Below are 72,089 nucleotides of genomic sequence, written 5' to 3'. Positions count from 1 at the left end.
TGAATATCCCAAATATCCGTATTAATATATATTTATGTATCTTGTACCAAAAAAATAAAATAAAATTGAACCACTTTGTTTTAGGTACGCCTAAATAAAACTTAGGTATACCCAAAATGGGAGATAGTTTATACTCCGTGATCTATATATAAATCAAGTCTTATATTCCTCAAGCGGTCTGATTGACTAAAGAATATCATTTTGGGTACGCCCAAAATTAAATTAGGGATATCTAAAAGCGAGTTTTATGTATACTTTGTGAGTTTGTTCTACGCAAGATAAATCCATTACAAAAACAAAGAACTAATCGATATTGCTATGATTCTTGTGTGTATGAATTTCAATAAATATCCTCGGAATAAAGACAAACTAATCTTTTTCTTTTTATTTTAGGAGTGACTAGAAGTTGTTTGGGATCATGTAGTTACGTTTATTGTTACGAACTACGTACATTCAAATATTTGTTGTTGCTTAGAAATTATATGTACTCGATGTCAAGTTGTTTTTGTTAGAAACGAGTGTGATTAGATGAAGTAATGATTGCTATATAGTATATTTCTATGGATTTGGGGGAAAATATAAAAGATCATTTTAGATACTCCCAAATTTTACTTGGGGATATCTAAAAGTAAAATATAAAGACAAGAAAAAAAGACATTCATTTTGGGTGCACATAGGGATGGCAATGGGTCAGATGGAAGGGATGGAAGTATACCAGTGCGGCTCCAGTAAGTTCAGTTCAGTTTAGTTCAGCTTATTATAGGCGTTAAACTAAGGGATGTTCTCTTCAGCTTATTTTCAGTTCAATTCAGCTCTAGTAAGGGCATGTTCACTTCAGCTTGATTTCAGTTCAGTTCAGTTCAGTTCAGTTCAGTTTTAATCAGTTTAGTTCAGTTTAGCTCTAATCAGTTCAGTTTAGTTCAGTTTAGTTCAGTTCAGTTCAACTCCTAATTTTCCTCTTTCATAAAATATTCATTTAGCTCAATTCAGTTCAGTTCAGTTCAACTCCAATCAGTTCAGTTCAGTTCAGTTCAGCTCCAATCAGTTCAGTTCAGCTCCTAATTGGAACTGAACTGAACTTAATTGAGCTGAAATTAATATTTTATGTGAGAGGGAAATTAAGAGCTGAACTGAACTGAACTGAACTAAACTGATTGGAACTGAACTGAACTGAACTGAACTAAACTGATTGGAACTGAACTGAACTGAACTGATTGGAGCTGAACTGAACTGAGCTGAACTGAAATTAAGTAAATGTGAACAGGCCCTAAGATATATTTATTTAGTTATATACAATTAATCTTAAATAAAGATTTATTTACTTAAAGTGTTAGACTAAGAACGGTATCAATGCAAATTATATTCCACTAATTTTTTTTTTTTGGTGAAGATATTCCACTAATTTTATCGTGGAGTATATACAATCAAATATATCTTTATCTTTTTTTTTTTTTTAAGAAGAACAAATATATCTTATCCTTATCTATGATTTAGTCATATATCATATTAGTTGGCTGACTTGTAGCCTAATAATTCTCTAGTAACTTGCATATTTGACGTTGAATGTAGTTTTATTTTTTTTCTTCCCTTAAACTCACGTTTAATGCATGCAATAATCACATAATATATTTTTGTTAGTTATAGAAAAGATTCTTGGTATCTTCGTGATATTTTTTTTGACAAGAATATATTTGTGATATTTTTTGTATGATGGTTAGGTTTGGAATAGATTCTTTCCTTTTATTAGAACATATATTTTGATTTTATATTTATCTATTAACATAATTGATATTTCCAAGAAAAAATGACGCAAAATAATGTTAATAAAGGAAACAATAATGCAAATCAGTTTTTATTTTTTTTGTATATTCATCTTCAACCTAAAATCATGTTCATAGCTTCAACATCCAATAATGGTGGATGATTATTCACAAATTCATATGGCTGATCAAATTAAACATAAAATCATACCTATTCTAATAATTAATCACGAAATAATAAGATATAATCCGTTAACTTTCAAGAATGTAGATATTGAAATTGATTACAAACTCTGATTTTAAGAAAATTGAAGCATATACGTAATGATTATACGTTAATTTTAATGAAATCTTAAATAATTTGATGATTTTTAGATGTATTTTGGATGATTAATGAAAATTGAAGGTTAAAAAAAATAATAAAAAAAAACCTTAATTTGAAAAGAAAAAAAAAATTACCCTCTAAAAGTAAGAAAACAAACAACACTTTGCTGACGGGGTGCTGACTGGTCATGACTTAAATGAGGTGTAAATTAGATTTTATAATTTTTCAAAACTGTAATATTCAAAGGATAAGATTAAGCAACAACCATAATAAACGGTTTAGATTTAATCCCTTAGCGTAGTTGTCCATAGTCGTCTATAGTCGTCCGTAGCTGACGACTACGCTAGAAGCTTCGTAAATCATAATTCATCCAAACCATTCATGCATAGAAATTCATGTATAAAAACTTGTCAAAAGAACCAATTTCCGAAACAACCAACTTTCCAAAGATAATTTCGAATAGGATGGATCAATCCGCATTTTTGTAAACCATTTTACCACCTAAGTGTGCACACCCCCCAAGCTAGTAACTCCTTTACATAGTGCTATCAAGGGGAAAGACTAGGTCATATAAAGTCCATAGTCTTCAACTTACTCCGCGTAGTGGGAGTTAAAAATCCAAAGATCCAAGGAATAAATTTCGATAAATAAACTTTCCAATATCCCATACTCGGGATAATTTAAATAATAAAACTTCCTTCTTGAATATCAATACAAGCTTATAATCAACCATATAAAATATTGAAACATCTGAGGTTAAACGATTAAAACATGCTTTACCGAAATATATTTCACAATTATTTAAACATGGTTCGAAATCACTTAACATGTAAATCACGTTGTATATAAAAGCCACTTTATAAAAGATCTAGCCACGTGTACGTACCTCGATCTTTGCACACAATTACGAAGCTCCTAATTTCGAACCCGAAATTCCTCCTATAACAATCAATAGTTCTGTAGGGAATATTTCAAGCATTATGATAACCCCAAACTTGAACCCCACTGTGATCATACACTAAAGTACGGTGGCGTTCCAAAGGGAAGGACAAAGAGCAAAAAGAGTCGCCAACAAGTTTTAAGGAACTTGTACCCAAAAGACAATCCAAAAGGACCATCAAATACTCCATAAGGTCTTGAACCAAATAGGGTCCGGGGATGAGGGTACGAATCCAATCTACAAAAGAAAGGACCCGCCCTATAAAAATAGGCCTCTACTTTGTTCTGCTCGTATTCATGTGCGCTTTTCGAATAACATACAAACATTATATTAAACCTACCCTGTTTATCTATGTTGGTTGAAATTAATGCACAAATAAAACTATTATTGGCGATCACTTGAGTTAAAATCACATTAGCCTAAACCAAATTATTAATTATCTTATTAAGCGTGATTTCAAGTACAAATTCCCTTTAAACCTGCATAAAAGGCGTGATCAAGCAATAACAAAATATAATCAAGCAACATAAATAATAAACAATAAATAATAATCATGATAATAGCACGATAAGGCATAATAAAGCTTGAATAATAATAGCAAGATCCTAAGCATGATACTAACAAGATCAATAACAAATCCTAGCATGTCACTAAACAATAAAGATCAAAGCTTTAAACCTAACATGGTACTAACATGATACTAGAAAGATAAGAGGCATCCTAAACATGATACTAGAAAGCATTAAAAACATCCTAACATGATACTAGAAAGCATTAAAAGCATCCTAACATGATACTAGGAATTATAAACAATAATAAGCATGCAATCTACATTGTGAAAGAAATAGGGAGTAAGCTAATCTACTTACTTTGAAGCCTCGTACCTCTTTCTAATAACAAAATACACAAGTTAGTAAACTTCAATAAAAATCAATAAAGAATAACTAAAGAATTAAATTGAAATCAAATTAAATAAAGTTTAGACTGGTTTTGGACCAAACCCTCAGAAATTATCAAACCTTGCACGTCTAGGGCGAAGGCAACTTCGAACTTGGCTAGATGACTCTAAGTCTAGTGTATGCGGAATATTGTATGTAAAAACTAGCTTAGAAAGAGAGAGAGAGAAAGCATGAATTGCTCAAGAGAGAAGAGAATAAGAATTGATAGTGATTGATGATTCTGAAAACAGGAGTTCGGACGCTATTTATAATGAAAATAATCCGGAAAATCACGGAATTTGATAAGGAATAAAACTCCACGCTGTCGCCAGGAATTAACTCTATCGCGACGCGACAATGTCTGTCGCGAGGCGACAGGGTCTGTCGCGCGGCGCAGATTTGTCGTCTGGCGACAGCCTGTATAAGCGCGTTTTTCTTCACACGGAATCCGATCTTTAATCAACTTGATCTACGGAATCCGTACAGAAGATAAAATACATATTTTAAGATAATAAAATAATATTTTATTCCAAATAAAAAACCTCTAAAGATAATTAATTATTAATCCTATCAATATTAGAATTAAAAAGAACTTTCCAGAAACTTCTAGAAAACTATAATTAATCCTAATAGTTTTAGGAATAGTAATTAATATTGGGCCCTCCTCTAGATCATTGGGCCGTATTAAAATAGAACACCGGGCCCAGTTTAGTATTTTAGCCATAACTTCCTCAATATTCATCGGAATTGGGCTTATAATATATCGTTGGAAAGGTCTTTTAAAGCCCCATCCAACTACACGATTATTGGACCCTTATCATGGACCAAAATAAACTGAAATGGACGTTTTCATATAAATAAAGTCATTTTCAAAAAACAGAGAGAAAAGAAATTAATTAAAACTAAACCGCGACACTTGACTTTCGAATCACTTTCACCTAATTCGATTATAACACGACGCACAAGGCATTCATCACTGGGTTTGGTTTTGGGGAGACACAAATGGGTGTCTACAGAAGCCCCCACTTTGACTGAGTTTGAAGAAACTTATGTTTCGAAAAACGAGAGTCAAAGTAGCGATAGGGACGGAGAATGATTCAAAATGTTCTGCAATTCCAAATCATTCTTATAACGCCGTTACCTGCAAAACTAATCATTAGTTAAAACAGATAAAAGAGTTAAGAAACGCGTATCTTGCACCGTCGAGCACATGTCTCTAGAGTAACCGTTTTGTTGTTGCTTCATATGTTGTTTGTGACAACCTCCACTGTGCCTTGTGAACGCCATCCTTGAAGATAACCATATGTCGTCGCCTTCAATATTCTTGGTGATAATCCTCCACAGTATTTCGGGAACATCATCGAAAATAACTGTATGTCGTCATCTCCTGGGTGTGGCTATATGTCGCCACAGCAGTATGTCGCCGCTATAGACAATCTCTTCTTTACCTTGAGAGACCGCCGAAGGTGACCTTGCTTCGCCATCTCCATCATTTGTGACACTACCTCGTCACGACCGTACTTCGCCGCTAAACAATTTCTCTTTATGTTGAAACATTGCCAAAGAATCACTTTACCTATTGACCCTTAATATCATTATTCATCATTACTTTATATTTGTGCCGGTACTTTGGTGCTTTTGCCTTCGTGAACCATTACTTTGGTGCGTTTACTGAACCAATATATCGGTGCCTTATTTGTTGAACCATTATTTCGGTGCCTTGAACCATTATTTCGGTGCCTTATTATGAGCCAATACTTAGGCGCTTTAAGCTAAAGTGAGACGATCTTTTATCAAGTCGATCACTCAGTGCATTTTGATCAAGCTGACTAAATCATGTCAATTACTTAAAGGGGCTAACTGGCGTACCAAGGAACCCAAATTACTAAACTGGACCCACAAAACCATAAGGAAAAGCCCAGAACTCTGTCGCCGCTCCAGCGCTGGCCAGAAACAACTGTCGCGAGCATTTGCAACTGTCGCGACAATTCTGTCGTTTGGCGACAGAATCGGGGTTTTAAAACCCGTCTTCTTCTTCTTTCTCATTTCGCTGCTCTGCTTCACGAAACTCACAAAATCTTCATTTTGCTCGTTCTTGCTCATTTCTTAACCGAATTCGCTCAAACTTGTTGCAAATCGAAGCTTTTCTCATATATTTTCCCGATCTATGTAAGTTTTGCTCAAACTCTACTCGGTTTTTGATGAATTGCATGTTCTTGTTCGCGTATTTTTCGAAAATTCGAAAATTCTTTTGCTTAATTTGCTTTGTTCGTCGAATTTTATGCCTTGAATTTGTTTAATTATGTTTGTATACTACCTTGGGAGTGTTTTGAGACTTGTTTGACTCAATTTGGTGAAGAAACGAACAATTCACCATTGTTGGACCTCTTAAGGTCGTGAAGAACAATGTGAGTCGTTCTTGGTATTTTAACTGCTTTTTTCTTGTACAATTTGTCACAAATATTCATCATATGTTTGCAAGAAATTGTTTATTTGCTCAAAGAATACTTCCATGCTTGTTTGAAATTTTTGCTCTGTTTTAGTACTACGTACTCTTTTTTTTGAACATAATATCATGCGGCTTAGGCGAACTTTAGATACTGTAGAAACTTAAGTTTAATTACTTTCACAAACTTTAGCATGGCTAGACGACGTGGTTCGAGTTCTCGGTCGAGGGACACGCGTCGAGAGGACGAGCCCACCAGTGAGGGCGAGGACGTACCTTCTACCTCCGGGTTGGGCGTCATGCCTGATTGGGACGAGCGCACCTTGTTTCACGCGCCAGTTCATCATTTGTCGGAGAGAATCCGACGAGGTCTAGCGAGTGGGAGGACCCGTAGCCATGGCTCGGGTAATTCCACTATCATCTCTTTGTACGACAACTTCATCTGCCGCGACGAGGGGCTTCGACATCTTTGGGAGTCATGTGGGTTGACTCCTCTGCTGCAGGCCACTCGAGCCATGTTTTCATACGATGGGGGTAACCTCGTCGTCCGGTCTTTGGAGGAGTTCTTTTGGGACACCACCAACACTTTTCACTTTCCCTGGGGTGAGATGACAGTCACTCCAGCTAACTTTAGTCTCATTACTAATGCTAGTTAGTTGTGACCGAACGCTTAGTTGTGACCGAACGCTACTTAGTCCACGAGCACGGATTAAACCTCCACTAATGCTAGTTAGTTGTGACCGAACGCTTCAATCAACCTTCAACGGAGATTAGAGTCACGAGCACACCATAACACCACCCAAGCACCACCACACGCACCACCACATGAGGGAGGCGCACGGATCTAGGGAGGAGGAGGAGAGGGCCGAAAGTAAGAGAGAGAGAATTAGGGTTTGGGATCTCTTGGTTGCTTGTCTGACAATTCACAGTGTGTCAATTGTTGTGTCATGCAACCCTAGGTATGGTTTATATTTATAGATCATATCTAGAAATAAAACCATGTCCAAATCCTAATTAAACTCTACTTACAATCCAAGCCCAAACATAAGATGTGTCATATACTCATGAGGCCCAATAATGGGCCTCTAACTTGTTTAACCCAATACTCTAGTGTGTGACCTTGTAGGATCCATCCTATAAGGCTTTGGACCATTTGACAAGCCCAAAGTCCAATTGTCATATCTAGCAACATACATTGGCAACCTTATAGTATGAACTTATTATCTCCATAACTGTGATCCTATGATATATCTAGTAATTGCACTTATCGAAGACATAACTCCTTCAATCTCCCACTTGTCTGAGACAAGTGCGCAATATTCAAATTCCTTAAGTCATTTTGTGTCGATTTGATAATATGATTGCATCTTATGCAATCTATATTAATCTACAAATCGTTTCTTGAAACCCGAGTTAGAATTACAAAACAAATGGTTACTATGTAACACATTTGAGCACGGCCATGCATTTTCTGAATTCTCCCTCTTCAAGAGGCCAAAACATGACACATTCCTAATTTAATAGGTAGACTCTATCCAATCTTGTGGCAACTAAAGCTCCCACTCAATTCATGAAGTGACCGGGAAACATCCTTTATAATCCCCATTTACGGCAAGACGTTTGAATGTACCACAGTCAAAACAATCATTGAATAGAAACAGTGTTCCACTCATGTCAAAGGAATCCACTAATATATCCGGAAGTTCTATACTTGAACTTCAAAGTAGGTCTATAGTTCGATCCTGCATCATTCATGCATATCCATGTGATTGACCGAGCATTATCACTATGCTCCCATAGCCCATGAAACTGCACTATCCAATCAATCTTACATGCTAGTTCAGTATAAGAAATCATTTATGTCCACTTTAATGATTCCGAACTAGGAACTTAATAATATATGAATTTTGTTCACCTGTGGGGTTTCATTCAAAAGGTCATCAACCTAGTGAGCCCATCAATTCATAATTATTTTGGACATTTTATTTAATCTTGAAACCACGATTAAATAAGATTGAAACTTTGTTTCAATTGATAAACATAATTCTGCAAGCTAATGTATTTACTTTTGTAATATGCTTTCTCAAAACATACACAACTAAAATTACATAACTTGCTTCAATCCAAAAACCTTAGTATGACTCTCATACCTTGGTCATGGAAGGGGTTTAGAAAGTAGAGTTCATGAGACATTCTCATAAACATGAATTTTGCAATTTCTAAATTTTATAATCATTTTCATCTCCATACACTAAGAATTTTCCTTCGCCCTTTCGCAAGGAACTTTGGAATTTCTAATTTGTACTCCAACGTCACATTATTGGATTTCGATTGAAATCTATCATCACTTGTTCTTTAAAACACGTGAATCAAATAGACGAGTATAGTCCATGGCATGCATGATGCATCCTTTGCGAATTGCATAAGGTTCATCACTCAAAGTCTTAATTTCATCAACCTTTCTCAAAGTATTGAATCATTAAGCAATGTGCCATGTTACATGGGATTGAAACTCCTTTCAATATAATGTTGAACCCTATAAGAATCTTATCAATATAAGCTTCTTAACCAAACTCAAACATGCTTCGAGACCCATCTATATAGATCTTGAATCCCAAATGTACTCATCTTCTTCTCCAAGGTTTTCATACAAAATGCATTAACCATTACTTGACTATTCAAGCAACAAATAATCGCTCTTTGTACTAGACCAAGAAGACTTCATAGCTCCCACTAAACATCTTGTACACTCAAGACCTTTTCCTTCATTTTACGAGAACATCAAACGATTTGACTAACTCGCAAAATTAAGAACATTAACTCCCTGATGCTAACTACAATCCATTATTGATCTTTTATGCATCCCTAGGATTATTGGATCTCCAAACTTTTGATTGTATCATATGCAAATCTTCTTTCATGAACAATTTCAAGAAAGTGTTTTGAAATCCATCTACCAAATCTCATAAGGTAGAAATCACTAAATATCTTTAATAGATCTTTGCAACATGTAAAGGTTTCATCGTAATCATAGTCATACTATGAATTAGTTGAATCCTTTAACAAGTCTTTGCTTTAGTTGGAAAACATTTTTCTTTCTTGTCTGTTTTGCTTACATTGGGTTTCACCCAAATTAGGCAAATTATTCAAGTGTCATACACTTGCTTACAGATTTAGAATCTATTTCAGATTTCATGGTTTTAAAACCACTTGGAGTCATAACTTGTCAAATCATCTTTATTACTTGCATAATCATCATCATGTTCCAAAATAAATATTTTAGAACTCTTAGTCAATATGAAATCATATTTCTTTGGCTAAGATTTTCATATGCTAGTTATCATTGTGGGTTTGATGCAACAATTGAAACTCATACAACAACTTTGTTTAGTTTTCAATGAGAAACGACAATAGAGGATTTGCACTTGGAATGTACTACTTTCGACACATGGTTATTAATCCCATTACACTTAATGAGACCACGCATTGTCATTTGTATCATGAGGTGAATCATCCTCATATTGTTGCTGTTATTCGATAACTTCTCAAATTTCTTCAAGATTTTCGAAATCACTTTTCTTGAACTCTTTCAAGGCTCTCGAACTTTTCAAGATTCTTATACTCCCACTTGCCTTTTGAGGAGGCATATTTAGCATAGGGTGAACCAATCATGGTTTGAACCACGTTTGTTTGTTGCTTTTGCTTTTCTCAAACTCTTTTGAGATTTATACTACTCCCACTTGACCTTTTGGAACAATTTCCATAAGGGCACCTACTTGAGCAACAAACATTTTGTGCTAAGTATGGTTGTGTAGTAGTACCCTGTGCTCTATATAGGAATTGAACGTGCATCAAACGGTTTAATACATGTTTTTCCTTGCTTTGTAGAAAGACTTAATAAGAACTTTTCTTATCCATATCACATATGAAGCCTTTGCTACATTCTGATTTGACCTATGTATCTTTGTTTAGTTTTGTAGCTTATCTTAAAAGTATATCCCTTGAACAATGGTTGGAAGATAGGTAATTTACATCCATTATCAAAGTATATCTCATATAGGTTGATAGCTCCCTTCATAAACACTTCACAAGGTTTTCTTTCGGATTTTGTTGTAAAACGATTTCACAACTCTTGGATGTTTATCAATGTCTTGGCTTAAATTCTCACAATTACAATCATATTGTAGTGTAATCATTATCTTGTCAAGTTGATACTGAACTTCATACTGAACATTTTGAACTTTTCAAAATTTTCCTTTTTATGCTTCAACCAAGCACAAGTAGTGATCGTATCACAAATGAAGTTTCATTGTCGTCTCTAACCTTTGAACCTTTGGTTTTCTTACATCGATATGTATTCGACCTTGAGTTCACATCATCATTTCTCTAAATGGTGACTTAGTCAAAATTTCAAATTAGAATGATAATTACATATATCAATAGATTCATAATCTAATGATATTGAAAGTCCATCCTTTTGGATCTTCCGCATGCAATTTTCACTTTCATTCGAATTAATTGATATTTTAGAGACAATTTATATATATAGAAATGGTTTAATTATTTCTATCATATAGAATTTTAAACCTATTTAGCAATTCAAAACACATTATGACTCAATGAAGCATAGAATAACATTTATTCCACGTTTTGAATCTTCGATGCTTAGTCATTACTAACATTGAATGGTGTTTTGATAATGGCAAGAATAAATAACATTTATTTAACTCTAGCCAATTATTAGTGGTGAAATACTGGTTCTACTTGTAAAGTTGCAACTTTTGCTTCCAAACTTGTAGATTCTACTTGTGAAGTAGCAACATTTGCTTCTAAACTTGTAGATATATTTCTCCTTTAGCAATAACTTCTTCCTTTAGTTCAATCACATTGTGCAATGAGTGATCTAAACAAGACATCATATGTCCAAGAAGTAGCAATATGCCAAATCAATTTCTATAATATAACTCTTAAATTTGAACATTTCCATTCTTTTACCTTCCAACTATATGAGGTAGTATCTAATCAATTGGAATTGATCCATTTAATTTGAAACATTTGTTGTTCATAACAACTTTTAGTATGTAAGTAGTTCTAGGTTTGAGAAGTAGCAACTTGTTTGCATTTCTTGGCCTATAACTTCTTAATGCAATCCTCATATATTCATAAACCTTTCCCTTTGAGCCACTTAGAACATCTCTCTTAGGTTCAAAATGATACCTTGCTCAACTACTTTAAGCATTTTTCATGATTTTGCTAAGTCTATTCTATCATTATTTATATTTGAGTTTAATCAAGTATTAAACTCTATATAAAAGTAGATGAAGAATATTGTCATTTGATCAACTTTTGATCATAGATGTTTCCAATCACTTTCTCACATTCAATCATATTGAAGATAAGAGATTTTATTGGATTTTATACTTGTCTTTTGGAGGGTTTGTACCTCCCATCTCATTATATCCCTTGAAACACTTTTCAAAATGAAGATGTGTTGGTATTTTACTTAAACATTTTGAATAAAACCAACCTTAGACATGTGACATGAATTTCTAAAACTTGCCTTTTAGAACAATCTTAGCAAAATTGGGATATAGGTTTATGGATTATCTTTTAAACTTTTTGAGAACGTTTCTCAACTTTATTTTCAATCGAGGAGATTATATAATAATAAAATTAGAACGACATGTTACTTATAAGTAAACGCAAAATTCAATTATGTTTATTAAATTTAAAGTACCATAAGCGAATTAAATTGGTAACTTTAAAAACACTCTATTCAATTTAAGTGATCCCAACTTGAATTAAGTGATTCCAAGATCCTTTATTTGTGCAATAATTAACCAGAGTGAAGCCCCGCATCAACCATTACATTTTCAAGGTGAGTAAACTCTTTACTGATTACAACTCTTGTAATTCTTGGTTGAATAATTAACCATCGCATGTTTAATTATTACTCTTAGCTTCAAGGTTCTAAACTATTTAGGTAACCTTGTTGAATATAACCAATTAAAAGTGTAGATATGCGGTTCTACCCCCACTTCCCCAAGATATATTATGATGCTCAGCTGAGTGCTGACCCATCACAAACGATCAAGGTTTTCGTCGGGTTTTTAATTGGAAAAGCTGCATCAATATTACTGGGATCTAGATTTATTATGTTGTGATTAAATAGTGAACTCTAGCGCATCATCACAAAACATCAATAAAATCTAACATGCATAAAATACTGAATGCATAAATAAGACATAGCATGGCCCCTAATCCTAAGAAAAATAATAAAGTAAATGCTCCCACTTGAATCATCATGGATCGCATCCATCTTGCTCCTTTGGGCCTTCACTTCATGGGCTTCTTGGATTAACTGCAACCTGTAATTCTACTCTATTCTATCTACTACTTAAATAAAATAAAATAAAATTACAAAATACTTTATCGGTTCGAAGACCGTACTAAGATTACAAAAATACATCACGATGCGCAGATCGTATTTAGCAATCTACTGGGCCATACTAGTCATTATATAGCAATAAAACAACATCATATATTATAAAATTGCCACATAATAAATCACTCATCATGCTTTCCTAAACTATAACATCTGATGATCATAATTAAGGAAACATGGCATCTAAATATCTCATATTTTAATTAGTGCAATTAGATAATATCATATATTATTCATGATCATCAATAAAATATCATATATTCTAAATTAGTCATGAGATAGAATCAAATCTTATTTTAATCTTAAAAGATAAATCATATTTATCCTCAAAGATTATCCTAACAAAGTTAGGAAATTCTATCCTAATTACTAGCCAATCACAATATTTTAAATCAATTATATCCAAAAATAATTATGGGATAATCACATTATTTAAATCAATCTTTATCTTTTTGGAATATGCTCAGAATATTCTAACAAATCCTATCCAAAATTAACAACCTTAATTAAGGATAATTATCAAAAACCAACTTTTGAAATTTGATTTTATCCTAAAATAAAATCAGATTTTATTTTGAAATTATCTTTAAAATAAAATAATAAAAACATTTTTTTTTTGAAATCTGCTGCCACGTCAGCTAGGGGTGAACCCCAACCAACGCAGCAACAGGAAGCCGCAATGTGCGTCAGTCAGGGAGAGCCCAACCAACGCACAGCCGCAGCAAGGGGCAGAGCCCAGCCACGGCTCAAACAACCTGACCGAGATCGGAAGCCTGAGGAAACCACCTGACCAGAGTCAGTTCCTCTCTCAGTCGCCTTCCCGAAATCACCCTCCGCACGTCACGGCTAGGCAGGAGCCCAGCCACCAGCAGACGCAGGCTGCAGCACGCGGCAGTGCAATGTTGCACTTCGCTGCTGCCGCCTGTCCTCCGCCCTCTTCGCGCACCCTATCCGACCTACTGGCAGCCGCCGTGGCCCACCTGACGGTGGTTCGACCACCCAGCCACGGCTGCCCCTCCCAAGTTTAACTCTTTTCCTTTTTTTTTTTTGAGAATTTTAATCTAATTAAACAACATTTGTAAAATTAAATGAAATTAGGTCTTTTGAATTAAAACATAACTTTTATGCCTAATTCAATTTTGAAATTAAATTCACAATCTAATTTCAATTCTAGGGTTCTTCACAAAATTAATTAAAATTTAATTTAACTTTTAAATTAAAATATTGATTATACAAAAAATCATATTTTATGTATAAAATCAATTCAATTAAATTTATGAAGCATAAAATTTTCGAAATTCATCAAAATTAAGCACAAAAATCAAAATTTTAGGGCTTTATTTCAGTTAAAATTTTCGAAAATACTAGGGCTTAATTCGAATTTTGTTAGAACAATAGAACAATTAAATCATATTTAATCATATCCCAAAAATTAAATCTCCATTTAATATAAAGATTGAACCATAATTAATTATTCTCCCTCCTAATTGAATTAAAATTGTGGATTATCAAAGAATTATTGGCAATATGCGTAAATGCAATAGGCTAACTGATACCACTGTAGGGTTTTATAGGTACTACGCAGCGGAAATAACATGAATCATATTCATACAGTACCTAATCCAAGGATCTAATGCATAACACATAAAGCACAAATAATCGTACCTTTGAAGCGTGATTCCACTAGTGATCGAGCAAGAACAAGGGAGACAAAGAACCCCACGTGTGATTCCTCTACTTAGTCCACGAGCACGGATTAAACCTCCACTAATGCTAGTTAGTTGTGACCGAACGCTTCAATCAACCTTCAATGGAGATTAGAGTCACGAGCACACCATAACACCACCCAAGCACCACCACACGCACCACCACATGAGGGAGGCGCACGGATCTAGGGAGGAGGAGGAGAGGGCCGAAAGTAAGAGAGAGAGAATTAGGGTTTGGGATCTCTTGGTTGCTTGTCTGACAATTCACAGTGTGTCAATTGTTGTGTCATGCAACCCTAGGTATGGTTTATATTTATAGATCATATCTAGAAATAAAACCATGTCCAAATCCTAATTGAACTCTACTTACAATCCAAGCCCAAACATAAGATGTGTCATATACTCATGAGGCCCAATAATGGGCCTCTAACTTGTTTAACCCAATACTCTAGTGTGTGACCTTGTAGGATCCATCCTATAAGGCTTTGGACCATTTGACAAGCCCAAAGTCCAATTGTCATATCTAGAAACATACATTGGCAACCTTATAGTATGAACTTATTATCTCCATAACTGTGATCCTATGATATATCTAGTAATTGCACTTATCGAAGACATAACTCCTTCAGTTTTCCCCTGATCGAGGTAGTAGAGTGCTACTGTACTACCTATCTGCCGTTCGCGACCTTGGGTTGGTCGGGACATATGATTGGGCCAGCATGGCCTATGCTGATTTTCTATTGGGCTTACGGCGTTCCTGTCGTCACAAGGCCCTGTCTGGAGAGGTCGCCCTGTCCAGTTTCTGGAGGGTCGTAGAGGTATGCCTCTCTTTTTTTATCACCTAAATTTTGCTCTAGATTTTTAGGAACATAATTTTCACTAATTTTTGCTTTTGTATAGATTTGGTTCTACGAGTATTTTCCCTCTCTTGCGCCAGCGAGGCCTTCTCCTCGCGTGCTCCCCATTGCTGCTAGTTGGGGTGGCCGCAGAGGTCCGCCGGAGGTGTCACGCCTTCGAGAGATGATCCTCACGGTGGGTTTTTCTCTTAATTCTTACTTTTTGTTTTATCACCTTTAGCATTAGTGTCTTACTTAGTGTTGTTCCAGGATCCTAGCCCGGTATATCGACCTTGGGCTGCTTTCCCTATCCCTGCGCTGGCGGCGCAGTACACAGCTGAGCGTCGCTATTTTCTGGGGACGTATGATGCGGTGGTCTACCTAGGGGAGCGGGTGGCCATCCAGCACTCCTCAGATTCCTTCGTTGTTCCTGCTCCCCCACCTAGGCATATGTTTCACGATGCCTTGCAGCGGGATCGCGCTGGTGGTCCTTCGCGAGGTACTCACTGGAGGTCCCATATTCTTCTCGAGCAGAGCTATGAGGAGGATCTGCTACCGTTGCTGGCGCCGGCTCCTATCCCTTCAGAGGAGGCAGCGGTACGCTTTTATTTGTTTAGTTTTATTTGCTTTAGGTAGCCCCCAAGTATTTTCTAACTTTTACTTTTAACAGGCTGGTCCTAGGGAGTTCATTCCTCCGAGGATGTCTATACGTTACCAGGGTACGTATGGGCCGATCGAGGAGCTCATTCCGCCCGCTCCAGAGGGAGAGCAGTTTGTGGAGCGGTCTATTCCTCGTCACCAGACTCGAGTAAGTAGTTAGGTTATTTTATGTCATCCTCATATTGACTTTATATTCGTTATTTTGACTTGATTGTTTCGACAGTTCTCTCGCGAGGTAGTGACGGCTATGGCCAGGTGCATTGACGCCTTTCGCAGCCAGCTTGTGAGGTTGCGGAACCGTGCTACCTGTCGTAGCAACGATGTTGAGGAGGAATTATTTTACTTTCACTGTTTTTGGTTTTATTTTTGTTGTATTTGCTAACTTGGATTTACTTTTGCAGGGGCAGCCTATTCCTTCTCCACGCACTCGATCGAGGCCGGAGCCTAGGAGGGAGACTACTAGGTCTGACTCGAGGCGTCGCCGGACTACTTCTAGTGGCCGAGGTGGTCGTTCTGAGGCCGCCGCTGTAGAGGATTCGGCGTCATCGCCTGAGGATATTCCGACCGGGCCGACTGTTCGAGGTGGGATGGGTGGTGGGACATACGAGTTCGGCTCGTCATCACAGCAGCCCTTGCAGCCCCAGCCTCTTTCTGTCGGGTTTCAGGGCGAGGTTAGGTGGCCTGGTCCTGAGCTGCAGTTTGCGTCATCTGGTGGTCCAGGGGACGATGATGGACATACTCCGCGGAGTAGGGCATTTTTTGATACATTTGGTATTCCTCGCGACCTGCGACCTCCAGCACCATAGTTGTACCTGTACTTGTTTTTATGTTTGACTTTTATAGGACTTTGCCTAGTGTATTTATGCGACTCATGTACCAGACACTTGTATATATGCACTTATTTCATTACTTATTGAACATTTTACTTAGTTTGTCATTCTTTAATGTATGCATTGTGTGTGGAACAGTGTAATTTTTCCGTCATTTTTAATATTAACGGAGGGTACCGACTCTCTCCCCCAAAAAGAAAAAAGGAAAAATGAGAGCAAGCTTGAAATTAATTAAGCTTTATTATTATAATAATAATAATGATGGTCATAATGATAATAATAATAATAATAATAATAAAAATAATGATAATAATAATAATAATAATAATAATAATAATAATAATAATAATAATAATAATAATAATAATAATAATAATAATAATAACAATGAGGTTATGAGAAGAGAAATAAAACAGTAAGTCAAGTCGAATTCGAAATCAGATACGTAAAAAACACGGTTTCCTACGCGCAATAGGTGACGCTGTTAAGGAAAGTACTGGCGCCGCGTAATCCAATCTGTCACCACGCGACAGGCTCTGTCGCCAGGCGACAGGCTCTGTCGCCAGGCGACAGCCTCTGTCGCCGCGCGACAATTTTGTCGCCTGGCGACAAACACGTTTTCCTATTTCCTACAGGAATGGAAGTCTGTCGTGCAGGAAAGGTTATAAATAGCCCCCAAATAACCCGTTTACTGCATAATTAGATCAGCTTATCAAATAGTTAAATTAATTAGTCATCATGTCTCTAGCTAAAAGAACCTTTTGTGGGTACATGGATGAATGGTGTCGTCACTTGACTGCTAAAGATAGGAAAGCATTAGATCTTTCTCATATGGGGGGTATGTTTGGGGTCAAGGGGATGATTCTTGATACTGATTTTATTTATTTTGCCATAGATTATTGGAACATTGACACTCATTGTTTTAGATTTTTTCATGATGAAATATGTCCTTTACCGGAAGAATTTGGAGCCATCATAGGTTATTATTCCACAGACCTTGCGGTAATGCCTAGAGTCAATGAATATTACTATAAGGATTTTGAGCACTTCTTTGATTTAAGGGGGACGACTTTAAAAAACATAGTGCATGGGAATGTAGTTAATTTGACAGAATTTGCACATTATTTTTATGATAATCCCAATCCCGATTTTCGCATATATAAGAGAAGGGCTTTTCTTTATTGTTTATTTAATCAATTGCTCTTAGTTAGCGGTAAAGATAATGAGGGGCAGTCAATAATTATATCTGTTATAGAACAAGTTGAATCTGGGAGAAATCCAATGCCATTAATTGTTGGAGAGACTATGCTATGGTTAGATGCATTGAGAAAAAATCCAAAAGCACCTTTTAGGGGTTCTCCAATTTTATTACAGGTATAAAATAATATTATTATTAATCGTTAAGAACTAAAGCATATTAAGTTTTACACTGTAATATTAATTTAAACATATATTTTGCAGATATGGCTCATGGAGAGATTGAAGCTTATTAATCCCCCTGATGATATTCAAACATATGTTCCAAACTGCATAATCCGCCGAAAGAAGCGATTCTTGAAAATCGGTCGCCGTGAGTGGAGCAAGGTGTTTGCTGCTGGTGATTTTACCATAAACTGGGCTGTTCCTTGGTGGAGGATCGATGCGATGATTGGTTGTAGTAACCAAGCATATTGTCGTCTCCCGAGCTTGTCAAGACTAACCTTTTATTTCCCTCGTAGAGTCATGAGACAATATGGTCTTGCACAAACCATCCCTACGGGAGATCTTCGCCGCCCTTATGAATTTCCTGTGTCACAAGAGATTGAGCGCTTCGATGGATACTGGAGTGGTAGGCCTTTATGGGAGGTGATTGCCTATAAGGAACCACCGTGTTTGTCAAACAAGGTGAAGCAGTGGCTTGATGGAAGATTTCAAAAGTCTCAAATTTCCATTAAAAAGACCAATGTGAAGGACCGTCTAGGTGACAAGAAAGTTCCTGCTAAAGAGCGTCTAGGGGAAAGAATTGAATTCAAAACTCCTATTATGCCTAGAAAGAAGAGTGCTAAGAAAAATCAAGGAAAAAGGAAGGTTGACTCTACTAAAAAGGAAGTTTGGATAGAGAAGAAACATGGAGTCCTAGCGGAAGGAGAAACTATCCATACCAAAATAGAATGCAGATCTTCTAACGGTTGTCTCCTAGCGAAGGTTATGGATCAAGAGGAAGAGAAAGAAGACATAAATTGGAAAAGAATGAAGAAAGAGAAAAAAGATTAGAACATTGCTTATCTTTTGATCTATTTGACAAAATTAATTTGCTTTATTTAATTTTTTAGCTTTTATTTTATCAATTATGTACTTTCTTTATTTAATCAATAAAATTTCAGCTTTTATTTTAATTAACTTTTAATTAAAGCAATGAAAACAATTACAACACTTATTTTTCGGAAAATTAATTCAAGTACGGGAGTCGAAAAAATTTCCAGAATATATGAAACTTGTCCAGACACTTACAGAAGATTGGCGCTGTCATCTGAGGCACTGTCGCTGGCGATTTAGCTCTGTCGCCTGGCGACAGACATTGTCGTCTGGCGACAGACATTGTTGTCTGGCGACAGAGTCTATTTTCTGGCGCCAGTCTTGAAACTTTGCGGACGTGCATTTTTCGCTTCGGGGATACAGGATTTGCAGAAATTAAAGTGGCCGCACCCTATTCGGGTTGCCTACGTATCCTTTATTTAAGGAATCAGGCCAAACGTAGCTCTCTTGAGTGTTTCCTCAAGTATTTATGGGTAGTATTTCTTAAGTTGGTCAAGGTTTGTCATGTTTGAAAATTCATTGCCATCCATATCAGTTAATTTAGCTGCACCTCCTGACAGGATTGTTTTGACAATATATGGTCCAGACCAATTAGGGCGGAATTTGCCTCTTGGGTCTAAAACATTTTTCCTTAATGCTTTTAATACCAAGTCCCCAACCTTGATATTTCTAGTCTTAACCTTTTTGTTGAAATGTCTAGCCATACGGGTTTGATAACATTGGGTATGGTGTAGAGCTTCTAGTCGTTTTTCATCGAGTAGGATTAGCTCTTCATATCATGCTCTGGTCCACTCAACTTCATCGAGTTTACTTTCTAACGCAATGCGTAAAGAAGGTATTTCTAACTCTACAGGTTGTACGGCATCCATCCCGTATACTAAATTGAATGGTGCATTTCCTGTTGATGTTCGGATTGACGTGCGATATCCCCACAGTGCGAAGTGGAGTTTGTCAGGCCAATCTTTATAATTTTCAGTCATTTTCTCGATGATTGTTTTCAAATTCTTATTAGCAACCTCGACTGCCCCATTTGCTTGAGGTCTATACGGGGAAGAATGGTGATGTTGAATACCGTACTTTTGCAGCAATTCTTCACATTCTGCTTGAAAGTGAGTTCCATTGTCACTTATCATCTCATGTGGGACTCCGTATCGACAAATTATGTTTCTTTCGATAAAGAGTGCTACATGTTTGGCGGTGAGTTTAGCATATGATTGTGCTTCCACCCACTTTGTGAAGTAATCTATTGCAACCAGGATGTATTCGTGACCTCCTGTTCCTGGGGGTGTAATTTTTCCAATTATGTCTATTCCCCATGTAGAAAAAGGCCACGGTGAAGTATAGGTGTAGAGAAGAGATGGTGGGATATGTTGCAAATTTGCATAAATTTGACATTTGGGGCATCTTTTTACATACTGATGACAATCTTTGTTCATGGTAGTCCAGTAATATCCTTCTCGCATTATCTTTTGGACTAGCATTTTGCCGTTAACATGTGTTCCGCATATACCCTCATGGATAACTCTCATAGCCTTTTGTGCATCCTTTTTACCTACGCATAATAGAGCTCGTCCCTTAGGTACCCTTTTGTGTAGTTCATTTCCTATGAGTACAAACTGGGAAGCTAAGAGCCTTAATGCTCTTTTCGCTCTTTTGTCAGCATAAGGAGGGTATTCTCCCTTGGTGACATAATTCAATATGTCTACAAACCATGGTTCCTCCTCTGGTTCTTCTTCTTGAATTATTTCATCATCCTCTATGGCTTGAATGTATGCTGGTTTATGCCTTTTCTCTATGGTTAAAGGCATTTGTTCAATTTCTTTAGGTATTCTAACCATTGAGGCTAACCTTGCCAGAGCGTCGGCGAATTGGTTTTCCTCTCTAGGTAGGTAAGTGTATTCTACCTTTTCCAGTTGATCGGTGAGAGTTTCCAAATATGTCTGGTAAGGAGCTAGACTCTCACTCCTAACTTTCCATCTTTTGGAAATTTGATTAATGATTAAGGATGAATCTCCAAATATCCGGAGTTTTTTCACGCCTAAGGCTAAAGTGGTTTCGAGGCCTACGACGCATGCTTCATATTCAGCTGCGTTATTGGTGACGTCGAAATCTAACTTGATGGATATAGGAACATGTTCTTCCTTAGGTGATACTAATAAGACTCCTACACCGCACCCCTTTTGGTTCGAGGCTCCGTCAAAATAAAGAGTCCACGTGTCATCCTCTGTCATCATTAAATCTTCGTCCGGGAATTCGTTCTCTTCTAAGGGTGTTGAATCTTCTATTGGGAAATCTGCTAGAAAATCCGAGACCACTGATCCTTTAATTGCCTTTTGAGGCATAAACCTTATGTCAAATTGAGCCAAATTTACTATCCATCTTGAGATTCGTCCATTAAGTGTAGATCTTTCGAATAGATATTTTAAGGGATCCATTCGTGAGACTACATAGACAGTATGCACGAGCATATAATGTCTTAATTTAGTTGTGGCCCATACCAATGCGAGGCACAACTTTTCCAACGGTGTGTAGAGCGTTTCGTACTCGAGCATTTTTTTACTCAGATAGTAAATAGCATTTTCCTTGCTTTCTACCTCTTGTGCGAGCATAGCCCCCATTGTATCCTTTGTGACGGTTAAGTATAGTCTTAAGGGTATTCCGGGGAGTGCTGGAGCTAATACGGGAGGATTTGCGAGATAGGCTTTGATCTTTTCAAAGGCTTTTTGACACTCATCGTCCCATATAATTGGTACATTTTTCTTAAGCTTCTTAAATATTGGTTCGCATATCGTGGTTAACTTAGATATGAACCTACTTATATATTGTAACCGGCCAATAAATCCTCGAATTTGTTTCTCGGTTTTGGGCGATGGCATGGACATGATTGCTTTAATCTTTGTAGGATCTATTCTATTCCTCGAGAACTTATGACATAGCCTAAAAGTTTCCCTGAAGTGACCCCAAAAGCACATTTAGAGGGGTTTAGCCTCATGTTGTATTTTCTTAACCTTTCAAAGAATTTCTTTAAGGCTATTGGGTGTCCTTGACGATCTTTTGATTTTACAATCATATCATCCACATAGACTTCTACTTCTTTATGCATCATATCATGGAGTAGGGCAGTTGCTGCTCGTTGGTAGGTGGCACCTGCGTTCTTTAACCCAAATGGCATTACCGTATAGCAATAAGTACCCCAAGGTGTTATGAATGTTGTTTTCTCCATATCTTCTTCGGCCATGAGGATTTGATTGTATCCTGCGTATCCATCCATGAACGAGAGAAGTGCATGGTTTGCTGTGTTATCTACCAAAATGTCGATGTGTGGTAAAGGGAAGTCGTCCTTTGGACTTGCCTTGTTTAAATCTCGATAGTCGACACACATTCGAACTCTACCATCTTTTTTCGGAACTGGGACCACATTAGCGACCCATTCGGGGTATTTGGATACCCGAATAAAACCTGCAGTTATTTGTTTTTGTACTTCTTCTTTTATTTTAAGGGCTACGTCGGGTTTCATTCGACGCAACTTTTGTTTTACAGGTTTCATTCCTGGAATTAATGGTATAGTGTGTTGAGCTATTTCTCTATTAATGCCTGGCATATCTTCGTATGACCAAGCAAATACATCGATAAATTCTTTAAGTAGATCTATTAAATCGGTTCTTTCTTCTTTGTTTAATGTCAGTCCGATTTTAACTTCTCTTTTAATGGTTGGATCTTTTGAGATATCAACCGTTTCTGTATCCTCAATTACTGGCGTTTTATTTTCAAGTGTTTCCATTGCTTTAATAATTTCTTTGTCATTTTCATCATTAGTTAAGCAATGTTCGTCATCTTTAGATAAAGAAAAACAAGAGAAATAAGGGGAAGAAGACATATTATTGAACTCGAAAATCATTACATCGAATAAGGAAATATCCGTCGGGATTTGATTACTAACTATCCTAGGAGTAGGAGAAGAAGATGAAGATGCTACAACTGAAGGCTTAGAAGACTCGATAGGGGGAGACTCTAACTCGGATTCTGACTCAGACGACTCTTCGAAAATTGGTCCTTGTCCTGTGGTTATTGAAACCTTCCTTCCACTTGTAGTAATGATTCTCACCGTCTTGCGCCATCCACGCTCTTGATCTTCTACAGGAGTGATAAGCTTGGAGGGATCGAAGTTTTCGCTTTGGAGAACTGCTTGGATAAGCGATGAATTATCCTCCACATGTTTTGGTTCATTCTTTTCCCTTCCAAAGAGGAGTCCCATACATTAAAGTCAAAACAAGGAGGTGCTTTTTCCTTATATGTTGGAGCTGGGATCTCGTCTAGGAAACAACAATCCAGGAAGATTTCGAATCCAGGCTGCCTTATACCATTCACAACAAAGGGTTCGGGAAATTCATGACAAGGGTAATCCTCTCCTTCTCTTATAAATTGCCCATTTGAGGTAAGAGGATACTGGTCCATGGGTATTTCCCTTTTTTGTATGCGGGCATTTCTTCGTGCCTTTAATTTTTCCTGGGCCCGTTTAAGGTCTTCGCGAGTTGGTTCGAAACCAAGTCCGAAAGTATCCAGTTTAGGAAGGCCAGATAAACCCATATGTTTAGCTATTCCTTTTTTCTTTCCTAGAGCCATTCCGGGAAAGTGTCCTTGTTTTCTTAGGATAGCATTTGTCACCATGTTTGAGTGGAGGTCATAATGAAGAGGGGTCCTTTCGTCTTCCTCTATTAAGGAGACCTCTTCGCTAAAGCCCCACAAATCTTCGTCATTTTCATCATGTTCCACATTAATTAGTGGATTTTCTACTGTTTTGATCCTCATAGGTGAAGCATCAATGGTGATTGGAATGCCTCCAACTATAGCCTTTACTTGTTGATGGAGAGACGAAGGGACAGCCTTTAGATCATGAAGCCAAGGGCGTCCTAATAGCAGGTTAAAAGAAGCTTTGATATCTACTACCTGAAATGTAGTGGCATGTTCAATTGCGCCTGCTGTTATATTCATAGTAATTGTCCCTAATGCTTGTCGTCGTGAATTATCATAGGCTCTTATTCCTTGGGTTGATGGGGATAAATCCTCATCTCTTATTCCCAGCATCCTGGCGGTTCTAAGTGGGCATACGTTAATTGCCGAACCGTTATCAACAAGGGTCATAGGGACATTCATTCTTTTGCATATGACCGTGAGGTTTAGAGCTTTATTGTGTTTGTCACCTTCCGGGGGTAGATCTTTGTCCGAAAAAGTGACTAAATTAATTGGACTTGGGAGATCACTCGTGAGGAAGTTTGCAAGTCCCTCAGGAGTGGTGTCCGAATCAATGCCTATTTTAGCCAGTGCATCCATAACTGCTATTCTATGTTCTCGAGACGTGGATAAGAGTTTCCATACATTCATCTCTACCTTAGTCTTTTTTAACTTCTTGACAACATCGTTGTCTTCTATAATAGGCATGGGAATTTGCTGGATAGAAGGTATGGGTTGCGTTAAAATGGGAGGTTGTACTCTCCCGGACCTAGTGAGGACATCTATAGGTGAATCTTCCTCATCCCAAATGTCACTTACTGGGTATATTGTTGCTAGAGGAGTTTCTTCAATGTCTTTAAGGTAAACATCCTCATCATCACTGTCCCATACTCCGTTTATCATGGCATCCTGTGGAAGTTGAACTAACTTTTTCTCATCAATCAAACGTTGAACCAAATCTTTAAACCTAAAGCATTGCTCTATTGTATGTCCCCCTGATTGATGATATGCACAGTAATATTTGTATGTCCTTTTCAGCGATTCAAATGGTCTTGGCTCGAGGGGTTGGACTTTTCCATTCTCGAAGAGCATTTTAAACATGTTTGTGTATGACATCCCAATTGGAGTGTACTTCTTATTGTTCTTTTTGGGGGTGTCAATTACTTGGAAAGAAAACGGCTTCTTTCGCTTAAGCAAGTCATTTTGCACCTTTATAGCTTCGAAGGTTTGTGACATAAATTCTTTCAATTCTGAAAGTACTAATGTTAATGCCAATACTTCTTGCTTAGTCGCGGGTTCTTGACCGGAGGATTCGAGAGCATCTTCGAAGATTTCTTCTTCAATGGTCTCGATAGGCTCTATGAGACTAGATGGATCCTCTTGGTTTTCTTCGTCGGAAATAGCCAAAGAATCTGATAGTGGTGCAGTATTAATACTTGGCTTCTTACTTGCAGGAGGTAATGGGAGCTTGTTACTATCAATCAAATCTTGAATGGCTTCCTTTAACCTCCAACAATTTTCTGTAGGATGTCCTCTACCCTGGTGATATTTGCAATGTGCATTTGGGTTCCATCTAGCCGTTCTCCTTTCGACAGGTGGATCTCCAAATGGTCCAATGGGAGTTATAAGACCTTTTTCCTGTAAACGATCGAACGCGGTGTCATAACTCATACCAATAGGAGTATAGTTCTTCCTAAATGGTTTCTTTTGCCCTTGATTATTATTCATTGCTAGTACTTCATTAAGAGGAAAAGTGCTAACATTATTTGAGTGGGTAGATTTGGATGAAGAAGGATTATCGTTCTTCTTATTTTTCCAGCCACTACTTGAGTTGTTACTAGCAATTTTCTGTTTAGTGAGGTCATCCTCAATGTTAATTCCAATATCATATACTGCTTTGAATGTATTTAGGTTGCTTTGGTATTTGAGATGCTTGGAATATTTTTCTTGGAGGTTCTTAATGAACATCCTAACGGATTCCTTCTCACTAGGCACTTCAACCATTTTTGCAGTGGTTTCCCTCCATTTATTGAAGAAAGAGGTAAAACCCTCATTTTCTTTTTGTTTCAGCATTTCTAATTCTCTGTGATCGGTTTCAACTTGTATATTGCATTTATACCTTTCAATGAAAGCGCTCACAATAGATTCCCAACTAGAGGTTTTTTCTTTATCAAGTGAAAAGTACCACTGTTGACATACAGCTTCTAAGGATAATGAGAATATAGAATGAAAAGCTTTTCTATCTATCCCCTTAATGCCCATTACAGTTTCAAAAGCCCTTAAATGAAAATAAGGATTATCCATAGCCTTGAACTTAGGGATGTCGTTGGGATTGAATTTTTGTGGAAGAAGATCCTTATCCACCGAGACCCCTTGGGAGCTAATCTCTTGGAATCTGAAATCGTTGGATAGCTTGCCCAAACTTTCCTGGATTAGGTCCATTTGTTTCTGTTTCTCAGGGTTATTTATTTGCAGCGATAGGTTTTGCAACATCTCAGCCAAGTTGGCTACCTGTCCCCTGACTTCATTAAGTTCTTCTTGACTGGCCATTGCCTTCTTAGCCTTCCTTTACCTACCGATTGGTTTGTCGAAAAGTAAGACTTGAACAAAAGTGTTGTCTTTGATTAACCGCCCTTCCTTTCTTGACCACGCGCTGTAATTTAAACCATATTTGTTTTAATATTTGACTCTAATTGACTTGACTTCATGTTTAAAAGATTAAAAATAAAAAAATGACATGGTATATATTATATATATATTAAGGGAAATTAAATTGGAGGATTAATATCCGACTTACCCCCCCAAAAAAAAATGACGGAAAACACGCATTCAAGACTCTCTAATCATGGTTATAACGTGTCAAACATGTTATGTGTGTGCTTTTATGTGTATGTGAGTGACATGCGTTGACTACTAGTGTGTGACCATGGGACTTTTAAATGCCTAAATTCAATTAAAGACTTGAACATGGTTTAAATAACTAACAAACTGATTAATCCGATTAGTAGACCATTAATTAGACTCATCGTGATGACTCGAGTAAGAAAACTGGACTGTCGCCAAAACAACAGAACTGTCGCCGCTGTTTAGAGCCTGTCGCCGGACGACAAAGTTGTCGCCGGGCGACAGACACTAAACTGCAGCGCCACAATCCAAACTCCTGCGCCATTGCTGGAACATTAATCTGGACTGTTTCCAGTAATTTTACCCTAAATGGACATGCCTAAAGTCGTACTAAGTCGAATTGATTAAATTATTAGTCTTTAATTAATTCAAGATTAATTAATTAATTAATTAGACAAAGTCCTTTTAGTCATTAGTCAATTTATTAGTCTTGAACACAAGTCAAACAAACGGTTAACGCACATATAATATATACAAGCAAAAAGTACACGTAGTTCACATAGTCACAACATGATGAGTTTGCAACCTAACCATGGCTCTAGTTCTCTAAAGTTCGAGGATATGGGTTAAGTCAAAAAGGTCCATGGTTAAGAATCCACATGCATTGCACACAAGCCTACCGGGAGGGTTGGAGCGAATGGACAAGATTCCGCGAGTGCGAGATGAAATCGGACTCGACGCCATGGTTTGGTGGATTCACAAAACTTACACATCCCCAAATCTGAACTTTGCACAAGATAGTGGAATATTCCATTGGGCAGGCAAAGCAAGAACCCCCAGAGGGTTATATCCATATGTAGAACACATATGGGTTCAGAAAAGTGAGAAAATGACTCAATCAATAAGCAAAATCGAGCCAACAACACTAGAAATGGTCAAAGCAAGAAGACAGACCCCTGGCTCGGTATTGGAAGAACTTGGCGCCAGACTACAGGGACTGTCGCCGCAAAAAAGCTCCTGTCGCCAAGCGACAGAACTGTCGCCAGGCGACAGAAACTTTTTACGGGCGACAAGCCCTGTTTTCTAGACGCTAGTTCCTACATGCCTTGGCAAGTTTCTGTGTTCTTCGAATTTTCCAGATTTCGTATTATCTTTTCGATTCTAGTCATGAAAGATATTTCCCAAATTTCCTACGTGTAAAATTCCTATGGATTGACTCATGGGGTGCTCCCATGAGGACCTTTTAATGCATATGACAATAATGTTAATCAAATCACGCACATGAAATACTTAGAATTTTTCGAGTCTCATCCGCTCATTCTAAATAATTGCCAAAATTTAATAAATTTCAGGAATATAAATAGAAATCCTCCCCAGTGGAGTCGCCAAAAACTGTGGGGAATATTTCAAGCATTATGATAACCCCAAACTTGAACCCCACTGTGATCATACACTAAAGTACGGTGGCGTTCCAAAGGGAAGGACAAAGAGCAAAAAGAGTCGCCAACAAGTTTTAAGGAACTTGTACCCAAAAGACAATCCAAAAGGACCATCAAATACTCCATAAGGTCTTGAACCAAATAGGGTCCGGGGATGAGGGTACGAATCCAATCTACAAAAGAAAGGACCCGCCCTATAAAAATAGGCCTCTACTTTGTTCTGCTCGTATTCATGTGCGCTTTTCGAATAACATACAAACATTATATTAAACCTACCCTGTTTATCTATGTTGGTTGAAATTAATGCACAAATAAAACTATTATTGGCGATCACTTGAGTTAAAATCACATTAGCCTAAACCAAATTATTAATTATCTTATTAAGCGTGATTTCAAGTACAAATTCCCTTTAAACCTGTATAAAAGGCGTGATCAAGCAATAACAAAATATAATCAAGCAACATAAATAATAAACAATAAATAATAATCATGATAATAGCACGATAAGGCATAATAAAGCTTGAATAATAATAGCAAGATCCTAGGCATGATACTAACAAGATCAATAACAAATCCTAGCATGTCACTAAACAATAAAGATCAAAGCTTTAAACCTAACATGGTACTAACATGATACTAGAAAGATAAGAGGCATCCTAAACATGATACTAGAAAGCATTAAAAACATCCTAACATGATACTAGAAAGCATTAAAAGCATCCTAACATGATACTAGGAATTATAAACAATAATAAGCATGCAATCTACATTGTGAAAGAAATAGGGAGTAAGCTAATCTACTTACTTTGAAGCCTCGTACCTCTTTCTAATAACAAAATACACAAGTTAGTAAACTTCAATAAAAATCAATAAAGAATAACTAAAGAATTAAATTGAAATAAAATTAAATAAAGTTTAGACTGGTTTTGGACCAAACCCTCAGAAATTATCAAACCTTGCACGTAAAAACTAGCTTGTATGTAATCTAGTCAAATCTAGTCAAAACTTTATTTAATTTGATTTCAATTTAATTCTTTAATTATTCTTTATTATTTTCATTGAAGTTTACTAACTTGTGTATTTTGTTATTAGAAAGAGGTACGAGGCTTCAAAGTATGTAATCTTATTACTCTCTTTCAATGTAGAAAGCATGTTTATTAATGTTTAATTCCTAGTATCATGTTAGGATGTTATTTATGCTTTCTAGAATCGTGTTTAGGGTGCCTTTTATTATTTCTAATATCATGTTATCATGTTAGTACCATGTTAGGTTTAAAGCTTTGATCTTTATTGTTTAGTGAAATGCTAGGATTTGTTATTAATCTTTTTGATATCATGTCTAGGATCTTGCTATTATTATTTAAGCTTTATTATGCCTTATCATGATTATCATTATGCGTATTTATATTTATTATTATGTTGCTTGATTATATTTATTGTTATGGCTTGATCACACCTTTATGCTTGTTTAAAGGGAATTTGTACTTGGAATCACGCTTAATAAGATAATTTATAATTTGGTTTAGGCTAATATGATTTTAATTCAAGTGATCGCCAATAATAAAATTATTTGTGCATTTATATTCAACCAACATAGATTAAACAGGTTTAGGATTAATATAATGTTTGCATGTTAGTCAAAAAGCGCGCATGAATACGAGTAGAACAAAGTAGAGGCCTATTTTATAGGGCGGGTCCTTTCTTTTGTAGATTGGATTCGTACCCTCATCCCCGAACCCTATTTGGTTCAAGACCTTATGGAGTTGACGATCTCCTGGATCGTTTTGGGTTTACAAAGTTCCTAAAACTTGTTGGCGACTCTTTTGATCTCTTTTCTTTCCCTTTGGAACGCCACCATACTTTAGTGTATGATCACAGTGGGGTTCAAGCTTGGGGTTATAGTTCTTGAAATATTCCCTACAATTGGGTAAACATATTCATCCCTAATTAACAAGTACACTCCATTAATATATTGAAAACTTGTAATCTTGTAGATCTGACCATGAGAAGTCACCGCACCTTACTGTAGCAAGCACATCACCGATTCTCTGTTGATAAGAATACTCCAATTGTTTCTAAGAATTGTTGTTGTTGTTGCTTCGATTTGCTGGACGGAGAGAGAGAGAGAGAAATGGGAACGGAGGAAGAGAGACAGAGATGAAGGGAGACGAAGGAGAGGGACGAAGAGAGAGAATTGTCTTTGATTTGCTTTGATTTGTTGGGGTTGTTGTTGCTTTGATTTGCATGAAGAGAGAGAGTGAGGTAGGAAGAGAGAGAGATCGAGGAAGAGAGGGAAAAGCGGAGAGAGAGAGAGGAGATTGAGAACCCTAGTTTGTGAAAGGGGGTTGGGCTTTGAAGTCTGATGAAGTGAGGAGTAGTTTGAGGGCGAAATTTTATTTTATTCTTTTTATTTTTAATTCGGGTAATCGGGTACCCGATTCTGAAAAAATGCCGCCCATGTCCCGACCCTGTAATACCCCGTATTTTTAATGTATTTTATAAATTATTTATTTAATTATAAAATATATTTTGGGTCAAACTATATTAATTATTGGATTATAGATAAAGCAAATATTTATATTTGGGTCAACAAGTAAATCCAAATGTAGCCCATCTTTCTTATGAACCCAATCATCCTATTTTTACTTATGGACCACCTATTTCATCATTTAAAGTCCATTATTTTTATGAAGCCCAAACCTACCCTAACCTACTCTACACTATAAATACTCCATTTACCCCCAAAAATTTCCCACACAAAAAGGTTAGTCTTATTTTCTATCTCCTCTTGTTTTAATTATTGTTTAACAATTCTAATTTGGGTTTTTGATTTTAATTGTTTAAATAAGATAAGTATGTTTGGTAATTGTATTTTAATGATTAAAGATTGTAAATTTTAAATAATAAAGTGTTTTATTTTCAGATTTCATAAAATTATAAGTTAGGGTTTTAAAATTATTAAAGACTTGATTTTTAGGGTTTTTATGAATTGAACAATTGATTTAGGGCTTTTATAGTAATTATATTTTGGAAATTTTGGTGATTATAACTACTTATTAGTTTAACTTAATTCCAGATTATTTTGAACACGTAGATTCATGTTTTGATTTTTAGATTTCCGTTCGTTAATATTAATCCCGTATTAATCCCGATCAGGTTCTAAACTCATCCGATTTTGACAAAAAAGTAGTGTTTTCCATGTGGAAACAACGTTTTATGAAAGACTCACTACCTCTAGTAGTGAGCACCACCCTCTCGTGGCCAAATTCAGCCTCTAAATATGATTTTCGGGCAGTTTTTGGTTTTTAACGAAGTTTTTTTAAAATTTTATCCTTGAGTTTAAAGGGTAAGAGATAATTTAATTTTTCTATGGATAACTTAAGTATAAAGATGTATTTTGATGAAGTTTTAAAGGGGTTTTTTGATTAGTTTAAAATGCTGGAATTTTATTTAAAGTAGTATAATTGTGATTTTAATCAAAGGGTGTGATTAACTATTAAAAAGGAGTTTAATTAGGGGTTTTTAAATAATTTTCAGATTATCTTAAATGGTTTAAAGTGAGTTTAAGTTGCTGGAAATTGTGTATACAAGGGTAATTAATTTAGTATTATTGTTCTTTATGTAGGAGACTTGATTCGGGAATTGTTGTAGTGTTTTCGGCCACTTTAAGGGCGTTATTGAGGTACGTTAGCGTACTTAGCATAATTAGTTGATGTAGTAGCATGCTAAATGTGTTTGATTGATTACAAGTAATATCATGCTAGGTTTGGAATGAAAATTATGATTTGGATGTTATTGGTGATTGGATTATGAAGCATGATTCATTTGTGATGGATTATTGAATGGAAAATAATAGCTTGAAATATTATTTATGAACCACATATTTATTTATGGAATGATAGAGAGCATGTTTAATTAAACTAATTGTTTAATTTGGTTTGGAATATTGAAAAGGAAACTTATTATGGTTCATATAATTTTTATAGATGCTTTAAGCATGAAGAAGGAGCTATATAAGTGTCTATGTACACGAGGAATAAATTGTATGTTGGTGCCTTTGTGCACTTAAGGTGTTTTTTTTAACACCGAGGGATAGGATTTTTAGTGCTTTATGCGTTTAAGGTCTTTGACACTGAAGTAGAATTAAAAGGGTTCAACATTAAATAATATTTTATTCAAGAATTAAATTGGTATGTTTGGTTGATTGAACAATTATTGTTGATTGATTTATTATACTTTGAGAGTCATCACCAAGTCCAATAACATGTAAATAACGTAAAGTGAAAGAGATTACGCACCAAAACTCTTGGATTGTATATACCTTGAGTATGAACAATGGGGGGAGTTATGGGATTTTATATTTAACCATAACTTCTAATGGAGTACAGGACACAGTACATTCCTTTTTTATTTATTATTATGCGCAAGAATTCCGCCACCTATGTGTGGCACAGGTTTGTTGCTGGCACGGTTAGCTCCCGTGTTAGTTAACCTCAATTTATTGGGGGAGGTATAGTTGGAAACCCGTTCGATGCGTAATCAACGCTAAATGAATTATTTAGTGTCTAGTTAAAGTGTCTTGTTGATTGTTGTGTGTGCTTATAAACAGGTGCATTGAGGTAAGTGTATGTTGATAGGTGAAATCATGTTAGTGTGTTTAATTATGCTTATGTACTCAGCTTTGCTGATTGTGTGTGTTTGGCCATGTCTTTATCTTGGCCCTATGATGACCCATTTTTTATGGAGAGTAGTAGGGACAATTAGAGATAATCTTTTTAGGTGTTGAAGCATATTCATGACGGGGCATGAGTGAAGAGCGAATCATGCTAGTTTCTATTAGTTGAGATGTGGTTTATTGCTTTCAAATATTATATTATGTTATGCTTATGAGACTAACTGTAAACACCCATTTGTGTCTCCCCAAAACCAAACCCAGTGATGAATACCTGTCACGTCAAACCATAATCGAATAAGGTGAAAGTGTGAAAAGTCAAGTGTTGCGGTTAGTTTTTCTTAAAAATCTTTCTTTCTGTTTTCAAAAACCCACTCTATTTTATAAAAATGTCGAATCCATTTTAGTTTGGTCCATGATAAGGGTCCAATAATAGTGTAGTTGGATGAGGCTTGAAAAGACCTTTCCAACAATATATTATAAGCCCAATTCCAATGAATAATGAGGAAGTTATGACAAAAATACTAAACTGGGCCCAAACCGGATTTTACCTACGACCCAATGATAATGAGGAGGGTCCAAAGGTTTAATCCTATTCCTAAACTAATTAGGATTTATTAAAATCTTCTATAAGTTTCTAAAATATCTTAATTATCCTTTTTTTGAAAAGATAAGATTATAGAATTTGATTTGAATATAAACTTTCCTTTTTTAAAACTTTCCCAATTCTATTCGGATTCAAAGATGTTCAAAGATAGTCAGATATTATTTTCGCGCCTCATATTTTTTATCCAAATTTTATATGGTTGGATAGGTCGTGAAATTATCTTTCCAATGATATATTATAATATTAAATCCGAGCTATAACGAAAAAGATATGAAAGGAATACGAAACTCTATCCAAAACTGACACCGTCCTACTATTTCGTCTATATCTTTTTTTCTACAAAAGATTTTAATATGATTCTAATTTCATTAAAAAGTAGACTTCAAGATCTTTCCAGCGACATATTATATGACTTATTTGGACTTCTAGATCAAAAGATATGATAAAAAAAAATCCGAAAAAACTGTATCTGTCGCCAAACGACAGGTTTGTCGCCTCGCGACAGGATAAATTTCTGGCGACAAGTTCGGTTTGCTAGTGACAGAGTGGAGTTTTATTCCTTATCAAATTCTATGATTTTTCGGACTATTTTCTTATAAATAGGGTCCCGAACTTCTGTTTTCAGATCATCATCTTTCATCAACTCTCATCTACAATCAACTTTCATCAATCCAACAATCAATTCTTACCATCAATTCTCCCTCATCAAGAATTAGTTAATTCTTAATCTCTCTCTCCCTATTTCTAAACCAGCTTTTTACATACAAAATTTCGTATTCACAAGATCTTGAAACACCTAGCCAAGTTCGAAGTTGGCTTCGTCCTAGACGTGCAAGGTTTGATATTTTCTGAGGGTTTGGTCCCAAATCCAGTCTAAACTTTGTAACTTTTTCTTTCAATTATTTAATTTAGTTCTTTGATTTATTGATTTTCATTGAAGTTTACTAACTTGTGTATTTTGTTATTAGAAAGAGGTACGAGGCTTCAAAGTAAGTAGATTAGCTTACTCTCTATTTCTTTCACAATGTACAAAGCATGTTTATTATTGATTAATTCCTAGTATCATGTTAGGATGTTGTTTTTGATTCTTAGTATCATGTTAGGATGTTATTTTATGCTTTCTAGTATCATGTTTAGGATGCCTTTACTCTTTCGAATATCATGTTAGCATATTAGTACCATGTTAGGTTTAAAGCTTTGATCTTTATTGTTTAGTGACATGCTAGGATTTGTTATTAATATTGTTAGTATCATGCCTAGGGTCTTGCTATTATTATTAAGCTTTATTATGCCTTATCATGCTATTATCATCATTATTGTTATTGATTTATTATTATGTTGCTTGATATATTTTATTTTGTTATTGCTTTATCACGCCTTTTATGCATGTTAAAGGGAATTTGTACTTGAAATCACGCTTAATAAGATAATTATTAATTTGGTTTAGGCTAATGTGATTTTAACTCAAGTGATCGCCAATAATAGTCTTATTTGTGCATTAATATTCAACCAACATAGATAAACAGGGTAGGTTTAATATAATGTTTGTATGCTATTCGAAAAGCGCGCATGAATATAATACGACCAGAACAAAGTAGAGGCCTATTTTATAGGGCGGGTCCTTTCTTTTGTAGATTGGATTCGTACCCTCATCCCCGGACCCTGTTTGGTTTAAGACCTTATGGAGTAGTCTATGGTCCTTTTGGATTGTCTTTTGGGTTTACAAGTTCCTAAAACTTGTTAGCGACTCTTTTGCTCTCTTTTCTTTCCCTTTGGAACGCCACCGTACTTTAATGTATGATCACAGTGGGGTTCAAGTTTGGGGTCATAATGCTTGAAATATACCCTAAAGTTTTTGACGACTCCACTAAGGAGGATTTCTATTTATATTTCTGAAATTTATTTTGGCAATTATTTAGAATGAGCGGATGAGACTCGAAAAATTCTAAGTATTTCATGTGCGTGATTTGATTAACATTATAGTCATATTCATCAAAAGGTTCTCATGGGAGAGCCCCATGAGTCAATACCTAGGAATTTTACACGTAGGAAATTTGAGAAATATCTTTCATAACTAGAATCGAAAAGATGATGCGAAATCTGGAAAATTCTAAGAACACAGAAACTTGCCAAGGCATGTAGGAACTAGCGTCTAGAAAATAGGGCTTGTCGCCCGTAAAAAGTTTATGTCGCCTGGCGACAGTTCTGTCACCTGGCGATAGAGGCTTTTTTGCGGCGACAGTCCCTGTAGTCTGGCGCCAAGTTCTTCCAATACCGAGCCAGGGGTCTGCCTTCTTGCTTTGACCATTTCTAGCATTGTTAGCTTGATTTTACTTATTGATTGAGTCCTTTTCTCACTTTTCTGAACCCATATGTGTTCTATATATGGATATAACCCTCTGGGGGTTCCTGCTTCACCTGCCCAATGGAATAATCCACTATCATGTGCAAAGTTCAAATTTGGGTACGTGTCATAGTTCCTTTAAGTCAACCCGGATTTTTATTCGCGTATACTGCACATGCGTCAACTTGTTTTGGTCATATCCGGAGTTCTAGGAAGAACCACGAGTCTTATAAACTATGGATCTGCAGCCCCGAGTTTTATCTTTAATTAGGCGTTGGTTTCGTCCCAATCAGAGTCACAGATCAAAAGTTATGACTAAAATACTACAGCCTGTCCAGTTTAATGCATATACATGAAGTCTTAATTTAGTCTTTGCTTGAGTCTAGTCACATAGTCTAGCCACATGGTCAAGACACAAGTCTTAACATGTCACCTACACTCATTAGTCTTAGCACACACTTTGTACATGTCACCATGACCATGTCTTAGGTTCATGCATGAGTCGTTTTTCCGTCATTTGAGTTGGGGGTCCATTCTATTCCTAATTCTTCCATAATTCTTCCATCTACATCATCTTCCCACTCACTACATTCTTTTCCCATGCATATCATAACTCTCACTCTTCCATAATCTTTCCCATCTATTGCATGTTGAATAAAGCTTGAGTCAAAATAATTGGTATAAAACTTATCCCTAATTTCCCTTTCTACAGTACTTGGTCAAGGAGAGAAGGGCGATTAATAAAGGACAATACTTTCATTCAAGTAGCACTTTTTGACAAACCCATCGGTAGGAAAAGGAAAGCTAAGAAGATAATGGCTAGTCAAGAAGAGCTTAATGAAGTCAAGGGACAGGTAGCCAACTTGACTGAAACATTGCAAAACTTAACTCTGCAAATAAGTGACCCTGCGAGACAACAACAAATGGACCTAATCCAGGAAAGCTTGGGCAAACTTTCCAACAACTTTAGATTCCAAGGGATTAGCTCACAAGGGGTCTCGGTGGATAAGGATCTTCTCCCGCAGAAGTTCATTCCCAATGACATCCCTAAATTTAAGCCTATGGATAACCCTTACTTTCATTTAAGAGCATTTGAAACTAAAATGAATATTAAGGGGATAGATAAGAAAGCATTTCACTCTGTATTTTCTTTGTCTTTAGAAGCTATATGTCAACAATGATACTTTTCTCTTGACAAAGAGAAGACCTCCAATTGGGAAGAAATAAAAAATGCTTTCATCAATAGATATAAATGTAACATTCAAGTTGAAACTGACCATAGACAACTTGAGATGCTAAGATAAAAAGAAAATGAAAGTTTCACTTCCTTTTTCAAGAAGTGGAGGGAAACTTCCGCTAATATGATTGAATTCCCTACTGAGAAGGAGTCTGTGAGGTTGTTTATCAAGAATTTACAAGAGAAGTATTCGAAGCATTTGAGATATCAACACAACTTGAACACTTTCAACGCAGTCTACGACATAGGCATTGAGATTGAAGATGACTTTACAAAACAAAAAGCTACTAACAATAGTAACCAAAGTGGCTGGAAAGGAAAGAAGAACGACAATCCTTCTTCTTTTGAAAACACCCACTCTAGTAACAATGTTAGTACCTTTGACCTCAATGAAGTCTTAGCCATGAATAACCAAGAATCTAAGAAAGAATTAAGGAAAGAATTCACTCCTATTGGGATGAGCTATGATGTTGCCTTCGATCGACTCCATACTAGGGGGCTCATTACTCCCATTGGACCTATTCAAGATCCCGCACCTGAAAAGAGATTGCCTAGTTGGAATCTAGATGCACATTGTAAGTACCATCAAGGTAGGGGTCATACTACTGAGAGCTGTTGGAAGCTAAAGGAGGCCATCCAATATTTGATCGACAATAACAAGCTTCCTATACCTCAAGTCGGCAAGAAGACCGGGTGATGATAAAGCACAAGACAAGAGGCGAGCTTCAACGACAAGATTTCATGACCTCTTTTTTCTATTTCTTTTTTTTATTCCTTTCCCCAATAAAGTCTAGCATAGGCACCTTTCATTTTCCCCTAGTTTTTACTTTGTAGGACTTTCATTTACTTTTTTCCTTTTAATAAAATGAGTATTTTATTTTCTTGAATATGATCATTGCATTGCATTAAAAAAAAAGAGGTCGATCTAAGCACAAGGTATACCAATGATTTGAGGCACCCTTGTAGCCATATCATATCCTTCACCCTTTAAATATATAATCCTTTTCTTGATAAACCACTTTGAGCCTTGTCTAACGATAGACCTTTCATTTTTCAACCCACATCTACTAACCTTGGGATGGGATGGTGTGTAACTTATGCAAGTTCCAAATATGAAAGCTTGAGTGATCTCAAAAGAATAAAATAAAAATAAGTAGATGAATAAAAGTGTACAAAAGGGAAAGTGTTCCAATGTCTATGATATGAAAATATCTTTGATAAGAACATGTCTCAGATTACGTTTCTTATCGAGTGCTCGGTACCGTGCCTGAGAAACATGAATGCCAAGTGAGTGATAGACCGCATGATCGGGATTGCCCACACTTATAAAAATAAAAAAAATGCAAAAGCAAAATAAATAGAGAGCAAAAGAAAAAAAAAAAAGAAGAAAGCTCAAAAATGAGAAACATCAAGCATAAAAATACAAAGATTCAAAAGCAAGATTGCACACCTTGGGGGCTTATTTAGGGTCTTGAGCCTTTATCCCCTTCTTCTTCAACCTTTAGCGTAACCACGTTACAACCCTTAAAAAAGACCTTTTTGAGATATACACACACTTATGCGAGGTTCGGCTAGAGCTACGTTTGGCCTGATTCCTAACGGATACGTAGGCAATCTCACATTGAGGTGCAGCCATAATAAAAATGCATTCATTTCACATTCACACACTTACACCATGATCATATCAAGGGATCTCCAATGATCATCCCTATTTACTTAGAGCTAGACTTGGGGGCTTAATCCTTACATCATTAGCTTACCTAGCCTAAGAGTCATCATTATTTGACTCATCAAATAATACTTTTCCATACCCTTAGCCTTTATAGCTTAACTTTAGTGTCACTTTCACACACATCACAGATACATGACCAAATAGACTTCCAATTAGGAACCCTTTGTCATGAATTCTTAACATAACGTTGAAGCATGATTTGTCATATCACACGTCACTCATCACTCATAATCATCATTGTATCAAAGTATGAAGTACTTAGCCTCCGTGCCTAAGTTACCTAAATACTTTCAACTAAGATAGTTTAGGAGGAATTAATCCTTGCACCTTGAGGGATAGTATCAAATGCATATACTTGATTAAGCTCATTCAACGTGCACCATTAAACACTTCAATTCTTTTTCGCGTCTTTCTTTTTCGGGAGAAAGTCGGTACCCTCCACAAAAATGACGGAAAATTTTTGCTTTTTTGCATTTTCAAGTCGCACTTTACACACGAGTCATGTACATTGAGTTATGTCGTGTCATATCACATCGAGTGGAGTCTAGCTAACACATGTGTCAAACTCTTTGAGTTAAGTCATGTCAAATCAATGAGTCAAGCAACACTAAGCCTTAGGTCAACCCTAATATAATAAAAGATGAGCAAAGTCCTATAGTCTGAAATATAGATGCTGGTACATTCCAGCGAGCAAGAATATTTCTGGATTTTTTCGATAAAAACAGCGAATGTAGATATATGAGATTCTTCCAAGATAAGAGAAGTTTGAGCAAAATTATGAAGAGCTTTAATTTCCAAAAGATTTGAGCAGATTTGGTCGTAAGGAAACGACCCAATTGAAAGTTCGGAGCGAAACCGAGCAATGAACAGCAGCAGCAGCAGTAGAAATGAAAAAGAAATCTGTCGCCAAACGACAAGGTTGTCGCCCGGCGATAGAACGATATCGCGGCGATAGAAGGTTTTGGCTTGCGCTGGTGCAGCGACAGGTCACGTGGCTTCATGATGTGGACATATAGACCTGGCTCAGCAATTTTGGGTTCCTTGGTACGCCAGTTAGCCCCTATAAGCAATTTAACATGATTAAGTAGTCGGCTCGATTACAACAACAATAAGTGATCGACCTGACAAAAGATCGTCTCACTTAGCTTAAAGCGCCTAATAATTGGCTCATCGCAAGCACCAAAGTAACGGTTCATAACGATTTCCTAGGATGGAAGAAGATTTGAAGATTCGAGATGACGAAGCCTTCAACAGGGGGCTTTAAGATTAAAAAGAGTCTATTACTTGGATTTAAGAAGGACAGTTTGAGATGAAGCGACCTTCAATAGCTTTCACTATGATTGGGGAGGTTATTATTTGAGAAGAACGATTCAAGATGAAGCGGTCTTTGATAGCTTTCGCTAAGATTGTGAAGTTTATCACTTGATTTGACAAGATAGCTCGAGATGAGCAATCTTCGACAACGCCCGCTACGATTGTGGAAGTTGTCACCAAGATTTGAGAAGATAGCACGAGATGAGCAATCTTCGACAACGCCCGCTACGATTGTGGAAGTTGTCACCAAGATTTGAGAAGATAGCACGAGATGGGCGATCTTCGACAATGTCCACTAAGATTGTGGAAGTTGTCACTTATATTTGAGAAGAGCGGTCCGTGATGAGGCGTTCTTCGATGACATTCACTAAGATTGTGGAGGTTGTCACCTAGATTTGAGAAGAGTGGTTCGTGATGAGGCGGTCTTCGACAATGCCCGCTAAGATTGTGGAAGTTGTCACCTATATTTGAGAAGAGCGGTTCGTGATGAGGCGGTCTTTGACGACATTCGCTATGATTGGGAAGGTTGTCACCATGATTTAAGGAAAAGCTCGAGATGTATCAGCAATGATAGACAGCGTTCCCTAGGACGTGGAGAGATGTCACAAATTCTGAAGATGGCGAAATATGGTCACCTTCGACGGTCCCTCAAGGTAAAGAAGAGATTGTCTATAGCGGCGATGCACTGTCGTGGCGACATATTGCCACAACCCTGAAGATGACGACATACAGTTATTTTCGACGATGTTCCCGAAATACTGTGGAGGATTGTCAACAAGAAGTGTTCAAGATGACAACACAATGTTACCTTCAAAGATGGCGTTCTCTAGCTTGAAGAACGTCGTCAAGATAAAATTCAACAACAAAACGGTTACTCCAGAGGCGTGTGCTCGACGGTGCAAGATACGCGTTTCTTAACTCTCTTTTCTGTTTAACTAATGATTAGTTTGAAGGTATCGGCGTTATAAGAATGATTTGGAATCGCAGAACGTTTTGAATCATCCTCCATCCCTATCGATACTTTGACTTTCGTTTTCGAAACCTAAGTTTCTCCAAACTCAGTCAAAGTGGGGGCTTCTATAGACACCAATTTGTGTCTCCCCAAAACCAAACCCAGTGATGAATACCTGTCACATCAAACCATAATCGAATAAGGTGAAAGTGTGAAAAGTAAAGTGTTGCGGTTAGTTTTTCTTAAAAATCTTTCTTTCTGTTTTCAAAAACCCACTCTATTTTATAAAAATGTCGAATCCATTTTAGTTTGGTCCATGATAAGGGTCCAATAATGGTGTAGTTGGATGGGGCTTGAAAAGACCTTTCCAACGATATATTATAAGCCCAATTCCGATGAATAATGAGGAAGTTATGGCCAAAATACTAAACTGGGCCCAAACCGGATTTTACCTACGACCCAATGATCATGAGGAGGGTCCAAAGGTTTAATCCTATTCCTAAACTAATTAGGATTTATTAGAATCTTCTATAAGTTTCTAAAATATCTTAATTATCTTTTTTTTGAAAAGATAAGATTATAGAATTTGATTTGAATATAAACTTTCCTTTTTTAAAACTTTCCTAATTCTATTCGGATTCAAAGATGTTCAAAGATAGTCAGATATTATTTTTGTGCCTCATATTTTTTATCCAAATTTTATATGGTTGGGTAGATCGTGAAATTATCTTTCCAATGATATATTATTATATTAAATCCGAGCTATAACGAAAAAGATATGAAAGGAATACGAAACTCTATCCAAAACTAACACCGTCCTACTATTTCGTCCATATCTTTTTTTCTACAAAAGATTTTAATATGATTCTAATTGCATTAAAAAGTAGACTTCAAGATATTTCCAACGACATATTATATGACTTATTTGGACTTCTAGATCAGAAGATATGATAAAAACAATCCAAAAAAACTGTTTCTGTCTCCAAACAACAGGTTTGTCGCCTCGCGACAGACTCTGTCGCCTGGCGACAGGATAAATTTCTGGCGACAAGTTCGGTTTGCTAGTGACAGAGTGGAGTTTTATTCCTTATCAAATTCTATGATTTTTCGGACTATTTTCTTATAAATATGGTCCCGAACTTCTGTTTTCAGATCATCATCTTTCATCAACTCTCATCTACAATCAACTTTCATCAATCCAACAATCAATTCTTACCATCAATTCTCTCTATTCTCATCAAGAATTAGTTAATTCTTAATCTCTCTCTCCCTATTTCTAAACCAGCTTTTTACATACAAAATTCCGTATTCACAAGATCTTGAAACACCTAGCCAAGTTCGAAGTTGGCTTCGTCCTAGACGTGCAAGGTTTGATATTTTCTGAGGGTTTGGTCCCAAATCCAGTCTAAACTTTGTAACTCTTTCTTTCAATTATTTAATTTAGTTCTTTGATTTATTGATTTTCATTGAAGTTTACTAACTTGTGTATTTTGTTATTAGAAAGAGGTACGAGGCTTCAAAGTAAGTAGATTAGTTACGCTCTATTTCTTTCACAATGTAGAAAGCATGTTTATTATTGATTAATTCCTAGTATCATGTTAGGATGTTGTTTATTGATTCTTAGTATCATGTTAGGATGTTATTTTATGCTTTCTAGTATCATGTTTAGGATGCCTTTACTCTTTCTAATATCATGTTAGCATATTAGTACCATGTTAGGTTTAAAGCTTTGATCTTTATTGTTTATTGACATGCTAGGATTTGTTATTAATATTGTTAGTATCATGCCTAGGGTCTTGCTATTATTATTAAGCTTTATTATGCCTTATCATGCTATTATCATCATTATTATTATTGATTTATTATTATGTTGCTTGATATATTTTATATTGTTATTGCTTTATCACGCCTTTTATGCATGTTAAAGGGAATTTGTACTTGAAATCACGCTTAATAAGATAATTATTAATTTGGTTTAGGCTAATGTGATTTTTAACTCAAGTTATCGCCAATAATAGTCTTATTTGTGCATTAATATTCAACCAACATAGATAAACAGGGTAGGTTTAATATAATGTTTGTATGCTATTCGAAAAGCGCGCATGAATACGAGCAGAACAAAGTAGAGGCCTATTTTATAGGGCGGGTCCTTTCTTTTGTAGATTGGATTCGTACCCTCATCCCCAGAAGCTGTTTGGTTCAAGACCTTATGGAGTAGTCTATGGTCCTTTTGGATTGTCTTTTGGGTTTACAAGTTCCTAAAACTTGTTAGCGACTCTTTTTCTCTCTTTTCTTTCCCTTTGGAACGCCACCGTACTTTAATGTATGATCACAGTGGGGTTCAAGTTTGGGGTCATAATGCTTGAAATATTCCCCACACTAACGCAAAGGTTTTCGTATTTTAATTGGTTTTGAATAAGGGCCTTTAATGGTTCCAAGTTGTAGTTTGATTTTATTTGACTTCGTTTGTTTTGGTTTTAAACTTTACTTACGTTTGGTTGTCTTTAAGTTGACTTGTTTTGAACGGATTTTAATTCTAAGTCTTCCGCTGTGTATCTTTGATAATTGCCTTAGCCGTTTTTACGGTGGCGGTAATGTCTTAGATAAACCTAAATCGTATTTTAAAGAGTAAATAGCTATTTTAAAGGAAAGAAATTTCTAGGGTGTTACAGACCCGGATAGAAGGCAGTTTTCCCGGGTCGGGTACCCAAAAACAGTTTTTTATCCGAAAATTCCCATCGGGTATTTACCGGGTCGTCTGGAAATTGGGTCGGGACAATCGGGTCGGGTTATTTTGAACACCCCTACATAAACCTTAGCATGATACTGCTTGTAATTGATTGAAATAAAGCCTAGCTAACATGATTCTACATCATCAAAATATGCTAAGTATGCGAACGTACCTCAATAAAGCCCTTAAAGTGGCCGAAAACACAACAACAATTCCTGAATCAAGTCTCCTACATAAAGGGACAATAATACTAAATTAATTACCCTTGTATACACAATTTCCAGCAACGTAAACTCACTTTAAACTATTTAAAATAATCTGAAAATTATTTAAAAACCCTTAATTAAACTCCTTTTTAATAGGTAATCACACCCTTTTAGTAAAATCACAATTATACTACTTTAAATAAAATTCCAGCATTTTAAACTAATCAAAAACCCCTTTAAAACTTCATGAAAATACATCTTTATACTTAAATTATCCATAGAAACATTAAATTATCTCTTATCCTTTAAACTCAAGGATAAAATTTAAAGCAATAAAAAAAATCGAATGAGTTTAGAACCTGATCGGGATTAATAAGGGATTAATATTAACGAATCGAAATCTAAACATTAAAACACGAATTTACGTGTTCAAAATAATCTGGAATCAAATTACTCCCTCTGTCCCAGTTTACTTGCAACATTTTGACTGGACACGCTTGCCTATGCGCATGTTTGACCGTCAATATCTTTTATTATATATTTATAAAATCTATAAAAAGTTTATATTAAAAAACTATACATTAAAATAGACCCAATAACATCTTACATGATTGTATTAACTTTCATGTAATAGCTAAATAAGATGGTCAAAGTGAGATGAATGAATAGTGCAAAAAGTCAAAACGATGCAAGTAATTTGGGACAGAGGGAGCTAACTAATTAGTAGTATAATCACCAAAATTTCAAAATATCATTACTATAAAAGCCCTAAATCAATTGTTCATAAAAACCCTAAATCATGATTTTCAATAATTAAAAACCCTATGTTATAAAATTTACAAAATCTGAAAATTATAACATTTATAAAATTTGAAATTATAAAGTTTAATCATCAAAATACAATTTGATACTAATTAAATTAATTTCAAACAATAAAATCAAAACCTATAATCAATAATTATAATTGCACAAATTAATAAAACAATGGAGAAAGAAAATAAGACTAACCTTTTGTGTGGGGAAATTTTTGGGGATGTATGGGGTATTTATAGGAGAGAGGATAGTAGGGTAAGTAGGGATATTGGGCCTCATAAAATTAATTGGTCAATTAAGAAAGTAAACTGAGTTTGGTTTGTTTGTTGGACATAAATTATAGATGGAAGGTTAACACTAGTAGAAAAATAGTCATTGGCACCGATCAATGAACACCAGTTTTTTAAAACCGGTGGGAAAAAGAAGGAGAAAATTAGGCGGGATTTTGAGGGAAGGTTATTGCCACCGGTTCAAACCGAACCGGTGGGGAATTTGTTAATCCCACCAGTTCAAAACCCGTGGCAATAGTAAAAAATAAAAACAAAAAATTCCCCCATATTTTCTCTCTCATTGTGAACTATCTTTCTCATTCCTCGACCTAGCTTTCTCTCTCTTCTTTCTCCTCTCTCCTCAACTAGATCTCCCTCTTCTCTCTCTCTTTTCTCTCCGGCCGTGTCGCCGTCCATTCCGCCTCGTCGGCGCACTCTCCTCTCAGGTCTCTATCTATCTATCCATACCACCTTGTATTCACTCTCCTCTCAGCTCTCTATTTCTCTCTTTCATTTACCCTCGCTCAACCACCAACGCCGCCGCCAATTTGAACCATGCAAGCATCAATTGGCCACAACCACCGTCGCTACCGTCTTCAATTTAAACCAAATACAACAACAACAAACTTGAATCAATTATCGATTCAAAAATCAGAAATTTGATGTTAGGGTTTCCGAGTTCTTTGGCTTTGCGTTTTGGTCCAATTATTCAGGTTAAATGCCTTGGTTTTTTTGCGTTTTGGGTTTAATTTATTTGGTAAATAATTGATTGAATTCAGGAAAGAAATATTCATGATTGTGTATGAAGTATGAAATTATCTGTTTTCTTAATGATAATTAAGATAAATGAGGAGTTGTTCCATTGTTCTGTATGAATTTAGTTGGTTAAGGTGGGTTCAGGTTAGGGTTAGGGTAGGTTGAGGTGGTGGATCTGGTAGATTAAGGCGAGATCTGGTAGGTTTAGAGTGGGTTAAGGTGGTGGATTTGGGGGGTTAGGGTGGTCTGTCTACTGTGTGGGTTTGGGTTAGGGTGGTCGGTTTGCTGTGTGGGTTTGGGTTAGGGACTTAGGTTGGGTTATGGTGGTTGGTCTGGTGTGTGGGTTCGGGTAGGGGTGGGTTGAGGTTTTGTGTTTGGGTTTAGGTGGTGCATGTGGTGGGTTTATGTGGTTGGTTAGGCGTGGTGGCTGTGGGGTATGCCAGCGGTCAACTTTATATTGACTGTAATTTGTTTGGATGATTAGGTTATTTACTTGTTGAAATTGGCTTCGTAAACATCGATTGATTAAGCTATATGATAGTGTTAAATTGACTGTGGGTATATTAATTAATGTCTTCATTTGGTTGATTTTTTTTTAATCTATTTTCCTGTTAATCAAAATCTTCATTCCTTGCCCTGTTTTGCCGCGACCTTGAATATCTAAATCGTGGTATGAATCACATAATTTAGTTTTTTTTAGGGATTTGGATAATCAGATTAATTGTATTAATGGGAGAGCATTTGTTTACTTTTTGTTTCAGTGATATTGTCACACTGTCCTTGAAAAGGGTCCAGAAGCTGAGTTTTTTGAAGAGCTGGGTCCTAAAGCAATGGTTGCTTCTGGTAATTATCCGAGTTTAGCTTTATCTTTCAGCATTTGAATTTATTTACTCCGTATATGTTTATTTCTCAAGCTTCATAGATGCATAATTTTTGCTCAAATTATAGGCTATTTCACATCTTAGTTATATGTACTCCGTATATGTTTCCCCATTTTCCTAACGTCTCTAGCACATGCTTTCTTAATTATATATATGTAGCCTGTGATTTGGTGTTTCTTCTTGTAATGGTTTTGTTAATAATTTTGGATATAAATTCATATGATTACGGGGGCTACAACGCACTTGCATGTGAATTTTTTTTCACACTCCAAGATTTGGGTTTTAACGTTTTAAGTATGGCAGTGAGCCTGTACTATTTGTTTCAATTCTGTCCCCATGCATGCTCCGTGTGAGTATTGCTTTTTGCACTCCAAAATTTTGGTTTGTATGCCTTTGGAGAGAGCCAATTTATCAAGCCGTGCCTAGATTTTCATTTTTATAAATTAAAATTATAATCCAACAATTCATTTTATCTCTCTTTTTTCATTTATTCTCTCTAGAATCTTCTCCTGCTGATTATTTTTGATGAGAATCAATAACAATATACTAAAAGACACACCAGCCATGACACGTGTCATCTTCTGGTGTGTCCTTAGTATATATTTTTATATATTTTCTTAAAAAAAATTATTTTAAGAAGGAGATATTTTGCATATATGTAAATAATGAATATAAATCTTAGAAACTATATGAAAAAGATACAATATATTTAAATAATCACCAAATAGATATCTACTAAATATATATATACAAAGATTTTCTTATGTTTTTCAAAAAGATATCCATTATGTTTTTATAAACGTACTTTATTAATTATTATTTCAATTATGTAGGATAATTCTCTCAATGACAATGAGAAGACGGATGATAATTATTGTTCAACTATTTGTATCACTCCGAACAAAAAGAGAAGTTTTGAAGAAATTGAGGACACATTGTCTAGAACTATCAGAAGGACATCTCACATCATCTGAGTTTTCAACTAATAAAACTCAAAAGAAGATTGTTATCAAGTTGAGTAATGTTATTAAGATAGATATAATAAAGTGATTTTGTCTTCAAGTAGTTTTTATGTAAAGTTTTGAATTATTTTTAATAATACATCAACTGTGATTTTTTATGATATTTTATAATATAAAAATAACCTCTTTTCAATCAAGTTAAAGATCACTAAAATTAAACAATAGTAAATTTTTTTTTTTGAATTATGAAATTTAATAAATGAGATTTATGAGATTTGATCATATCTAAGGCTTCCTCTTAATTTGGTTTTATTGTCGATGACATGTTGCTTCTACTCATTGAGTGTCACATTGTTTCCTTCTCTTTTGTTAAGGGGGTGGAGGTAAAATAGAGTTGCCAATAGTCTAAGCTGAGATTTACTTTTGATAGTTGATGTGTGTGGCTATCCTCAAGACAACTTGAACGCCCTTGAATCTTAATAAAATGCTAACTAAAGGTTATCACTACTATATTTTATTACATCAACTAATATATCATAATTATCTATAACGAGGAATCCTAATTTATCTTTTAATATATATACAGATCATATATATTGCATGTATAAATATAATTGACTCACTTTTTGGTAATTTGCAATTCAATTAAGCATATTGGGTAATGCATATATTATTGATGATTTCGTATCTTTCGAAGTTTTAAAGGGTTCATGTGTCACTAATTTAGAATATTGGATATCTATTCCTTTAATACATATATATATATGTATATTTTATTTTTATTATCAAAAGCATTTGAACTGTTCTATAGAGACACCAAAAAATGGATCAATTTCTTACATAAAATTCAAGAATACATATATTTTATATAATTTTGACACGTCATTTTTGTTTAATAAACTTCTCAACTGTACATTTTATCATTATTTTATTATGTAATTTAAGATATACTGATCCTTACTCTTTTTATGCAGTGATCGTATGTAGAAAGACGACCTTGTTCAATTGCTATCTTCCTCGAATAAATAATAATTGTTCAAGTTTCTAGAACAACTATCGGAGATGAAAAAAATAAAAGGCAAAGCAAATGATAACACATGTGCAATTCAACATTATTCTTTCTATATATTTGTTTGTGTTTTAATTTATTTCTTTACTGATTTTTTCTTGACAAATACTTTATCATTAACAATAATAAAACGGTTATTACAACATTACATTATGTCAATTTTTTGTTTAATTTGTTCACGCTTTATATTTTATGTGTATGTTTTGTCAATTTTTGAAATTTTTTTAAATAGACCGTGCATGGCACGGGTCCTAAACTAGTATCAGAAATGGGTGAAATAATGGATATTGAAGAATCAAAAATTGAAAAGCTTCCAACTGATCTTCTGTCTCATATACGCACTAGTAACTAGTAACGTGACAATTAAATCCTTGTTGTTGTCGGCAGAGCTAGGAATTAATTTCCACTTACGACTTTTGAATATTTTTTATTTTCTAACATGTTTATGTATGTAAATGAAGGGCAAGTTGTGTGTGTAAGAAATGGAGGGAAGGGGTGAAGCAATCAATGGGAAGGAGGCGAAGTTTGAGCTTTTTTGGATGTAAAATAGATGATGCCTCTACTTCTTGCCTTGTTCATCTTGCCTTCTCTCTCAAGGAACTTGACATGTATGACCAGTTTTTAATTTCTTTATTATTTCATGCTTAAAATTCTTATAATCTTATTTATCTAATCCTTTGTTTTTGACAATAATTGAATCTTTTGACGTGGGAAAATTAGGTCGTTGGACTAATCCTCCTAAGCAAAACAAAATTTATAAACACTTAACAAACCTAAATACAAGTATAGAGGTAAGTCAAGGGTCGAACCCAAAGAAACGGTAATGTCTAAGTGCTTCTAATTATGTGCCTAAGCTAGGTCGAAGACGAAGGGTAAAAGAGGACACTAACAACTACTAAGACAAAGAAACCAAACAAGTAAAATTCTAGGGATTAGGATTCACTTATAATAGCAATGAACAATGCAAATTGGTTTAGGAAGTTGACTAAGTCAAGCAATGTGAGGGAAGATCGATTATGCAACCAAAAGAGCATATCAAGCTATTCTCCAAAAGGTCTAACTAGCGTCAACTACGATAAACTCTAGCTAGGAAACATCACAAGACACCTCAATCGTGTAAATGCAAGCCACAAATCAATGGTCCGTATCAATGTGAACTTACAATGCAATCTAGTGTGAATAACTAGGGTGATCAAGCCTAAATCAAACACACACATGCACACAATCAATTAACCAATTTAATCACATCATCAACTCCATCAAAATCCCCAATCTACATCAATCCATTACATAATACAAGCTTCACCAAATCCCTAACCAAACAACTACTCTAGCAACATCATCAATTCAACAAACAACTAAAGTAATCAACAATCAAAGAATCAACAATCAAAGAAGAACAATAACTCTAATCAAACATCAATCATCAAATCATCAAAATCTAATCAAAATCAAACAATCTAAACATGAATACTAAACAAAACAATAAATGAGATAGAGTTTAGAAATGCTCATTGACAATAGAGTAGATCTCCAATACAATTGTCACCATTGGATCTTCAATCTCTCAATCACCATTGAAATTCTTCACTTTCTCTCTCTAAAATCTACTCCTAAAACTAACCCCTAAATCTAGAGAGAGAAGCTCTCAACTAAGCTAAGAATATGATCTAATTCTATTATGAAAACTTCTTACAAAAATTGGGTTCAAATAGGCATAAGAAGAGAGAGAAAATCGTCGAAATTCGATCGGAAAAGACCCACGTTGGTGCGGCCGCACAACAGAGGATGTGCGCCCGCACCACCATGATGTGCGCCCGCACCACCATGGTGTGCGGCCGCACATCCTTCGCGTGCGCCCGCACCTTCTGCGCGTGCGGCCGCACTCAACTGGGTTTCTTCGAATCTTCAACTCTTCAAGCTCAAGGGGTGCACACATGATTTATGATGGTGATGGAGGAAAAGGTAGGCAATAGCTAAGGCTTAATATTGAGGGCACACACTTCCTTTGAAGGGAGCACAAGAGAAGAGCCAAGACTTGGAACTTCCACTTCTTTGCATCTTGAGCTTCCCAAACTCCATGAACTTGATCCAAAAGCTTCTTCCACCATAGTGGATCACCAAAATCAAGACCCGAACCTCGTTCAATACCTACAACCACGAAAATAGAGCAAATAAAGAAGAAAAGGCTAGAAAACCAACGAAAAGCACAAAAGCTACAAAATAAGAGAAGAAGGGTAAAACTAAGCAACAAAGCATAAAACTAAGCACTTATTAAGCATGAAAGCTATGAAAAGAGAATAGAAAGGACCTAAATGCTCGTCAAATGTGTGCCATTTATGACACACATCAAATACCCCCAAGCTTACCTTTTGCTCGTCCTCGAGCAAAACAAAACCAATGGAGTGGAAATGACGAGCTTATTAAAACAAATTAAAGAAGAGACGAGATGAGAATATACACTAACTCACTTTCATAGGAATCACGGTCAATTTTAGCAACTAATGACAAGCCATTTAAACCCCTAGATCGCCCTAAAGGACGAGTGATGCTCTCGTAAGGGTATCCTAAGAGTTTACCCATAAATCTCATAATAATACAAACAAGGCAAAGCATGAAAAAGAAAACAAAATATAAGAAAAGCAAACAAATGTTCATGAAAAGACTTTTGCAAATGTACAAGCACAAGTGGAACCGGTTTTTTGCCATTATTGGCACCGGTTTTGAACAGGAACCGGTGGCAAAAACCCTTTTAAAAAAAGCGGGAAAGTTGTATTGCCATCGGTTAACCGGTGGCAATACTTGTTTTTGCCACAGGTTTTGAACCGGTGGCTTTGTATCTGAACTATTGCCACCCCCCCAAATGACCATCGGTTCAAAACCAGTGGCATAAGGGGGTTTTGAACCGGTGCCCAAATGGTTTTTTCGCAGTTCTTTGTAATAAAATCGTTTATCAGCCTCAAAAATAATTTGAAACTTTTGAAATTAAATCCGAAAAAAAATACAAATAAATATTATGAATAAAATATAATTTCATTAATAATATATTTTAAAATATGGGGGATTACAGCCCAAATTTTTCGCTCGCTCAAGGATGTTACCATGACTAACACGAGTCAAATTATAATCTGATCTGATCCAAATCAAGATCAACGCACTCATAATGCACCTACTACTTCCAAAGTTGCAGCAATTAGGTTGGAGGATGCAGGTTCATCTGCTCCACTTGAGCGTGATATTGTGGTTCGTGCACATTTAGGTGTAAACCATCACATACGACATTATTATGGATGTTATGATCCATTACATTATCCGCTTTTATTTCCTTACGGACAATTTGGTTGGCATCAATGGATATACAGATTCAAAACAAAGTATCAAAAACGACAAGAATGTCCTACTTTTCCAATCAATGAGGTTCTGGTTTAGACTGTTGACGAGCTGCTTGAAGTTGAAGAACAAGGTGCACTATTTACCAGTTTACGTGTAAACAAGGTTACTTTTAAGTAACAAAAAAAATAAGGTTAATTCAATTTTTTGTCTTTTCGCTTGTCTGCAAAACCCTCTGGAAAGGTAGGGAAATAAAGAATTAGCTCTATCTTATCCAATGGGAAACTTTTGATGTAGGGATTCACTCTTTTGTATCTGAGAAAAAGGTTTCTTGCAGAGAGTATTACTGCTATCGATTATAGATTCGCATAAAAGATTCCTACTTTCTTTTGCGATGTGGTCATTTACTATAGCAGTTCATTATTGATATGTACATCAAATTGAAACTTCACGTTTAGATTTTATTCGCCGCAACCAGGATACAATCAGAGCTGAACTTTACCAAGGTATTCTCGACAGTTTGAATACTGGTATCTTACACGGCTCAAATATTGGACGTGGCTTTATTCTCCCTCCATCGTTTATTGGTGGTCCACGAGATATGCGGCGAAGATATCTTGACGCAATGGCTTTAGTTCAGCACTATGACAAACCTGATATTTTCTTAACCATGACCTGTAACCCATCATGGCTTGAAATCACAGACGAACTGCTGTCAATTGAAGAGGCGCAAAATAGGCCCGATCTAATTGCTCGAGTTTTTCATGCAAAACTAGTAGAACTAAAAAAAGACATTGTTGAAAAGAAACTGTTTGGCGAGGTTACAGCGTATGATTACGTGATTGAATTTCAAAAAAGAGGATTACCACATGCACACTTTCTTATTATTTTAGAGTCATTTGCTAAGATTAGAACTTCAGATCAATTCGATGAACATGTTTGTGCAGAAATTCCAGACAAGAACATAATTCTCATCTTTATGAAGCTGTGTTGAAGCATATGATGCACGACCCCTGTGGAAATGATAATCCAGGAAATGTATGCATACGAAATGGAAAGTGTAAAAATCATTACCCCCGAAGCTTTGCGGAGACAACATCAACGAGTCACAACTCATACCCTATATATCGACACCGTGATGATGGAAAAAAAACATTTGGTACGAAAAGTACAGCTTGACAATAGGTGGGTAATATTGTATAATCCATATTTACTTGCAAAATATGATTGCCATATAAATGTAGAAGTGTGTTCTACAGTAAAGGCTGTTAAATATTTGTATAAATACATATACAAAGGTCATGATCGGGTTGTTTTCGCACTATCTAACCCCGACAACACTAGCATGGTAGGTGACGAGATTTCATCATTTCAGAAAGCAAGGTGGATATCACCATCAGAAGCTGCTTGGAGGATTTTCAGATTCCCTTTGAATGCCATACACCCACCCGTTGTTTCTCTACAAGTGCATCTGCCAAATATGCAAACGGTGACATTCCGTGCACAAGAGAACTAACAGAATATTGCATCAGCTTCAGCCAGCCAACGAACTATGCTAACTGCATTCTTTGAGATCAACCAAGTTGATGCTTTTGCGCGTACATTACTGTACCAGGAATTTCCTCAACATTACACATGGCATCCAAAAAAAAGGGAAAATTTTTGGCAACGACGTCGATCAAAAGCTGCTGCGATTGGCCGTATTGTACTTGCGCATCCCTCAGAAGGTGAAAGCTTTTATTTGCGGCTATTACTTGCACACATTCATGGTCCAACCTCTTTTGATTATTTGCTGACCTTCAACAACATACGATATTCTCCATTTCAAGAAGCAGCATTCCAACAAGGTTTACTTGAAGCAGATGACTCTATAGACAAGTGCCTACAAGAAGCTTGTCAAAGTCAGATGTCGTTTGCTTTGCGACGGCTATTTGCTACATTGTTAAAACACTGCAACCCTGAAGACCCTAACAGTTTGTGGGAAAAATATTACCAATATCTCTCTGAAGATTACAGTAATAATTTCCCTACCGACAAAAAAAAAGGCTCGCAAACTAACTGTGAAAAGCATTTGTTACCTTGTTCAATCGATGGGAAAGTCTTTTGTTACTTACAATTTTGGCTTACTAGAACTTATAGGAGACGACTTGGAAATAGGAATGAAAGAAATTGAGGAAGAACTTCAGATCCCTAAATGTCCAGAAGAAATAAATGCAGTTGAGTTGCTTAATGATTAACAAAAACTTGCGTACAACACTATCTACAATAAAGTGTTAAATAATAAACCAGCTGCTTTCTTCGTAGACGGGCCTGGAGGCACTGGAAAGACTTTCTTATATTCTACATTACTTGCTAATGTAAGAGCAAAGGGTATGATTGCTTTAGCAGTTACGAGTTCTGGAATTGTTGCATCGGGCTTGTCTGGAGGTAGAACTGCAAATTCTCGGTTCAAAATCCCTCTTGATGTTGACGAGATTCCAAGCCCCAGTATTTCTAAACAAATTTCTCTAGGATAACTCATTCGTCTTGCAAGACTTATTATATGGGATGAAGAGCCAATGGCAAAGCGTCAAACGATTGAATACTTTGACAGATTTCTACAAGATGTTTGTTCGAATCAACAAAAATTTGGGGGAAAGGTTGTTCTATTTGGTGGTGATTTCCGACAAGTTTTACCTGTCGTACCGAAAAAAAGTCTGCGTGAAGTTGTTGCAACGAGTTTTATGATGTCTCCTTTATGGCACGAGCTCTAGAAAATCCACTTAACACAAAACATGAGAGCAATCAACTACCTACCTTTTTGTAACTTTGTGTTGCAAATCGGAAATGGCACGCCTTCTTATGAAGATGGGAAAAATATAGAGCTACCCAAGCCGTTAGTTATTCCATACGACAATGAACAGTTATCTTTGCATCTCTTGGTAAATAGTATCTACCCGGATATAGCAAATACGACTTTTGAATCATTCTTTGCAACAAAGAGAGCTATTTTAACCCCTAAAAATGAACATGCTACAACAATAAACTCTCTATTAGTTCAACAACAGCCAGGAAAGCTTACGAGTACAGAAGTTTTAACGGATGCACAGACGAGTCGAGTGAACAATACCCAACTGAATTTCTCAACAGCCTATGTCCGTCTGATCTTCCGCCTCATCATTTAACTTTGCTGGTAGGCAGTCTAATAATTTTACTTCGAAATATAGACCCGACATCAGGCTTATGCAACGGAACAAGATTAGTATGCAAAGCATTTTTCCCTAATGTTATTGATGCTAAAATTATTGTTGGACATCGTTGTGGCCAACGGGTTTTTATACCTCGAATACCGTTGCAGCCTTCAGCTACGGATAAGTACCCATTCAGATTTACCCGCAAGCAATTTCCAATCAATCTGAGCTTCGCAATGACCATCAACAAGTCTCAAGGTCAAACACTTGATAGAGTTGGCATATATTTACCACAACCAGTTTTCTCTCACGGTTAGCTGTACGTTGCATTGTCTCGTGCTAAGAAAAGTAAACATGTTCAGATATTGATAAAGCCCACTATAGATGAATTAGATAGATGGAAAAGAACTAAAAATGTTGTATGTTATGAGATCTTAAGGCGCGCTGGAATATTGTAAACCACTCTTTTTAAATATACGGTATTAGCAGAAGGTTAACACACTTATTTTTTTTCTTTTACTTTACATTAGATGTTGTTGCTATTTTATTGCTCATAACGTGTACTGACAATGCATTTATGACAGGTTCCAATTATAGTGCAGAACAACATAATGGCTACTCAACGACTTACCCTCGCCAGACTAACAGACCAGAGCAGAAACTTTACTGTGACCGCTAAACTAATAAAGAACCTCCAAGTTATATATTATTTTTCCCAAATCCTATCCTACTAATAAAGGGATTGATAGAGCAATTTCAAACTTCATAAAGCATTGAGTATGTTTGAAATTTGGGCTATATAACTGCATGATATACCTGAATCTTTCTTAAGTTTATCTTTTAAACTAGTTTTGTTCCTAACGCCACCTAAATTGTTTGATAAAATTTTTGGATAAATTTTTTGGTTTGAATGTCAAATATAGTCAAATAAACCCTTTTGATAATGCATAGTACTATAGACTATAGTAGTAAAGAAAATAATAAAAGGATAATGCATAGTACTATAGACTATAGTACTTTTTTTCAATTGAAATGAATGTAATATAAATGAATTGACTCAATTGAGCTACTTCCTTCACTCAAAAAAAAAAAAAATAAAAAAATAAATAAAAAAAAATTATGAAAGTGTTTTATAGTTGATATTATATAATTATAAAAGAGAAGAAATTATTAAAAGTTGATATTGTACGTGAAAGTGGTTTATGAGACGAATTTAACATAATGCTACATGATTATATTTTACTTAATATATGAACTATATTATGTGGTCAAACAAGAGTGATAATAGTATAAAAGTCTAATTATTACAATATTACTAGAACGGAGGAAGTATTAGTTAATAAGAAAATGATGCAACTTATAAAACAAATGGAAAAACCGAAAAAGTATTATCTTAATCTCTATTAATTGGGAGTGCATAGTAGGCTAATGCAGGACCAAATATTTAACAAAAACTTTTGTATACCGGGTACAATAACATTATAAAAAAGAGCAAAGAAACCAAGTAAAATAAAAAACTCTGAATCCTAGTTAGCATGAGCACTTCTCTCGATAGGCAACCTTCGTGCATGATACGACTTAATAAATATCATATAAAAAGTATTATTTGGGTAACATAAGTACATAACATATTACGTACTTTGTTGCATATAATATGAATGAAGATAGTATATTATTTTCGATTTGTGTCGAATTACCTACGTCTGATCCCCATTTTTGTTTAGACCTTGTCTCGTGTCTCCACCTTGATACAACGAACCTAGCCTAAAACTTGGGCGTAAACCATATAGGAGTAAAAATCTTAGACATTGCATTGTTGCCATGGTAAAACCGCTTGACTTTTCTTGATGTCATGTCAAACACACCCATATCCTTTCCACGGGGTATTGTATCTAGGTCATAATAACCATCCATTATCATATCAAGCCAATACTCCTTACAATCATCGCTAAAGTAAATAGCATTATGCTGACAATTCGGGATCTTTGATTTATGAACACTCGTGGCAGAATTATTACCAACAAATACCATATAATCACCCAAATCTTCAACATTTGTCCAACAACAATTCTCGTTTCCACTATGATCAAGCTTATAAACCTTAAAATCGCGAGTGTAATAGTATGTTGTTTCATATTCGTCATGAATCTCATGATCCGAGTAAAATCTGTCCATGAAATCATAAACTTTATATCTTATTACTACTAATAAATCACCATCTAACTCAACCATATAGCATTCTTCAACATAACTCAAAGTTACCCCATTAAATCTAGGAGAATGAATGGAATTATAAGGCTTGTCATACACAATTAAACAAGGGTTATATTTATTACCAATTGTGCCAAGATCACAATATGTTAGGTATCCATTTCGATGCAAGATCAACACCAATCCCTTCCAAGACATAACATCAGTTACATAAGGCAATTCTTCGCGGCTAGTTGATATAACCTCTGTCCATGTATTATCTCCAGGCCGAGCCAACGATAACATGTAAATATCGTGAAGTATTCTGTGATAATAGATCACCATTACAACAAAGTCGTCGTCATCATCATCTCCAATATTTAGTACAAATGCCTTGTGTACTCGTATGACTTTGAAGTCCTCGGGTTCTATCGGACTACTGATGACGGTCCATCCTGAAGGATTAATGCGAGAACGGGGTTGAGACCACTTCGAAAGTATAGTATTGAATGGCAACACTGGCAAGGATTCAAGGGATGGTAGGCTTAGTTGAGCTTTAGTGATGGGATTAAATAACGAGACTTGCTCGTCGTTGTGGCCACCTATCATCACAATCCATCCATAACTCGAACCCCAACACCGCCTCCTAGAGGCTTGTGGTATATTCAATTCTAAACACTTATTCATGCCGATGTCAAAGATTAGCCTACGACCTGAACAAACATCGTGCTCGTGTTTGTGCTCGTGCTCGGCTAGTAGTAACCAAGGTGTGGTTGACATCCACTTTTGCTTAACCATGATGAAAACATTATTCCATGAACGACATACCGCGGAGAAATATATTAAGTCCTCAATTGAATCTAATTTCAGAGCAATTGCATCGAGAAGATCATTTGGCAACATTGACCAATTATCGGCCATCTAAAATGCAACCAACAAATTTATTCGACAAAAAAAAAAAAAAAAATACCGTATGAGTATTGATCAAAAATTAAAGAACAGAACTTGGGTATAAATTTAAACCAGCCTCATAATCGTATAATCAAACAGGTATAGTTGTTCATATGTGCTAGGGCTCTTAGGTGGCGTGCTTTTAATCTACAAAAAAAAAAAAAACTCAATTCTATAAATCCGTAGTTTTTAGCTTTTATATATATATTGATAGAAGATAAAATTAATAGAAATAAAACTTCCATGTAACTTGGATAGGCCATGTAAGCAAAAGATATTATTTTTTTTAACAATTGCAAAAGTCCCATATGAAGATTCTTGCAGCAAAAAAAAAAAAAAAAAAAAAAAAAAAAAAAACCAATTCATTAGATATATTTATATGGACTTTATAGGATAAAAAAGAATAGTTTAGACAGAAAATCTTGCGTGGACCTGATCTACAATAATATTATTGTGGACCTAAGGTTTATACACACGTAACTGACATTATATTCAACATAGTGACCCCTAATTTTTTTTTTTTTTTTATAGTAACCTTAAATCTAAGGTAACGTAATAACCTTTTTTAAAACTTGTGTGACCCTTAATGTTATTATAAACTTAAAATACAATACCATGTTAAATAATGACCTAATTTTAACATAGTGATCTTTATTATTCATATTGACCATTATATTAAATATTCATCAAAAAAATTAACCTCTTATAGCTTTTAAAATGTCACACTAACTTTTATTTCATCATAATAACTTTTATTTTAATATAGTGACATTTTTTTTATTAATAAAACAATCATATTGTCTCTAATGTTAGTGGTTCATAATAAATTAGTGTGAACCAGGTTCATTTGAGAATTTGTACTTGTTTAGAATTCTATTTTCAATCAAATTTGGATAGAATTTTAGGATAAAATTGTAAGTTGAGAGTTTTATTTCGATAAAATACCAATAATATTTCATATGTATAAATTGAATAATAATTTTATTTTAAAAAAAATATTAGATTATAACTCTAAAAAAATACCAATATTATTATCAGTGATTTACAGGTCTAATATATAGTTTAAATCGTCACAAAAGCACATCAATTTCTGACAAATTTTGTATTAGGGATATATTTTTTTGAAATTTGACGCATAAATTAAAAACTTATCTCAAAATTAATTAACAAACATCGCATGTGGCACAAAATTAAACTAGCATTTAATAAATTAATTTCAGTTCAATAAAAATCAGTAAACTAAAAGAAGAAATATATAGAAAATCCTTAAAAAAAATTCATTTCAATTCAGTAAAATTAATTTTAATTCAGTAAAAATAATTTAAATTCAGCAAAAATAATTTAAATTCACTAAAAATAATTTCAGCCCGGCAAAAATAAGGTGAGCTGAACGGCAAATTTCAATAAACATTATTTCAATTCAGTAAAAATCACTATTTTAAAGATAAGATATAATAGTGAATCAATAAAAAATAATTTCATTTTAGCAAAAATAATTTCACATCAGTAAAATTAGTTTCAATTGAGCAGAAATGATTTTTGTTCTAAAAATAATTTTTTAAACCGGGCCTTAGGCATACAATTATAATTTTTATTCGACTCACTTACCATTCATGTGCATGGTCAAAGTAAAATAACTTTGACCGCATGTTATAATTTATACAATAGATTTAAATTAGCATGAGGATCTTATTCTTGTTATTCCCATAAGTATAGTATTTAACACAAACTACACATCCTTCCTAATTTCCCATCATCATCGATAATACAATTAGCATTATGCTGACAATTAGGGAGCTTTGGTTTAGCATCACTCGGAGCAGTGTTATTGCATCTAAATCTTTAACATTGGACAAAACCTTCTTGTCTTTATATAAAAAATACATTAGGATTTCATGATCTTGAACTTAGTTTAAAGACTTGTTGTTTTTAAAAACCTTTTGTTTATGGACCTTAAAATAATCATGAGTGTAATAAGGTGTTGCATCATATTTGGTCGTGACCCGAACCAGTAGCAAAAAATGTCAATTTATATGGTGCTACTAATAATGTTTAAGGCTTATTGGCATAAACAGGTGAAGAAAGGCTAAAGTTTCCAATTGTGCTAAGAGCAACTCCAATGGTTGCTTTTAGGGATTAGCTTGCAATTTTAATAATTTTTAAGCTAATGGCCCAACCATTGGAGTATATTTAATAATTAGCTTGGTCAAGCTAATGCCAAGCAAATTAGCTTAGCTAAGCTAATTAGCTTCTTTCAAAAAAAAAAAAAAAAAAAAAAAAAAAAAAAAAAAAAAAAAAAAAGCTAATTAGCTTAGAAATTAATTGTTTCTAATAAAATATTAATTATTTAAAAAATAAAGCTGAAAAATCTAAATGTTAATTAGCCTAACCATTGTGGTATGAATTAGCTAGAAAGAATAATAGTTTTACAATCTTAGGTGGCATGGCAAGCTAATTTGACAATAAGCTTGCCATTGGAGTTGCTCTAACATCACAACTTGCGAGGATTTCATAACGCTCCCATATTAACGCTAATATCTTCCAAGACAACACGTCAAGAACATGACGATTATGCGAATTTTGGCCGAAGTTTGAGCCAACAATAATAATACAAATAGCATTATGCTGACAATTAGGGAGCTTTGATTTAGCATCACTCGGAGCAGTGTTATTGCATCTAAATCTTTAACATTGGACAAAACCTTCTTGTCTTTATATAAGAAATACATTAGGATTTCATGATCTTTAACTTAGTTTAAAGCCTTGTTGTTTTTAAAAACCTTTTGTTTATGGACCTTAAAATCATGAGTGTAATAGGGTGTTGCATCATATTCGGTCGTGACCCGAACCAGTAGCAAAAAATGTCAATTTATATGGTGCTACTAATAATGTTTAAGGCTTATTGGCATAAACAGGTGAAGAAGAGCTAAAGTTTCCAATTGTGCTAACATCACGACTTGTGAGGATTTCATAACGCTCCCATATTAACGCTAATATCTTCCAAGACAACACGTTATTAACATGACGATTATGCGAATTTTGGCCAAAGTTTGAGCCAACAATAATAATTGGCTATGATAATACTTCACGAAATTGTGAAATAGATCACAATTACAACAAAGTCATCGTCTTCAATCTTTATTACAATTGCTTTTCCTACTGTAAAAATCAAGGGTAGCCCATTTCTAAGCAAGGATTTAAGGGATAGATGCTAAGCTTATTTAAGCTTTAGTGATGGGATTGAATAACATAGAAATATATCCAATTCATTCCATTATAAAACGGATTAAATAAAACAGATTTTCAATAAATTACTGAACATCCGTTATAAAGTGACAATAAAATGTGCAAAAGTTACACTAAAACGCACGAAAGTTATCCTGACATATATAAGAGTTATTTATGCTTCATTGATAAATTTGACAAAAGTGACACTAAATTTTACAAAAGTGACACTAAATCTGACAAAAGTGTACCCGATGTACAGTAAATTACTGAAAACCGGGTGTATACAAAAGTTTTCCATAATGATAGATCACTACTTTTTTTTTTTTTTTTGAAATATGCTTTATTGTGAATTTGTGATGTCTATAATGACAAATTTCAGGATTATTGTGGATCATTATTTACAGGAAGAAAAAGATTTCATAATAAAATATTATTGCAAATGACACTTACAAACAATTCTTAAGAAAAAATTATTTAGACTTAAACAATCTGGATCCTATAATACATACAGATTTGGTTTCAAAAAAAAAATACAGATTAAACTACTTCAACCGAAAACAAGCTAGTCCTTGTCCAAAAAAAAATATACAAACAAACTAATCTAAGGCCCCGTTCTTTAGAGCTGCTCTGCTCTGCTTTGCTCTGCTGAAATCTGCTCTGCTCTGCTCTGCTTCAATCTGCTCTGCTCTGCCCTGCCCTGCTCTGCTCTGCTTAAAATTAATATTTAATATTGAATTATTATAATAATAATTTATATTTAATAATAATAATAAATAATTAATACTTAATGATAATAATAATAATAATTAATATTTAATAATAATAATTAATATTTAATAATAATTAATATTTTATAAAAATAATATATAATTAATATTTAATAATAATATATATTTATATTTAATAATAATAATAATAATTATATATTTAATAATAATAATATTATTATTAAAAATTAATATTAAATAATAATAATAATTAACATTTAATAATAATAATATTAATAATAATTTTAATAATATTTAATAATAATATTAATAATAATCATAATAATAATAATAATTAATATTTAATAATAAAATTTAGTAGTAATATTTGTAATAATAATAATAATAATAGTAGTAGTAATATTAATAATATTAGAAATAATAATAATAATAATGATAATAATAATAATAATAATAATAATAATAATAATAATAATAATAATAATAATAATAATAATAATAATAATAATAATAATAATAATAATAATAATAATAATAATAATAATAATAATAATAATAATGAAATCTGCTCTACTCTACTCGGCTCTACTTTGCTCTGCTTTGCTTTGCTGAAATCTGCTCTGCTCTGCTCTGCTCTGCCCTGCCCTGCCCTGCCCAGAAGCTCAAAAGAATAGGGCCTGATTTAATTAGGAATTATTCTCACACTTTTATCATAAGATAGTATTTTATACGAGTAATATTAAAAGATTAAAATTTTTTTTGATGCAAATACTGAAAGATAAAAATTTGATAGATAGGATAATCAATTAAACGTACTACTTTTGGTGTAAACCCAAGACTCTTATATATACTAAACAAAAAAATCAAGTAGAATCATTCAAAGCTATTCAACATAAGTTTTTTCTTACAAAAAAATATTTGAACCATGGAAGAAGAACAACGCAATGATCAAAGTAGTAATGATCACGCCGGTGAAAGACAATTAGATTTCTGCTTCAATAACTTTCCTCCCGGTTACAGATTTAATCCGTACGACGAAGAACTCATCCACTACTATCTCAATCCCATGATCAATGGCCAAGTTTTGCCCCCAAATCGCATGCACGAAGTCGATATTTATGCAAATCATCCTAGCGTTATCACAGGTACGTAGGATTAAAATTTTCAATTAAGAATTTTTAATTTCCTTTTTAATTTAGCTTTCATAACAATTTTGAGATATAAATTTTATAAAATTTAGAGAGTGAATCATGCTAAATGTTTAACCAATTAATTGGCATGCCATACTTTTTTTGAAAATAGTTGAGAAAATTTTTCATAATTTTAAATTTACCAGGGTAGCTAATGTGCGTTTTGCACGCGTTATAGCTAGCCATATCCAAAATCTCTTTCAATTTGGCCTTAATTATATCACAAATTAAATAATAAATATATAGAGAGGTATAAATATCCATGCACTATTATTAAAAGTTACTTCCTCCGTTCTATTAATATTGCAACAATGGATGTACTTTTTGCACTATTCATCACTCTTGTTTGACCATATTATATGACTTATACGTTAAACAAAATATAGTCATGTGGGATCTTGTTGGATTCTTCTCATAAAATACTTTCACAATATAAATTTTTTATAATTTTTACTCTTACACAATTATAGATATATAGCAGTAATTTTCTCCTTGTTGCAATATTAATAGAACGGAGGAAGTATATATTAAATATCTAAATAAATATTTAAGATGGTATACTTGTGCAAACAATATTCATTACAAAAAGTTGTACACGTTCATGAAGAAAAATATATATATATATATATATATATATATATATATATATATATATATATATATATATATATATATATATATATATAATTACACATTATGAAGGGTATAATTGAGTACTTTTTATAAGGTAGGGATACTTAAGTTTTTTATTTTTTTTTTGCTTTTGATAAGGATTATTTAACTTCAACCCAATGAATAGATAAGATGAATTTTATTAATCGGAGGGTTAAGATTCACGGGCTACAATTTCAAAGTACATTATTTTGTATTATATTTTTTATTTAATTTATTTTTTCCCATCTATTTGATTTTATTGTGCTGCCGCATAAGGTTATAAAGTTCTGGAGTTTCTTTAATCCTTTGTTCTTCTAATTTGCACCTAAAAAGTGAAAATAGAATAAAATCAAACAGCGGATATGTTGTTCTTTGTGTTTTTGCTAATTCTACCGTAGTGGTTTTGAGTATCTTCTCTATTTAGAGATAGGCATCTAATAAAAATTAGGATTCTCTTAGTATTATTTGCATTAAAATTAACTCTGCTTTTAATATTCCTTTACCTAGTCAATTTGTAATTGTAATGTTGACTTATTTTCAGCATCCTACCCTGCACAAGATGGGAGGTGGTACTTCTTCACCCCGAGAGAAAAAAAGTATCCTAAGGGAGGTCGTCCAAAACGAAGCGCATCAAATGGTAAATGGAAAGCCATATCAAAAACATTTGATATCAGGGATAAGCTTAATGGAATACTTATTGGACATAAAAGAACTTTAGATTACCAGGAAATAGACGATTCTAATGAAAATATTTTGAAACAAAAGAAAAAGTTTAAAAAGACTGATGATGATTCTAATAAAACGATTAAAACGATTTGGAGTATGTACGAATATTGGATCCATGAGTCTGACGAAATACTTCAATTGAAAAAAGATTGTGACAGTACAAGGGTATGTAATTATTTTACTCAATACTTAGTTATTTATATTGTTTGCTTATTAAATTCTCTAGTCTATATTATTATTATTATTATTATTATTATTATTATTATTAAATGTTTTATTTTGACAAACTTGTATATAGTTGGATTACGTGCTATGTATAATATACAAGAAGGAAAACAAAGGAAAACGCCAATTTCCAGTTTATCTCTTTGATTGACAAACTTTGTCAATCTAAGGGTGTTTCTGACAATTCCCTCATTAAAAACGGGGACAGTATCGTCCAAACAGGAGGCAAATGTGTCCAACTTGGCAATTCGGTGCTGACTCCGCTTTACACGTCAATGTATTGAACTTGGTGATATGGCATGACGAAGTAACGGCCGTTGCTATTCGTCTGTAAACAGACGTTGCTCTCCCGTCAGGTCAATAGTCCAAATATCACTGAAGCCCACACGTTAACAATAGCAGCAACTATCAGTGCTACACATGAAGCCAACACGTTAAGTATGCAATGAAGCCCAATATGCCTATTTTCACTGAATAATGAATATAGATAATAATGGTGAGGAATAATAAAATCAATATTTAAATAGAGCAATTAAATGTTTTGAGATTTATAACATTAGTCAGGAATTAGGTTATATTAGTCCGGAAGTAGATAGTTCTTGTAAGCAAATAGATATGGATAGTCAGTTTTAAGATAATATTAGTCAGAAAATGGATAATTATGCTCAGGAATTGTAATATCTCTATTTATATAGAGTAATTATGCTAAGCTTTCTTACGTATAAGTGCACAATATTTTGGGTATTAAAAAAATAAAAAAAAATAAAAAATTAAAATTGCACAACATGTAAACTAATACATTAAAAAAATAATAATGTGGAATCTATAAAAACTAGCACATATACATTCATTAAGGTTTAATCAATCGGCACAGCTCAAACTCGAAAGGTATACACTTTTATTATGCGTCGTACTTTAAGTAGTGACATTATGCTGACTAAATAAGATTAGTAAATATTACAGTGTCCACATCGATAAACGTCATAAACGGTGTATATTTGAGGAACTTCAATGGTTGTAGTTAGAGACTTGCTTGCAATTTAGCTTAGGTAAGCTATTTTCCTTGACCAAGCTAAGTTAATTTTGTACATCCAATGTTTAAGCTAATAGGTAGGGAATTTTATAATTTGCAAGCAACATTCTAATGTTTTGTCAGGCCTACTCAATCCTATCTAAACTACATCCTACGAAGATTTAAGATATGCGCACAACCAAGATTATAATGTTATGTTAGGCCTACTAAAATACTATCATTATGTCTTGTTATACCACAATTAATTTGCAGTAATTAAACGTTTGAAAATTTATTATACACAGGAATTACATTATGTTAGTCAGGAATTATACAGTTTTTGTCCGAAAATAGATATGGATAGTCAGTTTAAAAATATTAATATTTACATACATTATATATCGTCAGGTTTTAGATAATATTTGTCAGAAAATAGATAATAATACTCGGGAATAATAATATCAATATTTAAATAGAGTAATTAAATTAACATTCGTCAGTAATTAGCGTATAATAGTCAGGAATTAGATAAATAGTGTCTGCAAATAGATATGGATTGTCAGTTGTAGGATACAAATATTCATATGTAATATAAGTTAGTCAGTTTTAAGATAAGATTAGTCAGAATATAGATAATAATGGTGAGGAATAATAATATCAATATTTAAATAGAGCAATTAAATGTTTTGAGATTTATAACATTAGTCAGGAATTAGGTTATATTAGTCCGGAAGTAGATAGTTCTTGTAAGCAAATAGATATGGATAGTCAGTTTTAAGATAATATTAGTCAGAAAATGGATAATTATGCTCAGGAATTGTAATATCAGTATTTATATAGAGTAATTATGCTAAGCTTTCTTACGTATAATTGCACAATATTTTGGGTATAAAAAAAAAAAAAAATTAAAAATTAAAATTGCACAACATGTAAACTAATACATTAAAATAATAATAATGTGGAATCTATAAAAACTAGCACATATACATTCATTAAGGTTTAATCAATCGGCACAGCTCAAACTCGAAAGGTATACACTTTTATTATGCGTCGTACTTTAAGTAGTGACATTATGCTGACTAAATAAGATTAATAAATATTACATTGTCTTTTTGGTGCAGCATGCCACATGGTGTGGCCTACTGCCAAGTCAGCAAAAATAAGGGGAGTTACTGGTATTGTCAGGGTTACTTGTATTTTTTTGTTTTCACGAGTTACTTGTATGATTATTTATTTAGGGGTTACTTATATTTTCTTTTTCACGAGTTACTTGTATGAATTACTTATTCAGGGTTACTTGTTTTATTTTTTTCAAGAGTTACTGATTACTTGTATATTTTAGGGGTTACTTGTTTTGTTTAAGGGGTTAATTGTATGGATTACTTATTCAGGAGTTATTTGTATGATTAATTATTCAAGGGTTACTTATATGATTAATTAGCTTCGTTGAATGTGTTTGACTTTCATTTGACTCAATTAGCATTGTGGAATGCAATTGACTTTCATTTGATTCAAAAAGCTTTGTTTGGATGTATTTGACCTTTCATTTGATTCTAAAAGCTTTGTTGAAAGTGTTTAACTTTCATTTGACTCAATTAGCTTTGTTGAATGCATTTGACTTTCATTTGATTCAAAAAGCCTTGTTTGAATGTGTTTGACTTTCATTTGACTCAATTAGCTTTGTTGAATGTGTTTGACTTTCATTTGACTCAATTAGCTTTGTTGAATGCATTTGGCTTTCATTTGATTCAAAAAGCTTTGTTTGAATGTGTTTGACTTTCATTTAATTCAATTAGCTTTGTTGAATGTGTTAGACTTTCATTTGATTCAAAAAGCTTTGTTTGAATGTGTTTGACTTTCATTTGATTCTAAAAGCTTTGTTGAATGTGTTCGACTTTCATTTGACTCCATTAGCTTTGTTGAATGCATTTGACTTTCATTTGATTCAAAAAGCTTTGTTTGAATGTGTTTGACTTTCATTTGACTCAATTAGCTTCGTTGAATGTGTTTGACTTTCATTTGACTCAATTAGCATTGTGGAATGCAATTGACTTTCATTTGATTCAAAAAGCTTTGTTTGAATGTATTTGACCTTTCATTTGATTCTAAAAGCTTTTTTGAAAGTGTTTGACTTTCATTTAACTCACTTAGCTTTGTTGAATGCATTTGACTTTCATTTGATTCAAAAATCATTGCTTGAATGTATTTGACTTTCATTTGATTCTAAAAGCTTTGTTGAAAGTGTTTGACTTTCATTTGACTCAATTAGCTTTGTTGACTGCATTTGACTTTCATTTGATTCAAAACGCTTTGTTTGAATGTGTTTGACTTTCAATTAACTCAATTAGCTTTGTTGAATGTGTTAGACTTTCATTTGATTTAAAAAGCTTTGTTTGAATGTGTTTGAATTTCATTTGATTCTAAAAGCTTTGTTGAATGTGTTTGACTTTCATTTGACTCCATTAGCTTTGTTGAATGCATTTGACTTTCATTTGATTCAAAAAGCTTTGTTTGAATGTGTTTGACTTTCATTTGACTCAATTAGCTTCGTTGAATGTGTTTGACTTTCATTTGACTCAATTAGCATTGTGAAATGCAATTGACTTTCATTTGATTCATAAAGCTTTGTTTGAATGTATTTGACCTTTCATTTGATTCTAAAAGCTTTTTTGAAACTGTTTGACTTTCATTTAACTCACTTGGCTTTGTTGAATGCATTTGACTTTCATTTGATTCAAAAATCATTGCTTTTGTTCAATGCATTGGACTTTCATTTTATTCAAAAAGCTTTGTTTGAATGTGTTTGACTTTCATTTGATTCTAAAAGCTTTGTTGAAAGTGTTTGACTTTCATTTGACTCATTTAGCTTTGTTGAATGCATTTGATTTTCATTTGATCCAAAAAGCTTTGTTTAAATGTGTTTGACTTTCATTTGCATCAATTAGCTTTGTTGAATGCATTTGGCTTTCATTTGATTTAAAAAGCTTTGTTTGAATGTGTTTGACTTTCATTTGACTCAATTAGCACTGTTGAATGTGTTTGACTTTCATTTGACTCAATTAGCATTATTGAATGCAATTGACTTTCATTTAATTTAAAAAGCTTTGTTTGAATGTATTTGACTTTTATTTGATTCTAAGAGTTTTGTTGAAAGTGTTTGACTTTCATTTGAATCACTTAGCTTTGTTGAATGCATTTCACTTTCATTTGATTTAAAAAGATTTGTTTGAATTTGTTTGACTTTCATTTAATTCTAAAAGCATTGTTGAAAGTTTTTTACTTTCATTTGACTCAATTAGCTTTGTTGAATGCATTGGGCTTTCATTTGATTCAAAAAGCTTTCTTTGAATGTGTTTGACTTTCATTTGACTCAATTAGCATTGTTGAATGTGTTTGACTTTCATTTGACTTAATTAGCATTGTGGAATGCAATTGACTTCCATTCGATATATTGGCGGTACATTAAAATTTCAGAAGCGGTAAATTAAATTTTCATAAATGTTCAAACCTTTAAGCGCACAAATTCATTTTATTTCCCTCGTACTGTATTACACTATTATGAAGAATACGAACCCTTTTACGAAGTAATTTTTTTAGGTAACCCTTATTCTCTACATAGCTACAAGTCTACAACCCCATCTTTCTCTATACTCTCAATTCACCCTTCAGCCACCTCTCCTTCTACTTTCTCTACTCTGATTGTGTGGGAGGCATTAGTGAAAGGCCAATGCGCTGCTAACAGCCGCGGCGACTATCACCATTAACTCCGGCGAAGTCAACCTGAAAGCCACCATTTCTGAAGAGAAATTCGACTATAGCCAAGCTTCCACATCTTCTTTACCATGTGCTCAAACCAGTAATTCCTTCTCTTTTTATCTCTCTACTTTAAAGTTTCCTTCAATTTATAAAATTAACCCTAAATTTTTGAGGTTTCAATTTATGAATCTATTTAGGGTTTTAGACAATCAATTAAATGTGACATACAACAAGAAGATGGTAATACGTATCGAAAGGTGAAATCTCTCTCATTTTGAAATCATAGATCTGATTTTGATTTTGCTTTTTTTTTGGTGTTTGATTGTTTTTTTTTTAATTAATTGCTTTTGCTATTGGGGGAATGGTGAATCGTGGTGAGTTTAAGAACCCAAAATTCGGATCGGTTTGTTGCTTGTTTAGATTTGGATTGATTTGGGTTTTCATAGTAGTTGCTTTGAAGTTGACTAAATTTCCATATTCGTGCTTCACGACTAGGGGTGAGCAAACCGGGTACCCGGTCAAAATTTCTATCATAGATCTGATTTTGATTTTGCTTTTTTTTGGTATTATTTTAAAATAAAGAAAAGGTGTGAACAATTTAGTTAAATTACGATTCTCTTGGCACATACAACTTCGCAACATCTAGTTATGCTTAAGATGTTAATTATGAAGTATGTTATTGGGGCTCTTACATGCAAGTCCTTTTCTTTTATATGTGAACAGATTAAACTTTGTAACGGTCTTGATCTGTTGCCTGCTCTTAGCTGTGCTATGGATTGCACATCATACGATTGGTGTGAACTTGTTTTGTCCAAATTCATAGACAGTGTCTCGGGCTTTGCACGCCGGTTTTATGCAAATGGATATGCTGGTGGATGTGGCGGTTGTGCTATATTTGCTGTAGTAAGGGACACTATTAATCTTTCCTTGTGTGGTGATTTTGATTTATTGTTTCATTAAGGATATGTATTCAACAATTGGCTTTCTACTGATGCAGATACTGTACCTTGACCGCCTTAATCTGGATCCTAATGACTGGGATATATATCCTCGAGTGAAGGCCTGGAGTATGAAGCGGATTAGCAATGCAGGGAAGCTGGACCGGATTGCAACTGGAGATTATGGAAAATTAGGGGTAATGAATAAATTAAAAGTGTGCCATTGTACATGAAGCAAGATAATGAATTGGTAACGACCTTCAATTTTTATGATCCTTTATGGTGATGTAGTTGATAGATGTGGCATATGGTGAAAGACACCCTAGGGCAGCAAGGGATACGTTTGGACCCTCAGAATTTCCTATCTTCGATGTAAGTTGAAATGATAATTTATATGTGTAATCAATTTGTTTGAAAACATAATGTGCTTGTTGTAATTGTTACACTGCATTTTATAGGATTTGTCGGAGCTTCTCATGTCAAGGACTAAAGACAGGCGAAGACGGGCTGACCTAAGTGCCCTTCGTGGGTATAAGAATCACATACAATCGGCAATTGGATGTACCTCCACTGAGGATGAAGTGTCTGCAAGCGGCAACGGTGTGTCGCGAGATATGAGACTTGGACCACATATACAAAAATCATCTTGACTTGGATGTATTTTTCCGTCGATTAATGTACTGCACAATGGAAGTTTTGCTATTACATCATGTAAACTATGACCTCTTTTTACAAATATTTTTAAAGTTTCGGTTTTGGATATTAACAAATATTGGATTTATCTGGCAAATGTAGTGACAATATTGCTTACTTGGTCAAATCATCGCCTTAAACAAATATTACCTGAGGACTAATTGGAAAAAATAATACATTGCGGAGACTTGCACAACTCAAACAATTGTACCAATTGTCTTTTCATGCTAGGGCTGTTAGTTGTGGTGAAGAAAGCTTAGGTTACTGTAGGGTCTATGTTAGTATGGGAAAAGTGTGTCCTTGTTGTTTTTTTTTATCATGTAACCAAGTGTAATTGCAGTAGTATTGTCTGCTATAAAATAGTGGACATTTTGAATGTGTAAACTCTCCACTTCTAACATAGTGGACATTATCAATGGAAAAGAAAAAAGTACGCATTGAATACACAAGTTTTTAACCATCGCAAAGTTAACTGCTGAAATAACTGTTCCAAAAGGATTACAGGCTTAAATTTGTAGCATAACCAACCAGTCACAAACATTGTCATTCATAATTCAA

At 34.5% G+C, this 72,089-nt stretch overlaps 3 protein-coding genes across 3 annotated transcripts; 2 read left to right on the top strand and 1 right to left on the bottom strand.

Annotated features, from left to right (window-relative positions):
• Positions 1-45,918: 45,918 nt before the first annotated feature.
• LOC145600531 (uncharacterized) lies at positions 45,919-53,586 on the top strand. The gene is made up of 5 exons (XM_081656414.1): positions 45,919-45,972; positions 46,617-46,671; positions 52,529-52,898; positions 53,018-53,108; positions 53,446-53,586. Exons 1-5 carry the CDS (start codon positions 45,919-45,921, stop codon positions 53,584-53,586), a joined length of 711 nt encoding a protein of 236 aa, XP_081512540.1.
• A 36-nt stretch (positions 53,587-53,622) lies between these two features.
• Positions 53,623-55,919, top strand: LOC145600529 (uncharacterized). The gene is made up of 4 exons (XM_081656413.1): positions 53,623-54,085; positions 54,360-54,557; positions 55,277-55,552; positions 55,825-55,919. Exons 1-4 carry the CDS (start codon positions 53,623-53,625, stop codon positions 55,917-55,919), a joined length of 1,032 nt encoding a protein of 343 aa, XP_081512539.1.
• A 1,085-nt stretch (positions 55,920-57,004) lies between these two features.
• On the bottom strand, positions 57,005-58,351 carry LOC145600528 (F-box protein SKIP23-like). Its single transcript, XM_081656412.1, has one exon. The coding sequence runs from the start codon at positions 58,349-58,351 to the stop codon at positions 57,005-57,007; it is 1,347 nt and encodes a 448-aa protein (XP_081512538.1).
• Between the last annotated feature and the right edge of the window lie 13,738 nt (positions 58,352-72,089).

This window comes from Chenopodium album, chromosome 21 (genome assembly GCF_948465745.1).
Source record: "Chenopodium album chromosome 21, dcCheAlbu1.1, whole genome shotgun sequence".
Classification (NCBI taxonomy): domain Eukaryota; kingdom Viridiplantae; phylum Streptophyta; class Magnoliopsida; order Caryophyllales; family Amaranthaceae; genus Chenopodium; species Chenopodium album.
This window is presented reverse-complemented; position numbering and strand designations above follow the sequence as displayed.

Bases quoted from the DNA above. Each gene is read 5' to 3' on its own strand.
- LOC145600531 (XM_081656414.1), top strand. From the start codon at position 45,919: ATGAGGAGTTGTTCCATTGTTCTGTATGAATTTAGTTGGTTAAGGTGG. The intron at 45,973-46,616 runs GTTAGGGTTAGG...GTCCTTGAAAAG, and splicing joins GTTGGTTAAGGTGGGTTCAG to GGTCCAGAAGCTGAGTTTTT. The intron at 53,109-53,445 runs GTATGCATACGA...TCATCATTTCAG, and splicing joins GAAATGATAATCCAGGAAAT to AAAGCAAGGTGGATATCACC.
- LOC145600529 (XM_081656413.1), top strand. From the start codon at position 53,623: ATGCTAACTGCATTCTTTGAGATCAACCAAGTTGATGCTTTTGCGCGT. The intron at 54,558-55,276 runs GTATTTCTAAAC...TTCGAAATATAG, and splicing joins TGACGAGATTCCAAGCCCCA to ACCCGACATCAGGCTTATGC. The intron at 55,553-55,824 runs GTTAGCTGTACG...CATTTATGACAG, and splicing joins ACAACCAGTTTTCTCTCACG to GTTCCAATTATAGTGCAGAA.
- LOC145600528 (XM_081656412.1), bottom strand. From the start codon at position 58,351: ATGGCCGATAATTGGTCAATGTTGCCAAATGATCTTCTCGATGCAATT.